The following is a 71,423-nucleotide window of genomic DNA, read 5'->3' as shown; positions in this document are numbered from 1 at the left end:
ACGGAGGTCTGGCTCCCCGCAGACGTGGGTCCATGAGCACCTCTCGCATAAATTAGATCGCTCTCGGGGATGAAAACTGCGCGCGCTTCACGGCAGAGATGAACAATGCGGTCTTGGGAGCTCCGGATTCCGTCATGTATAGGCGATTGTTCGAAAGGAACCGAGAAAGGATTTGCGTCCAACTTTTACTAATTATTAGATTCCCAGTGTTCATATTGTGCTCGGAACCGAAAACAGGAATTGATTTGCATATGACTGCGCTAACTTTTAAAAAAATGGGAATAATGAAAACCCAATTTGGCTTTCTTATCGGCAAGTTCAGCGAAACACGAGTATTTAAGATTTTCTGTGATAGCTTGCGCACGCGGTAGAGTAGCCAGGATATTCGCGACTGCAGCAAAACGGACGCCACCAAGCGGGGAAACCGGGAACCAGCCGGTCCAGGTCGCTCCGCGCCTCTCCGCGTCTCTGGTGGCTTTTGCGGAGACGTGTTGTCGGCGCGGTGGCGAACAATGTAATTTGACGAATGTCCGAATATTTCTTAAGTTTGCCTGAGTGATAATTAGTGTGGTGAAGCCTCAGTAGATTGTTTTCTTCTATTACGTGTTTGAAAGCCCGTTTACTCGACAACACACGGTTGCGTGCTTTCGATTTCTTGGATGGGAAGGAATCGCGGAAAAACGTTTTGATTTCTTGTCTGTCTCGAATCACGTTCAAAGTTACGACTACTTGGTAACTGATAAGTGGTTTCTTTATAAGGATGTAGGACTGTGGACTGAGGACGACAGACGAGGCATTTCACTGGAGGGAACATCAATGTTGCAGTAAAATGAATGAGAAGGTTCGATAGCTGCTTTTCTTGAGTTTGGTTGTGTTTGATTAGCTTCAAGTTTGCGCCACCCACGCCGGTCGGTGCGTTGGCTATTCATCTTGGCTGCTTTTCGCCGAAAAAGCCTCTGGACCACACCGAAGGAGTTGGGCTGATTACTTGATTCAGGAAAACCTGCTCGCTGCAAATAATGAATGAGGGAAATTATCTGTTTTCAAAAGGTGGGGGACGAGTCTAGATGCTGTCACGGCATTTTGACCTATCGCGCCTCCATTTATATTACGAGGACGTCAAAGCCAGCAACAATATACGTCTACATTGGCCAGGCTGACCAGCCAAAAAAAATACTCATTTTCTTCGTTCAGGATTCGAAACAAAGTTCAATGCAGAAAGGTTCTGCGTGAATCTTCGATGAAGACTCTTCAGTTTATCCCCGTGTTGCCAGCTATAGAACCATTTGGCTAAGTTTAAGTGGTATCTCTCTGTCTGTCAAATATACTTTTATTCAGCAGCTCACCTAATAGCTAGTCAACTAAGCTCATATTTCAACCCGAAGAATATACTAATATCGCTTTAGTGGGACCCCCCTCCCCCCCCCCCCCCCATAGTACGTAATATAATACATAACACGCTCGTCAAAATGACTTTTCCATTGCTACTAAAGCCTGAATCAAAGTATGAGTATCAGCTGCTTCGTCGGTGGGTTAAGATGGTCCTTGGCTCAAGAAGCGCTTGCTTAATTTTAGTAATTTTCCTGCAGGCTGTGTTGTTGACCGAGCAGACGACTGGAGCTGAGGCCAGATTCGTAAAAAACCTCTTACCTACGACAACTTAGCTACGAAGTTCGTAAAGTTACGATCATCGTAAGATGAGGCGAGAACGGTATTCACATACGCGATCTTAAGTGAGAGGAGGAAAGTTACGACTTCTTACGGAGAAACGATGACTTTTGGTGCTGTTGCTAATGCAACGGCGTCTTCGGCAAAACGAACAACCAATTATAGAGAGCTAGGCATAGTTTGGAGCACGTGGATTTTTAATAACAAACACAGGCTAACCACTCGTTGATAGACAGCTCTGTGTATGTCCTGTCCTGTCTGTGTGTAAATGTGTAGTGTTCAAGCTGATTCTCATAAACACGGGCGACCTTTCCACCACCGCTTGTCTAGGGTTCGTGTCCGCGCAGTGGTAACACGATTTAAACGCTTCGTTGACTGCTACAAACTCAGTCGCTACGAAGTCAACACAACTGTCATCGTTGGTAAAAGCCCCGTGCCAGTCGTTTGCAAAGCGACGTAGAAGGAAACAAACCGCCGCGGGGTTTCTCGCGGCCTCGGAAATGCAGGAGTGAGCCGACGTTAAAAAAAATACGTTTGAACTACGAGAGTGTCAGCAAGAGTCACGCAAATACCTGTTCACACTCGGAGCGGACGCGTGCGTTTGATCGAAGTGCTGGATTCAGACTGCGTTTCGGTAAGCGCTTCGGGACCGATCTTCTACGATTGCAACTCGATACTGACGGGACACTCGGCAAAAAAAGGTTGGACCAGCATCACGTAGCTCCCACAAACTGATACAGCTCGACAGTTAAAAATGGCATACTAATAACAAAGTGTACATACCGTGTTGCGAAGGTAATCCTGACGGCGTTTATTTGAGCTCTATATCACACAAAACAAGGAGATAGAATCGAGGAGTCCCTTTTCGACGACAGCGTTCGTCACCGCTGCCTCGGAAAACAAGGTGATCGAGATGATAAGGGGAATTGGTTGACCCCTGAAATTTAGTTCAGCTATCAAACTATTCATACGGGGAGGGTCCACAAGGGTCGCACGGGCACATTCCATTCAGCAAGCCAGCCGGTCGTGGGCAGACGGTCTTGGCCAAGGACTGTCTGAGCAATAGACCCCTTTCGGAATTTTGGCAACACTAAAAAAAGGTTAGCCGGAATAGTAAAACATCTAGCAACATTGGGTGATCGCCGCCATTACGCAGGGTTCGACTTGGTTCGACTCGTTCGACCGGTCGGCGTGCAGCGTAGCCGCCGTAGCGTTTTGAGCTATGGCTTGTGCGGGTGTTTTCCCGCGATCACCTGTTGGTCTAATGATCTATCGATACTGCCACATATAAGTGACAGAGAGGTGGAGCAGTTCTACAGGAGCCGGTTAGGCACAAACCGGTGCATGGAAAGAAGCTACAACTTCTTCGTCGAAGCATACGCGGTCCCCGCATCGATATGGGCTAACTACTCACGGAACAGGCAAGTTCTTTCTTGTTTTGTGGTGATTTTTTAGTAACATTCCATAATTGTAATACAGTTAATCATAGTGATCGAGCTTTTAGCGTAGCCACTCCGAGTGACCCGGTACGCTGCCCCCGTCGTGAGCTTGTCGTTCGGTGACAGCCGAGAACTCGCTCGTTTCGTTTTTCGTACTCCTTCAATAAGCTTACGACCGCGTACCAGTAACTGCAAAATGTACCTCACGAGTCACAACCTTGAGTGTTCAAGAAATCGCAATCGCAAATCGTACAGAATAACAGAAAAGGTTGTACGGGTGGGTGGCAGGCAGCATTTTAAATTCCTTCCTCGGTAACCTTTTAAAGACTAAGAAGTTACGCGGTTTATGGCATTGCTCACAAAGCTACAGAGTAGACTTTTCAGAGCCACTGATGTATTGGGTTTATTTCACGGCGTTTGTAAACGTACCACGTTTGTTTAAACCCACTCAAAATGCGACATTGAAAAAAAAAAAAGTGTGCTGGAACTGAAATTTATTTGCACAGAAAATATGCACAGCTGTTTGAGTGTAAAACCGCTGTATAATTTTTTTTTTATCCGATTCAGTGCAGGAAGTTTCTTCATCAAGGGTTCCTGCTACCGAAGCAAGAGGAAGACCCAAGAACAACATACAATCTGTTCAGGAATAAAAACCGTTGAACAGAATAACAATTGTTGAACATGCTCTAAACACCAACTCTTTGGCTGCATTCTCACAAATTTCCAAACTGATTAGTAGCGTAACGTCACTAAACGTCTAGCGGTACGGCCTTGGCACTCTGTTTAGGCCACCACTCCAAAAGTTCCCACGATCGCGAGGCAGGTTCGAGTGATCTTCAGATTCGGTGTACACTGCATTTAGTCTGTACACCCCCTCCACCGGACGTCTGTTTTCTGGAAAACTCTATACCGGCGTGAGTAAAGGAAATGAACTTGCGGAAGAAGTAATCGTGCATCTACACGCCGAAAAAGTACCTAAAATGGCCTCGGTTGCAGTGAAGAAGCACTGAAGGAGGGAGCCGCTCGCGCATGCGAGCCGCGCACTGAACCGCGGCCGTACCTTTCTAGTTAAAGACGGGGCTCGACACACGGCCACACCACTACAACATATAATCGTTTGCGATGCTTCCGCTTATGGATGATAAAATCGTCTTCTTGTCTAACCCGCGAAAGTTTTGTAAACAACACGAGGACTCGGTTTTTCTTTTTGAACACTTTAGAACTTGTCTGACACGAACCTTTTTTCCGTCTCCGTCAACGTATCCATCCTGCGTACACAAAGGTACGCAGCAATGCGATGGCATATTGGTGCGGCGCGCGCAGACTGGGACTCAAAGTGTAAGCAGCACCGTTGGATGCAGGCGGTTCTGGCGGGACCCCTGCGTGATGGCGGCAGGCCTAGTTGCAGTTGCGTGCAACAGGTGGCGCTCTACTCCGAAAGGGGTCTATGCTGCGCCGGAACGGGTCGGAGTGCCTGCTAGGCCTACATATTCTGCCGAGCTCGCTTGGTCGGTGGGATCGTCGCCTTTGTTGCCTTTTCCGGGTGTCTGTGGATCCAGCGTTCATATTCGTCGTGGTCGGTTTCAAGTACTTCATTTTTTTCTTGCTGCTTGAAGTCGGGACGCGCAAGAAGAGCAGGTAGAAAAATAAATGTCCGTTGGGTCGTCGCGACCGAGCAACTCTGCGACGTTGTCGGCCATGTTAATTTGATCGTAGAAAGTGCGTAAGACAGCTTCGGAGCTGTCGTAGGATTTTGTCGTAACCTGCGCAAAAGTTACGACAATTTTGTTTCGAGAATACGGATTTTCTCTCAAATTTGTCGTACGCATGTTTTTCGTCGTAAGTTCGCTTTGAGAATCCGGCCTCTGTTTCTTAAACACGGATACGCGCAAAAGCTCGATTTCGCGGACAGATAAGTCGCATGGTCGAGGCAAGCGAGTTAGCTGAAAAGTTACTCTCTGTGGAACAATTCTGTAGCCATCGCCGCTCTCCTTAGATGATCAAAACTGATTAGTATATTGCCGTCTCTCCGGAGCTCATAGTTTCGGTTTTGAGCGAAATCTCTAAAACAAAAGTTTGACATGAAAAGAACGAAAAACACCGGCAAAACAAAACTATGCTTTGCAAGTTTATCTGCACCGGCTACACTTAACCGTCTCAGTTCAAATACCTATAAAATTGGGCATTAAACAAAAGAAAATCTGTTAAATTGAACGCGCCACCTGTTCAGGCGGCCCGGCCGAGCCGACGCGACCTGGACTCAGCCGCCATGTTTGTTTTGTGGTGGCGCCCCCTATAGGTCGCTGGAGTCGCGAATTACTTTGGAGCGGAGAAAAAGGGGGGAAGGGGGGGGGGGGGTGGCATTCATATGCAGATGAGGCCGACTACATTTCGGCGAAGGGGAAAGCAACCTGAAGCCCCCCGTCTTTGTGTCTCTGGCTACGCACCTGGCACGAGGAATTTAGTGGACCTTTTTCACACAAAGCCGACACCAAGCGGTGGAATCTCAAACTACGGTTGGTGTCCGGAACTGGAAGTGTGCTTCCTCTACTGTCTTCTCCGCGGCTCATCTAAAAGTCGCGGAGCCGACAGGAGAGGTATCACATCTCCAGTTCTGCACGCCAACCGTAGTTCGAGCTTTCGCCGCCGCCTGAGGAGGCAATGGGCCATACGCGGAACTATTCTTAAACAAGCTCCATTCCGGGCCCTAGTGAAAGCGAAATACCTGTTCTCAAAACAAGTTTACGCGCTTTTTAATGCGTTATCATTAGTGACCTTGTACATGCGCTGACCTTAGACTGGTTAGGAGCACACGTATCCAAGGTTCACAACGTCGCCACGGGATAGCGCCACAGTCCCACTGCTTGTGGCGCCATCCCGTGGGCACAAAGAGTTCTTAGCTATTTACCCATAAAACCAATAGCAGGGAGGCGGAGGAGAAAATTAAGGTTAAAAAGAGAGAAACTGAGAGGAAAAAAAAGACGTTTACACATCTCTTTAACACGAAACAGACCGATCTCACCAAGCGTTCCACGCATGCGTGACGCCGCCATAACTGTAGTTCGTAGGAGGCAGACGCCAGTTCACGAGACAGCTCATGCCGCCTCGTGCTCTGCTCGCGCAGACCTCCAGCAGGGTTATCGCGCGTGCAGAAAGACTACAGCTCCCACGATGCATGGCGGCAGCGGTGGCGTACTCAAACTAGCTGGTGATATCGGTCTATTAGAGCGCAGCTCTTGAGGGCGAGGAGGAAGTGTACGAAGGGGAGGGGATGCCCCTCGTCATTCTCTGCACCCTCTCCTTCTACTCTGCTCCTCGTCCTCATTTCCTCTCCCCTCCTCCTCCTCTTTCCGTCCTCTCTCTCTTCCCGCCTACTCCTCTTCCCCTCCTCTTCCTCCTCCGTACGTTCCCCTCCTTCCTCCTTCGCACGTGGCGTAAATTCTCCCGCTAAATCTAACAAAAAAACTGAATTTGTTCATAGTTGACGTGACTCCAAGTCATGTGACGTCATTTTCCCCGCTAAAGTTAGCGGGGAAACTGAACTCGTGTTGAGGTCACATGACGTCAATTTTCCCGCTAAATCTGGTAGAGAAACTGAATGTGTCCATAGAGGGCGTGACGCCAAGTAATGTGACCTCTTTTCCCCGCTAAATTTAGCGGAGAAATTGAATTCATGTTGAAGCTACATGCCGTCAATTTTCCCGCTAAATCTAGTGGAGGAACTGAATTTGTTCATAGGGGACGTGACTCCAAGTCATGTGACATCATCTTCGCCGCTAAAGTAAACGGAGAAACTGAATTTGTGTTGAGGTCACGTGACGTCAACTTTCCCTTCGCTTTACACTTGCCCTCTGATGAACAGAGGTTTTTAGAAGTAGCGGCAGTTTTTGAAGCGCCGACTGTGTGACGGTGCGGGTTTTAGGAAGCGAATGGCGGCGCACAGCAAACGTTTGAACTAGATGCCGCCATTTTGTTCCAGCTGAATGTGCTTTGTCATTCGTATTGGTTGTCGTTACTTGTAAAAGACGTATCAAGGAACTTTACGCAGAGTCAGTCGGCCGTGGAGGCAGTATTACCTGGCATTCCGATGCTGCAACGCCATGCGTGCCACCGCACCCGCTATTTATCGCAGCTCCGGAGGAGCTCATGATTCGCCGTCTGCTCATTTCGAGTGCCGGAAGAAGAATCTCGCAACGCAGACACGCTTGCACGGGCGAAGCTTAAGCCTACTTCTGTAATTGTTTCAGAATATTCCTGCCAGGTGACTATGGACAGATATATATCCCCATAAACATAAAACCAGAGCTAATGTGAAGGGTATGAGAAGAAAAAAACGCTGGGTTTTGTTTGGTGAGTTTAGATTGCGCCTCGGAAGCGGATTCGGTTCCCGCCAGCTCGTAGCCAACACAAGCCATCAAATGTTCTTTCGCAGGTTTCGCAGGCTCGCGCTGGCCAGTGTCAACAGCTCCGTGGATTAGCACGTGCTGTGCACAGGTCCTTTTAAGGTCATTGTTTAACGATCAAGTCCCCACTTATTTCTAATTTTTTTTTTCCATGGAGTTATTCTTATTGAGCGTGATTGGACTGGTGGCAGTTTGTGCTCGAGCGGCCGTCACGCGAAGCCAACGTCACGCGAGTGTATACAGGTACGCAACATGTCACTTAGAGCCACTAAATGAGCTGCGCTTAGAGTATCGGCACTCCGTTCCCTGACATTGTTGTGGGCGCCGCCATTTTGGCTCGTATGCAGAGCAGACGCAACTGCCGATCGTCATGATTCAAAAGTGCGACTTCCTCAGCATTAGATTCGGTGTTAGGAAGGTCGCGTAATATTGATTTGCTCTGTCGCGAACTGTTTAAACATTTCTGGAGGGCGGAAAAGCGTTTGTTGTGGTTTCAGATGAAGGTTCAGATAACTGGCAACCATGATTTTAAGACACAATATGGCCAAGTGTCACTACTCTGAAGCGTAGCTTATTTAGTGGCACTAGTGTCACTAATTGCCGAAGCGTGGGCACGAGACGTGGGCAGCACACGCCTATCTTCGAATCAGAACCATCGCGACAAACGTAAGTGGCCGAGACGACGCGTAAATTGCCAGGAATCGCGTCGTAGTCTTGGGCGGGCCCGGAACGCCAATCTTTTGACGCGGCCGGGGGGGGAGGCGAGCTCATTGAACCATAACGCGGTAACGCCCGCAGCGTGGCCGGTCCGCCAGAAGCACTTTCTCTCCCCAGCGCTGAGAAAGACGCGCTCCAATAATATCACGGTGGAACACAACCCACAAGAAGCGACCCTTCTCTTTCACCTCCTTCGGAAGACAGTAAAGCCATCTGCGTCCTCTTAGACGACGCAGATGGAATGTCGTAAGAAAAGACAAGAAAAAGGCGTTGGAAACGTACTAAAACATCCCGACGCAGTTCTCTCTGTTATCCAGTTTCTTCTTTTGTCCGCGTCTGTAGTTCTTTAGGCTTTAGACCCAAAACGTACGAAAAAAAAGAAAGAAAAGTGCTTCATAGCATCGGGGCACTCTTATACTTCCTTTTCGTACGTTCTGTAGTGCTGTTTTAATTCGAGACGAACCAATACCTTATAGAAGACAAGGAATTCGCGCCAACTTTAGGGTGTCATACACAACCTGACTGGCGACCACCATACTTGCGGTTATACAAAGGAGATCTATACAAAAAAAAAAAAAACATTCACGTTGCTAGGAGTATTTAAAAAAAAAAAAAGACAGCGGGAGGTGGCCACGTGGCAATGATCTAACTCAATTTAAAAAAAGAAGAGCTCGATAGGATTTGGCTTGACGTGCTCGAGCGAATTTGATCACTTGTCAATGTGGGGGACGTCGTTTTGAAGGGCGCAAGTATGACTTACATGAGGACTGTGGCACGAGACTGTTGGTAAATAATAGTTTATCAAGGCGTTTAGAAGTCGAAATGTCAGTGCGACAGGGCTGTCTCTTGTCGCCACTACTTTTTTGCGTTGTATTTAAAAACCTTTTGTTTGAAAATTGCAGTAAGTGGCGGCATATGCAACCGACCTTGCAACGTTTTGTTTAAAAAAACGTTCAGCCTTTCCACTCTCGTGAAGAAGGAAGACCAGCGGGGCTGTACTCGATACACTGTGTGCTTCTTCTTCGTCGTCTGTTTTTTGCGCTGTTTCCTACGATGAGTTCCCACCAACGCGCCCAATTATCCATTCTTCTATTATAGCTGGACAGCTACCACCATCTCCGAGCAACGGCGGAAACCATACTGGTTGTGTGCTTGCCGCCGTCGCTTATAGATGGCGGTAGCTGTCCAGGTAGGTTTGTGTCGACATACCAGACACGATCCTGGGTAACCTAGCCCTCAACAACTCCGCTGTAAAAAAAAAAAAAAAGCTATAACAAAGTAGTGAAAGTCACAAACGAGCATTGTGAAGCCACAGGAACCGTAGTCCATGCAGTGGGGAAGTGTTGCGGGGCCTGGCATGGACATTAGGCATCAATCAAGACTTTTGTTTTTCGCCGGCATGAACTGTACTAGCACCCTTTGGGGTGCCGTTACGACATTAAAGGAATAGCAGACCGTACTGGACAGAGGCTTTAAAATATGCAAGAAAACAAAGGCTGCAGAGTGGCCGAAGCGTATTTTTACCCGTGCTACGGTGTGCGACTTCTTCCCCACACCGATACCGTGGTATGCTTTGCAGGTCCTTGCTTGTCAAAATACCTACAATAGAAGAAAAAAAAATAGTGTTTCTATTATTTTTATTTGGAGGTCCGGCTGAGAAAGCATGCGCTGAGACTTCCGCCGGGTCAAGCTTGGGGGACTCCCAAACCCTTTTGTTAGATAATCATGTTCAAGTTTCTTCTTTCCGCAGGATCAAAACCATCTTTTTTTGCGCACTGTTATTCAGATCAAACTACCTAACTCCTTGTCTTCCGCGTTAGTAACGAATGATTGTAGAAAACCTGTTAGTCTGTTCGGAATTTTGAAAGAAAGGGGCTTCAAATATATTTAAAAGAGCGATTTTCTTGGGAATACCTCGGTAATTTCACGAAAAAGAAACTGTCCCGAGATTCGGTAGAGATTCTATTTCCCTCACCGTTGTATCGATCGGTCTATGGCCTCTGCACGGCACAAGGGTGCGCTGTGTCTCGTCAAGAAATAGTGTGTCTCGTCCGTGGTGAAGTTCGTTTTTTTTTTTGTTTTTTTTTTTTTTGTGTGTGTGTGTGTTTTTTTTTTTGTGTGTTTCTTAAGCCTGTCAAACCGTGGCTTGCTTTTCAAACCGTGGTTGAGGGAAAAGGGGTTATTTGTTTCCTGGTCTGTCGATTGTTTTCCCTCAAAAACGCCAGAAACGATGGAGCACGTTTTCATGTATTGCTGGGACGCGGTTCTCTTTTCGGACATGCTACGAGGTTTGTTCGTAACCCATGAAAATATTCGTTTCCTCCCAGTCGATAAGAGAAACACGGTGCCCCTACGATCTATTTTTGATACTTGGTTTGTTTAGTTTCCAGAAAACGGGTATAGAATTTCGCCATGACGACACTCACATTAAATCGGCGCCATTTCATCGATGTAGATAACGCACGTCCAGTCTGCGTATGGCAGGACTCACTGACAGTCTACCCGACTGGGCACATTTGTTTGAGGAGATCATACATGTCCGTACATGAAAGAGTTTTAGAGCGCCCACTAGTGTGGGGCGGTTTGTGTGTATATTGACAGTTGAGCTATGTGTAACTTTTTTGTGAACAATAAAAAAAAATGAAAACCGTTTACAACTCCCAGTAACGCCGAATTAGAGCGCAGCTCTTGAGGAGAAGGAGGGAACGGTACTGAAGGGAGGGTATACCCTTCCTTCGTCCTCCTTACCTCCTCATCCTGTTTGCTACTCCGCCACGGGGGTCACGTGGCCTCACGGGAGCCACGTTAACTCAGGGGGTCACGTCACGTTACCTCGGGAGGGTCACGCGACCCCGTCTGATGTCCTCAGGAGGTGAGGGGTCACGTGACCTTAGGGGGGGTCATGTGACCTCACAGTTACGCCGACGCCGACGGCGACACCGCTCAAGCGGGAAACGGGTGCTTAAGAGCTGCGCTCTAAAAAATGTGATTCGTCTCTTAACTGACTTAGCGAACCGACGTATCTCCATGAGCTCCGTATACACGGTTGCAGCGGCCACTGATATTGGTGGTATCAAAGATGAACGCAGCACCGAAGCTTACGGACAATTCATGCCACCGTTGCCAACGGGCGTCCAAGTACTCAACTCCGTTTCCCTGCAAGCTGAGAGCGGAGCAAGGCCCTACAGGATTGAAGATTTCAAGGCCGGCCTCGAGAATGCAGGAGTGCCGAGGGGCATATCTGCATGTAGTTCATTTCAGATGATCCATGTCTGGATAGAGACCCTGAAGTCCCCGGAAGCTGAGCAGAAACTAGCGGCAGTGCATGCCTTCCACGTCTAAGGTAGGCGATGCCTGGTCATCGACCCCGACGGGGAGAACGTGCGGCTCAAGCTGCACTGTATCCCCTTCTACTTGCCCGACGTCGACATAAAGAGAGCCTGGAGCAGTACGGTACAGTGGACGAAATTTCAGGAGAGACGTGGCACGTCGTGGGCTTCGAAGAGGTTCAGTCGACCACAAGGACGGTAACGCATCCTCTCTGGGAAGGCGTTAGCGTAGACTACCTGCCGGATGCACCCGTTTCGGCTGTCTGGCAGCATGGTGCTGGTCAGCGCACCGGAACGAGCACCGCTCTGCGTACGGTACCCAAAGACCGGGAACATCCGCAAGGAATGCTGCGTGCCTCGCTGTGAAGGCCTTGGACTCAACCAGGACGCCTGCGTCAGAACGCGTCCAACACAGGAGCGGGATAAAACATGGCTGAGCGCGTCATGGACCAGGCGCAGGCGTCGACAGTTGGGATGGCAGGAAGACCTAAGGACCCAGAGTCAAGTCAGAGGGACAGCATGCACCTACTCCAGTGCCGCCTGAGGTTCCCTGGGTCCACGGCACCGATAGACGTCGCTGTTAGGCTGGAACTGGCAGACAGCGGGACAGCCCGTCTTCAGGCACCCGGCGAGACCGAGAGTAACGAAGCCAGCCCAGGCCAAACGTCGGAGGTTTCCGCACAAGAGGGGGACCACCACGACAGCTACGTCGACATGGACGCCACGGAGGGCACAGTGAAAAAACCAATCAAAACACAAGTTTCGCACGAGACCGACCACTCGTACGAACTCCAGAGGAGGATGCTCGAGAGGAGGAACCCTGCAGAGTCGTGGAACACTGCTATGACCACGAAAGGACGCTACGACTCGCCGCAGGGTGAAGCCGTTAGCGACCGTGACTCCCGGGTTGTGAGTCAATCTGTAAGTCAGATCTCGGATCCTATAGTCTGATGTGACGAACGTGATAAGCCTTCGTGAGCGGCGGAAAGTAATAGCAGTTGGAGGGTGCTGAGAGATACTGTGAACTTGGGCGCGCCCTTGATGACTTCGGCGCATTACGCGGGCCAACGCACGCCTTACGATATGCTTGTTTTCAGGCTCCATCTCACGACCGCCTTCACCGAATCTATATCGTGCGAAATTTTATGATTAGTGCATGACTATCGTGTACATCCAGTCTTTATCTCCGACTATTGCTTCGTATCTCTCAAAATATATTTAAAAAAACATCACTACGTGGTTTATTTGGCGCCCGTGGAAAATGAATCGGCCTTTACTTAATGAAGAAAATTTTATTGGCACCGTGACAGAGTTGCTGCGTGCAGCTTGTCAAAGAGACAATGATCCCAGTGACAGATGGTGGGAGTTTAAGCAGGCAGTGAAACTGGCAACAGCTGAAAGGTCATGTAACATAAATTCCCAGCGCAAGGCTCGTGAAAGGTTACTTCAACGGAACCTCCATGCACTTTACCATCTGGAGTAGTCGCTGAGGGCAATAAGGATATTAAAGCAGAACTAACAACTAAGCCATGCTTAATCAAGATAAATACAAAGGAGCAGTGGTTCGATCGCGGACTGGAGAAAAGTTTTTGCCGATCAACCCTCGAAAAGAGCCTTATCAGACAAAAAAAGATATGCACTGTCGATATGCACCAGCAAGTTATCGAGCAATCATTCGTAGAGTTTTACACGCAGGTTTGAGGAAAAACCACCCCCTGTTAGATTTTCTAGGCTGTATAGTTTCATTTCCCTCATGCTCCAGTTAATTAACCCGTAAATTAATTCATTTTTTTAAAGAAAATATTCGAAAAGTTTTAGTCTGGATTCGAACCATGACCCTTCGGTTGCGGGCTAGACACGCTACAGACTAGGTTACGCAAGGCACGCTTGCACGGATTGGGAACGAGCGGGAGTTTATATGTTTAGCTATCGCGTTGCTTCACATGTAAGCGTGGGCAGATAAATTCGAAGGGTGTGAGCTTGGCTTAGAAGAACTTGAGGGACAATGCTAGGGGTATCGAGACAAATTGAAGTGAAAACATCAGAACGACAGGGCTGTCTCGCCTGGCGCCCTTACTTTTTGCATTGTATTTCGAACCCTTTTGTTTGAAAGTCTCAGCCCGTAAAAATATCCGAGGCTACTCTCTAAACGGGGTCGAAGAGAATGTGTTTATACGCGCACAACGTTGCCATTTTTTTTTTCGTCGTGACGAAAACAGTTTTGCGGAAACCGTGGAGGTTGGGGAAGTGTTGAGGCTTTTGGACGGGGCCTCAAAACCTGCTACTTTTGAAGGTATAAACTGGACCCCTAGAACCTATCTAAAACATTATAGGCTCAGTACGTCGTACTGGGTTTCAGAAGATTTAAAAACAAAAACAACGAGTTGGACAGGACTGGTTGGCACGTGCCACGGTCAGCGGCTGCTTTCTTGCTGCGAAACACATGGTACGAGTCTTTGCATCCACATGTCCACAGAGTCCTTGCCAGCTTACCTTGAAATCCGACTGGAAGAGTATGCGCACAGGCTTCTGCCCTGTCAGGTTTTGGGGACTTTCTTACCTGTTTGTTCGGCAACTAGTTTCGCGTTTCCTATTTCTACGCGATCAAGGCCACGCTTTCTTGGGTGCCCCAGATCGATCAAACTCCATGCTCATGATGTCAGTCACGAGTGTCTGTGGAATACCTCTAGGCCTTTTGGAGTTTTGGAAGGAAGTGAGAGATCCTGTATCATTTTTACAAGCGCGATTTTCTATGGATTACACAGGCAATGTTAAGAAAAAGAAGCTGGCTCGAGACTTTTTCCGAACTGAATGTAAGGGCGCAAAGGACCAGGTCACTCAATGGCCAAATTTCAATACACAAACCTGAGTTTCAGCAGTAAACAAGAGTATTGATTTTTTTTAGGTTTATTTCGAATATGTAATTAAGGTCGCGCGACCCTTGGAATTTTGCCCTAGAGCGCTGCAGATTTTTAATAAAATCCAGAAATATGAGCATTTTCACTTTTTTGCGAGCATTTTGAGACAATTGTGATATGAAAACTACTTAGAAGAGAAAAGCGGCAAAACGAATGGTAGTTCATACTAGAGGTGTCTTCTCTTCTAATTTTAAGACCCTGTTGGGAAGACTAGATGGCTTGGTACTCGCGTATTTGTGTAAATAAAATTGGCCGGGCAGCTTTCGCTAGTTTTATTTTCAACGGGTTCAACGAGATGGCGACACCCCAGCATCAAATGCACCAAGCCAGAGCATCTGTTGTTGCTGCTGTTTTCGCGAGCTTGCACAGACGGCGACTCGCGGCACGTGTCCTTGGCTCGACACCGCCGAGTTCAGTTTTTATACGTTTTACCTGAGGATGGTCTGTGTGAGATTTCTGTCTGCTGCACCACACAAAGACTAGGACCAATGAGAGGTGGCGGATGTTTGACGAAGTGATGCCATGGCTACTCGCAATGTCTCACCGCCGCTCGCCGCGTTTTCGCTTTCAAGTAGACCACGGACGACGCCATGAGCTATAGACGTTTTTCCTTTCCTTTCGTTTTCAGTCACGTGAATTTCGTACCTGATATGTGGGGCGATAAAAAAAAAGCATTTCACGATTGAATGTGCGAAAAAATATAGCTGAGGCAAAACATGAATATGTGAAAATTGCTCATTTTTTGTGAACACTTTCCAGCGGCGTGGAGAGATCAAAACGATGTTTTAACGCATACCAGGCGCCGTATAATCTATACACGACGGAACCAAGGTTCCGGGACATCGCGCCGCCTGCTGCGATTGGCCAGCTCCACAATGCTGACCAATCGCAGCAGGCGGCTATGTGCCGCTCCCAATTGGTCCCGCCGTGTAGATTAGGGCACCAAGTGAATTGCAACATCCAAGATGACTGAACCCTTATAAAAAAAAAAGGTGTATACCAGCCATTCCAGCGACTAGCGTTAAGATTATACCACGAGGCCTTACGCTCCGCAAGCCCCAGGTGAAACCGAAAAGTCACACGCTCTATAGTAAAGCCCCCTGGTGTGCTTGTGGTTGTCCTGCAAACATAGCGTCAAATGCGCCAATGCACGATGTCCGTGCCCCGTGCGGGCCTTGGAAGCAAATGGTGGTGCAGCGCTCGCTCGTGGCACATGGTCTGAACCATATTCTCCTCTATACTCACAAAGCCTGGCCGATGACGACGGAGTCATAGAGAAGTCGCAGATTTGGAGCGCGAGGATCTGGTAGCACAGAGCATGAAAGAGCCATTTCTCGGGCAACCTGGACGTCAGCGCATAGCTTTTGCAGCGGCGAGGACCCGAAACACACTTCTTTGCTAAGAGAGGTGTGCCAGTCACGTGGCTCTCCTCTCATCCGTAAAGCCCCCACATGTTTCAAATGTAGCGCAAGGTGCGCCGATGCACGAGGCACGTGCAACGTGCAGCCCTTGGGAAGGTCATGGCGGCACAGCGCAGCACTGAGCTAGATTTCAGACGCTCTGCTCTTCCCACAAGTGGGGCGCGGCACGTGCCTCGAGCATTTTCACAACTATGAATGGCGCCACTTTTCCCAGGATAAGAGGGGCTTTACTCAACCGTTGTCTGCCGCTCCACCTTTTCTATTTTGGCGGCCGCTTCTTGTGGCGATCTGCCAGGCTTTGTCAGTATCTGGGAGGCTATGCCCGAACGTTCGTACAACAGTGGCGGTCGATACTTAAAAATCAAATTTACTATACTTCGTTTCAGCTTCGGTCCGATCGCCGCCGATGTTATGAGCCGGAGGGCCAATCAAACAGCGAAACAGGCACAACGTTATGGCGTGCTCTCTGCAGTTGATAGGACCAACCGATATTCGCCGTATCTCTGTGCCTGCTCCTCCGCCGGCTAGTCCTATCAGGCACAGAGAGCACGCCATGACGTTGCGCTTTTCGCGCTGTTTGATTGGTTCTTCGCCTCATAACATCGGCCGCGCTCGGACCGAAGCTGAAACGAAGTATAGATTAGAGTTGCTAAAAAGCGCCGAGCATTAACTTTATCCAAGGACCTTAGCCATCGGCGCTGTTTTTGCCATCGGCGCCGTATCGCCCGCTTGGCATCTCGGTAGTTTTCTGGAACATTGTGTTTAAAAACCCACAGCCCAGCGTGCGATCTCTACTGCCCAGCACGCGCATGTTCGTCGCTTCTTAAAGCGAGCGAATCACGTGCCTGCCATACGCACGAAACTGAGCTGAAAATGGCATTGACCAGGAGCCCGTGTCGAAGCGTCGCACTGTTTTTCGCATTCGTTGAGTGAACCAAGGACAGCCTTGATAATTTTGCCATAACAACCGTGAATGTAGTGTTTAATTCAACTTGCTCTTAACAACAAAAAAAAAAAAAAAGAAATTGGGGGTTCAAAATTTACGCCTCAAAAGGTTGGAAGGCCACAAATGATACACAGTAATGCGGTAGTGCAGATGACTTACACGGTCAGGAGGACATAATACAGGGATCTAATCGTCACGATAATACTAATGATTAACACGTTAATTATTTTTTTTAATTAGTAAAAACGAACGTGTTTTAGTAACTAGCGGACGGTCGCAAAAAGACACTAACACAGTAAAGTTGAGAAAGATTTGGAGCCCGTGGACAAGCAGTCGAGTGCTGAAGATGCGACGTCCATCCAACAGGCGAAAGTCTGGGCGTGCGACAACGCTAGGGGAAGCCAGACGTTCGCATTAGCAACTTTGACAGCGTTTCGTGAAACGCTGTCAAAGTTGCTGTTCGTTAAACGGAGAAGAGTCGCGAGCCTCTCTTGGCGCCCCCCTCTTGGTGTCTGGACAGGTCGTCGCGTCTCTACACGACCAGGCCAACACCACCTAGGCCTTTCACTCCCAAACGTCATCATTAGTGGGTTCACGTAGCGCCCCAGTGCGTTTCAGAGCGCCTCACAACGCGCGCGACACTAGCACCTGGGGACGCCAAGACGGACGCATCTGCCGCTTGGGGCTGTGTGGGGGATCCACTAAGGATGACATCATGCGCAGGCCTTAGTCTTCTGGTCCCGTGTTCCGGCATGTGGGCCGCCCGGGTCGCCGTTTGCCTGATTACGTTGTCGCCACCGCCTCGCTGGGCCCACCGGAAGGGTGCCCCCGTGACCACCTGCAACGAGATGGAGCCTCGCCACGACAAGGAGGTCATGCACAGCCACCACTACTACCAGGTGGGCAGCCACACAGGGCTCCTGGAACGCCTATGCGACTGCTGTGCTTCGCGTCCTATCCCAGCCATACAGTGTCCCCTGGAATACATGGAGCCGAATGGCGCCAGTTAACGAAAGTGGACGCCATCTTCCCTTTGAGATTTGCGCAAATTTACTTTGAGAAGTTCACCTTTGCCATTATTGTTCCCTCTGTAAACGTTTCGCTCAAGCGAAACATAAGTGGCTTTGGGTCAAAGCCCAAGTGGCTAGTCAACACCACCTTCCTTGGTACCCTCTCGTTCCCGCCACCATACATATATCTAACGAAGTCGAAATCCACGCGAAAAGAAAATACATATATATAAAGAAGAATATATGTCCACGTTGCCAAACAGTTACGCCGACAATGTGAAGCAGTTATCACGGGTCAAATTGTGAAAAATGCTATTGGAAGTCAACTACTGATCTTTGCTCCAGAAGTATCTAGAAATATGAACCACACAGACTACAGCACAAGTTACATACTCCTGAAATGTAAACACACTCAGAACCCACTCGCAGCCATACGTTCAGTGTTTTAGAGCACAACGTAGGACACGGACGTTGACAGGGCCCCTTCTGACCACTACAGGGGTTGCAAAGTTTATAGCGGACTGCACGCCGTGCAGTCCGTGCTACCGAACGCAGGGAATTACTTTCGTTCCTTTCCTAGAGCAATGATTTTTCGACCAAGATTTGCTGATCGATAAGCACTGGGGGTTATAATAAGGATAAACACCGAAGAGACGGTTGAATCGTTATAGTCGAGATCCCATCGACCCAGCCACCCGCCAAAAAGGGGCGTCGAATCGAATAAGCGATAAAAACCGAATATTTGGAGATCTGTGTATGTCCTTTGTCCCTTTTGTTCCCCTTCTCCGGGGATTATTATCGAACAGTCCGTCGGCGTTTTTCGAGAAGCAGTTCGTAATTTGACAGATAGCGAAACCTATGGCCAGCGAACCAATCAGAGCACAGGAGCGGGCAGGTAACAACGTATAAGTTACGAGTGCAGACCCGAACAAAGCTGTCAGAGCTGATTTGCTCCTCCGATTCTCTCGAGTGGGCTGCAGAGCGTTTCCTCTTTGCTAAGTTATGCTGAAACGAAGTATTTTCACTGGCGGCCATAACTGTGCGCTTCACTGGCGAGCGTTCACAAGGTTCCTCTCGCCCTGACAGAACTCTTGTTAACTGCACACGACAAGTTGTTTTGACCCACACCTCGTGTTAAAGTGCTTATAAGTACGCCTTACGAACGCTGTGGTAGACGCGGCATCTGGTGTTTCGCGGAAGAGAGCTACCATGCATGCCATCGCTGAGCGGGCACCTTCCTCCAGATAGTGGTGGACCGGCTGCAGGGCGAGCAGCTCCGGGTCACCCTGATGGCGCTGAACAACCAGACCTCGTTCAGGGGCTTCCTGATCCGAGCCATGCGCGTGCAGGGATCCTCGCTCGCATACCACGGGGGCCGCTTCGAGAAGGACGCCGCATACCCAAACGTCCAGTTCATCGCCTGCGACGGCGTCGAGAACGTACGTCTGCTCCAGCGCCTTTACTCCTTCGGTCGGTCCTGCGTTCTGATGCACAAGGCAGACTTGGGCCCATGTGTTCGTGTGCACAAAGGCAGCGTCATCCAGCTCTGTAGAAGCTCGTTTGAGCCTTGATCGGCTGGAGCCAGCCGGAGCGAAGCGCGTTCGTACGGAAAGCTGGTCAAGAAGCGAAAGCGAGGGTGCCTCGCGATGCCATCGTCGGCCCAACCGCGACTTGCCGGAGACGAGCCTCGTCCACGGCCGTTCGTATGCAAACCAAAGGGACCAAGGGGATTGGCGAGAGATTAGGCACGAACGAGGTAATGAAGGTTAATAGTAATGAGCGGGACAACACACCGAGCTATTAGACACAGCACTGGGTTCGAGACCGCGTTGTTCTCCCGTTAAGTCCTCAGTTTCGGGGCTCTGTTCAATTAACCGTGCGAAAAGCTTACAGTTTGGGAAGAGCACTTGGTCCCTCCGACGAGGTCGGTTCTTGCTTGTTAGATGACAAAGAATTGGATCCTTTTTAAAGGTACCAAAACTCGCTCGGCGTCAAACCGGGCTGTGGCTCTGAAAACTGATTTCGCTCGTCGTGCACCAAGCTTGTACGTAACGCCTTACAAGTTACAAGTAACGCATTATTCGAACCTACTTACTTATTTCGCTAATGAACTAACGACCTAGTTACTTTCTAAGAAAAGGAACGAGTAACACGTGTTAGTTTTGGACCAGCTAACGAGTAACTGTGTTCAGTTACTTCTGGAGGGGATCGTGTACAACCCCCAACTTAGTTTTCACCCCAGCTGGCGCCTGTAATTTGCAGGCTGAGAAAACGCTAGATAGACCACGAAAAGGCGTGCCCTACAGGTACGTCAATACAGCCGCACTTATACCCGTATGAAAGCGTTACGAAGCGAGTATGACTGCACACGCCGCAGAGGGCGACGTTGATTCCGGATGGGAATTCCGCCCTCTTTTGGTTCCGTTCCAGTATGATTATACCCCGTTCACACAATCATAAAGTTCCCCTTTAGCTAAGGTACCTTTATGATCGGCGGAGAATCAGTTCGCGATCCTCCGCGCGTGGTATATGTGCTCGCAACCCAAGAACTCTGGCTGATACGCCGGTTGCAAAGATACTTATGTTAAAGGTACGTTCATGCTGGCTGTGTTTTTGCCAGAGAATAGCCCGGATCATAATTTAGCTGTGGGAGTTCTAACAACAACTGTGCCGTATTCTGACCGCGGTCAACATCTCTCCAATTGGAATATGTCACCACAGGTGAGTATTTTGAAAGTTAGGAGATTTTAGGTAATTAAATCGATATTTACGCGTTTACGCTCCAAATCACTAATGATCCGTTTCATCTGACGTCCGCCTCGAGGACACCATCTCTTTATTTCGAGTCTATTTTACCATTACTTTTTGAAGGTTGGAAACACTGCAAGTCGTTTGTAGTTTTTCTGTCTTTCTTTGGGGGTATCTGGAAAAAGGGGGGGGGGGGGGGGGGTGGCAAATGGCGTGTTTTGAACCTGTCACTCGTTTCTCATCGGTCTGGAGTGGGAGAGCACCTAGAGGTTCTCTGGGCGTTGAACTGTCCTGCCAGGAGGTCAGGCGAGGCGCGCTGGCCGGGTGTGATCGAGTGCCCGTGGGAGGTCCCCTTTCTCCTTCCATCCCGCGACAGCAGCTGTTTCACGAAGCCCCACTCGCTCCACCCACATATGGTACTAACGGCTCTGTTCGCTGCAGTACACACAACGAGAGAATTATCTGCGGGGACAGGTGTCAAGCATGTTACAATCATGTCTGCAGACCGTCTTTTTGAAGGTGAACATTTCGGCAGACGTCTGCCTGGTTGGATTAAACGTTATAAATAAAGGGCAAACGCCAATCAATCCCCAAAAGAAGGTAGGGCCCAACGTTTCGGTGCCGGCTCGGCACCTGCTTCAGGAAAAAGAAGCAAGGTGATTTCATCTCAACTCAGGCACGCATTTTGGGTCAAATTTTAACTTTTTGTGAAAAGAATACATGTTCTTGGGCGATTCATATAATAAAAGAAGACGCAAACGGCGAGTTTGTCGGATGTTTTTGTTCTCAAGTTATCGACCGTTGAAGCGGCCAAGGTGGAAGCTGACGTTCTTCCATCATATCGGGGCCGCCATATTTCACTCCGTCCTTTTTCCCTACTTTTTACGCTACATCAAAACAAATTTTTGGAAACACACTCCAGATATGTTTTTTTTATGCTAATTAAGCGCCTAGGTCATAAGATCCTTCATGTTTTTTTTTTGTTCTTTTTTTTAATTGTCAAACCGCCTCTTTGCAACGATATTTGACGAAGTTCTGCAAGCTGTACTGTCTGACCTAATCATAATACATTTGTGATCTTTACATCACCGTAAAGCTCCAATTAAGCTCTTTCTTTTGAAAATAATTTGAATATTTTGCGTTAAATATGTAATGCGCAACATTTGCCTGAAAAACGTATATTTAAAAAAACTAGCAAGTTTAAAGTCAATTTTCTAAAAAAAAAAAACTTTTATTTTTTTTTTTGTTTTTTATTCACAGTTAGGCAATATAGTAGTCTATAAGGAACTACCAACAAAAATTGTAATATATTGCTTGTACGGCCGTTATTAGAACTCGAATCTCGTGCTATGACCTTTTTGAACGGGACTTCGCACAGACGCTCTGCTGAGCAGAATTTCGGCCTATTAAAAACATATAAAATAGCGCAACAAGCGTCCTTGTTTCTGTTGCGCTATTTTATATGTTTTACTAAGATGAACCAACTAGCCCAACAACGTACCTTACTAGGCCTATGTAAGGTTTTCTATTTATCGCTAGCGATATCTCAATATCCAACCATAAACATTAATGAAATTTGGAGTAGTGCACTTAAGAAAACACCCAGCAGCTTTTTTCTTTCCTTCTGCGGTGAGTGTAGAGCAGTATCTTCGGTGATTGTACAGCAGATAAGATGCTGCTCTACATTCACCGCAGAAGAAAAGAAAGAAGCTGCTTCTCTTTTGAATAGCACCCGCCCCCCCCTCCCCCCCCCCCCCCCCCCCCCCCCCCGGGAAGGAGGTGCTGAGCCGGCACCGACACGTTGCACCGACACCTTCTTCTAGAGATTGGTTGGCGTTTTCCCCTTATTTAGACAGTGTTTTGTGCTAACGATGTAACCGCGGGTTAATTCTTCCGAACGGCTAACCAGGTCGTCGTGGACCCTTGTAGCCGTGCCGTTCCGCACTCCTTTGACCTTTCCCGACCCGTACGGCCACCTATTTGGCTGCAACAAACTACTTCGAGACCGATTAAAACAGAGTCAACGGGAATCGGAAATCATTTCACTATATCCGCTATTTCGTTATAACCGACTTTGGTTATAACGAAGTGGAAAAGGGAATGGGAAATCGTGATCGCTTCGCTGTAGCCACTATTTCGTTATAACCGACTTCGGTTATAACGAAGTGCAAAAGGGAATGGGAAATCGTGATCACTTCGCTGTAGTCGCTATTTCGTTATAACTGACATCGGTTATAACGAAGTGCAAAAGGGAATGGGAAATCGTGATAGCTTCGTTGTAGCCACTATTTCGTTATAACCGACTTCGGTTATAACAAAGTGCAAAAGGGAATGGGAGATCGTGATCGCTTCGCTGTAGCCGCTATTTCGTTATAACCGACTTCGATTATAACGAAGTGCAAAAAGAAATGGGAAATCGTGATCATTTGCTGTAACCGCTATTTTGTTATAACCGACTTCGTTATAAGCGGTCTCGACGGTATAGTGTTTGGCGGAAGCATCGAGGCCTTCCAAAAGACGGAGCCTTGTGTACCGCTTCGCAGAGTGCCGCGACCCACGTGGGCCCTAACGAGAAGCGGCAGATCTCGGTCACCTGGCGTCCGCGAGAGCGCAGCCCCGACATCGTTCGGATCTTCTTCAGGTGAGGAGCCAACCCACGCGCGACAGGCACGCGCCGACCAATTCCTCCGCCCCCTCTGGAAATCGCACTCCTCCACACATGTGCGCAAGAACATTTCGAGTTGCAAGAAGCGAAAGCATGCGGACCAGCTGGTTAGAAAACGTCATCGTGTCCTTTTATATATATATATATATATATATATAACTGGGAAGAAAAAAAACCTTGGTGAAAACAGCAACAACGGACGGTTTACTCTTCGACGTTTCGGCCGGAGTCAGGAAGAATTTTTGCAGAAAAATTGGTTTGCTCTGTATGTTTATAACAGCCTTGATGGAGATACGCCACGACGGGTAATCGGTCTCTTAGCTGTAGATGAGCCAGTGCAGTACAACCGCTAACCTGGGATTTTTAACGTGCATCACGCAGTAGTGATTACACGAATGCGTGCTGGTACGAAACTCATCCAGATCGAAACGGGCGGGGGCGGGGGGGAATCCCACCGCCCCCGCCCGTTTCCTGAAAAAATGCCCCCTAATCGCTGTTGCTATTCGTCTGTTAGCATTTTAATCGATGCCAGAGTACCGGGGTTTTCATTTATTCCTTGTTTAATTGCGTTGAATCGGTAAATTAGGTAGGATTCACGCTGTTCATGTTCGCAATTTGATTTAAATCCAGACATAGAAGCGTCACTGACAATTTATCAAACGAGTGTTTTGGGAGACCGAGATGTTTGGATAGAGGCACTGTCGGAAGATTTATGGAGTGAAATCGGTGATTATTAAAGCGCAGTCTAAATGCCGTTCTAATTGCATTTTGCATTGTACATTCGAATAAGTACACGACATTCGACGAGGCACATATTAAGTGCACTTTGATTTTGATCGAGAACTGCGAGTGCGTGCTGCTGGCCGTGTTTGTGTGCGGCATCTGTTTACAGATCAGACATCCTGGGTGCATGCAAGGCCTACATTCGTTAGGTGGTGGCGATGAATTTATCCGAGAGTTTATTAGCGCGTCTTTGAGGTTACGTGATCGTCTGTGGACTACCCAAGGGGCGGGTGGAAACGCGCGTTTAAGGCGCTCGCTTTGTTCGAGAATGTTATAATGTCGTCTTAAGATATTATTTACATTAGGATGGTTCATGCTATCAGTTAGATATAGATTTGTGCGTTGTGTGTCGCTTTGCGTGGAGCGCGGGCTGATAAGGTCTGCTCGGTTTAGTTGCTTGGCTTTTCCGAGTGCATCGTCGATTATTGAGGAGTTTCAGCGACGGTGTCACCGCCCTGGCGGCCGGTCGCCGAAAGAGAACGAGGGGGATAGGTTCGCTGGGCGGTGGCTTTGTGTATATGTGTTGGCCGCGAACGTAGGCTTATAAACTTCGGCAGCAGGAATATTACGCGGCTCTAGTGTTCCGGTACGAGCAATAGAGCTGACACGATCTGCTACGACCAGCTACGACCACCCGCCGCAGCGATGCAGGCGTCGAAGGAGCGCAACCTGTGTACTACGCAGTCAGCCGCCGTCGCCCGACGCAGATCGTTCGGCATTCAGGGCTTTCCGCCCCGGGTTCTTCGCTTGTACTTGGAACCGAGTATTATTTCCTGTGCTTGTGTATGTGCTCAGTGGCTGGGTATGGACCTCATAGAGCAGTTCTTCAGACTCAACAGCGATTCAAAGTTGACGGCGGAAGGGCTTGCGGCAACGCTTTCGGTTGGTGCACGGCTGCGACGACTACACGGATAAATTTTAAGATTGGTGCTAGCAAGGTGGGCCATAGTCGCTTTATGTTGACACGATTTTGAGTGTAAGTACTCCGTGCAAAGGCGAATCTATCGCGTTTCTAATCCACCTCTGTTTTTGTTGTTTTTAGCACGCACGACCGACTGCTAAGCAAATGCTTCTGTACCGATCACGGAGTGAATGTCTTTGGCCTTACATTGCGGAACGCCCAATAAAAAGTCATATTCGTTCAGCGAGAAAACTTCCCTTTCGAGTGACCTTCTGATTGATAATTTCTCCCGTACTTAAGTGCTTTAATCAACACGATCGATTAAGTTTGCTTCCCTAGTTAGGACATTTTTGTGCTACATGCGGCACGAATGCTTGGCACGATGTTTGCCACTGGTGGTATTGTGAATTGGTTTACTTCCAAAGCTAACAGTGTGACAGGTGGGACCATTCAATTTGCTAAAAATGTGATGATATGGGAATTTCGTTGCATAACTAGCGTTTTACGTTTAAGATTGATAAGAAACATGCTGATGTGCTGATGCATGCCTACAGCATAAACTTTGCAGATCCAGAATAGATGTGCTATAGGCTACAGCCTCAAGATTTTTAATGGACCAAATTGGTGATTACACGGCAATAAATGTTGTGGTGAAAAACTGCCCATTGACTCGGTGAGTTGTTGTTGGCAAATTAGATAATGGCACACCTTTTTTCTGACCATCTGGCTTCAAGGGGCATTGCATCTAGATGTGCTCAAATATCTTTATTTCAGGATTCAGTGGACCCCTCTGCATCATTACAGTAAGGCAGTGTCAAGCCACAACAAACAGCAGTGAATATACGATGCATAATAACAGGCACCAGTGTCCAGGCGTATAGTCCGCAGTAGTCAGTTTGAGCCTAAAAATGTTTGTTTTGTTTAGATAGTTTGCATTTGTTGTATAATCCGCAGGGCCCGATTTCCGCGCCCAGTGCATAGTCCGCCAAGCTGGTGCGTTGTGTCTTCGTGCTTTTTTTCCTGGGTGGCATTTTCTTCAGAAGTTCTTCGGTGAACGCTATTGAGCCTGAAGAACTGCTTTTGAGGCCCATATCTAGCCACGGAGCACACATAAGCACAGAAAATAACACTCGGTGCCAAGTACAAACGAAGCACCTGGGCGGAAAGCTGTGAATGCCAAACGAGCTGCGTCGGGTGACGGCGACTGACTGCGTTGCGCCCCTTCGACGCCTGCATCGCTGCGGTGGGTGGTCGTAGCTAGTCGTAGCGAGATGATCTTCACTTCAAGCAAGAAATCTTGTTATACCATAGTCAAGATATGTGTGCAAGTGTTCGACGACGTGGGCTCTCTCACGTTGGTGCAGTTGTCATCAAGAAAGGTGCATATCAACAATGTTGCGTGTTTGAGGCAGAAACTATAGCGCATACCTATCTAAACCTAAATTTATCGGTCTGCGGCTACAAACATTTTCGTTGACGTTGCTTAGATGATGTAACCATTCAGGCCTCGCATTAAATGGTGTTGCGACTCTTCGGTTGTGTATGAAAACCTATTTTTGCCCTAATAAAAGACATTTCCAAAAGGACATGTGTCTTCTGCTGATACATATCTTCCAATTTACAATGCAGAGGCAAACAGAAAATCAACTGCATACATCTACCACTTAGCATAAGCACCTTTGGCATTCATTCTTGAGCACACTCAAATATCAGCTTAGTTTGGTCTTGTTTTAGAAGCTTTGCCCTGTTCTGTAAAAAGAAAACAGTTAAAAAAGCTTTACCTTCGTTCTCCTTCTTGCATTTAATACAGACTTGTTTGTCAGCAGATATCACCGTGGCACATACAACTCGAATGACCGATGAGACTATTGCTATTACAATAAAGCTTTCCACAAGAGCCGAAACGAGGCTTGTAGGGGTGCAAAAGCACATAGAAATGAGATTGGCACTTCCGGGGATTGTTTACATTACGCGTAAAAACAGGACGACAGGCGACCAGCTGATCGCAAGATAACACCAAGGATACCGATGTTTCGATACGCAGGATAAAGACCTCAATCGTCCCTTATATGCTGCAGTTGTCATACTTTCTATCCAACCGCTTTTTTGCTCAATTAACTAGAACAACCGAAGAGGTCGCGACACCTTTTAATGCGAGGCCTGAATGGTTACATCATCTAAGCAACGTCAACGAAAATGTTTGTAGCCGCAGACCGATAAGTTTAGTATTAGATAAAGTACGCGTCATAGTTTCAACGCGCGAACATTGTTGATATGTACCTTTCTTTGGACCCGCGTACATTCGGTTCAACTTGATGACAGCTGCACCAGAAGTGAGAGCTCACGTCGAACACTTGCACACATATCTTGACTCTGGCAAGATTTCTTGCCTTCAACTGGCTTGAAGACTTCATCTGTAGCATCACGGTAGGTCTTGGTTGAAACGATGATCGTCTCGCACACGGCAACAAACAGAGAACTACACGCTTTGTTTTATTTATACGCTACCGGTCTACGGGCGTCGCAAATCTATCCCCCTCTTGTCCGCCATGTTGGATCGATCGGAGCGCCCCCTATATTCGCTGAAACTCCTCAATACGGGGTGGATACTTTTGTTTCTCGAGCACTGACTGTTTTGGCTGCTCGCATCAAAATCTGTCTCTTTGGAACAAAGCACCGACTTTAAATTTTGGCTGCTCGCATCAAAAGCTGTCTCTTTGGAACAAATTCGTTTGAAACGTTGAGTTTGGCTATAGAGAATGCTGTTCTTGCAATGGTGTGGGTGGTCGCTTTGATAATGCAGGTATTGCTGTCGATCTGTTGGCTAACGGTACAGGCTCACGGCGAGTTTTCCTTCGTCTATTTTAACGTTGACATCTAAGAAGTTTATTTCGGTTTAAAAGTACGAATGTGCAAAGCGGATGTTCGGATGAGCAATGTTGTATCGACCTATGAAGTCCACCAGCTCCTCCTCAGTGTGTGACCAGATATTAAATATTTTATCTATAAACCTTTTGTATATTAGCGGCTTTACCGGACATTCAGAAAGGAACTGCGATTCTAATTTTCCCATGAATACGTTGGCATAGTTCGGGACCATTTTGGTGCCCATCGCGGTTCCGCTAACCTGCCTAAAGTATTCATTGTTAAATTCGAACGTGTTGAGGTCTAAGACAAGCCTCGCTAAAGTAGCGACGACGTGTTCGACTGGGTCATCCGGTTGTTTGTGGAGTTCGTACATGTCAATTAAAGAAATTATTCCATCATCGTGTGGGATATTCGTATACAGCGATGACCCACCGAGTGTAACCAGATATATGATTCTTTTGGTATGCATAAATTCGATATTTCCCTTAAGAAGTGAATTGTGTCTTTAATGTACGAATCAAGACTTGTAGGTATATGTTCAATTAAACTGTCTACATATCCTGATATAGGTTCGGTTACTGTACCTATTCCAGATATGATTGGGCGCCCTGGGTTACCAGGTTTGTGAATGTTAGGGAGCATGTAGGAGCGGCCCGGGGAAGGCTGTACTGGTTTCATTATTTTTATGTTCTTTAGCGGTCATTCTGCACTCGTCTAGGAGATCCTTAAAAACCGAGGTCACAATCTGAGTGTCATACACCGTAGGGTCATCTGCGAGAGGTTCATAAAACTTTGAGTCATTTAGTTGGCGGTATCCTTCTCGGATGTATTCAGAAGTGCTAAGAATCACAATTGCTCCTCTTTTATCGGCTGGTTTTATCGTTATGTCTGTCCTATTGCTCAGGCTTTTTAAGCTAGCCCTTTCGGATAACCTCACTAAATCCGAAAGGTCCAGCGAGCGCGGATTCCGGACTCCAAGACTGTGTCCTTGCTCTGCAGGGCAACAGTTGTGCAGAACTACGCCACCTTCTGGATGAAGCTGGACACGGAACGCATTCTCATAGGTGCCGCTACTCCCACTGGAGGGCGCCACGCGACGGTGGCGCTTTCTTTCGCTACCTTTCTCCTGAGCATCGACTCTTCCGGCTAAATTAAAAGAAAAAAAAAGTGATAGGGCGGCGATGCGCGCATATTTGATGTGGCATCGCTCCGATGGTGAAGCCGCACTCGATAGCATAGCAATGTACAGCGAAATAGCCAGTGTATTAAATCAAATTAAATACGTTCTGAAATAAATGTGAATCCGATCCCTAACCATTAGTGGCAGGTATACGGCAGTGCAACAAGTAAAAACTAAATTAAAAGCAATAAAAAAAAATTCCAGGTTACGTTTTACAAGAATGGTTTGGTTTAAAACAAAACACCAATTTATAGCCTGGGTGAATAAAATAATCCTTATTTTTTTATTATCAACCGTCGTTTTCTTTATATTATTCCGAATATCCGCCATAACATTTGATTTACCTAAATATTCATTTTCACATTCTATTCTTTTCTTAAAACTAGAAATCTGAAACTTTTAACAAGTAGTTCCATAATAAAAAAAAATCCCGAAACTGGAATTCACTTTCACCGCAAAAAAAAAACAACAAAAAAACCCTAAAAAGAAAATAATCTTTTTTTTTTAAGAGTTTGGTATAGACACGCGAGTCGAGAAATTAATTTTACGCGGAAACAAACTTTTTTAGAGCAATATTGACGGTGCGAGGTGCGATTTAGTTGGTAGTCACCTCCTTTCCGCTTGGTTTCTCTCTCGGCATTTCGGGCGCGTGGAGGAGAGGTGGATCGGCTTGGCCATCACGATGAGGTGGACAGAGCGTATGACCATCTTGTTGAGATGGAAAGAGTGCATGACCATTCCGTGACGTCATGGACTTTGCCGTGCAGAATTTCAAATAAATCTCGCGCCGTCAATATAGCTTTAAAAACAATTTCGCTTCAAATTCATTTCTCGACATGCGTGTCCCAACCAGACAGTTTAAATTTTTATTTCAGATGATTTTTAAAAGGGACTCATGACGTATAAGAGCACAACTACCCAGAACACAATTTGCGGCTCGAAATTCGGTTTCTTTCCACCCGAAAACCGCCAATCGAGATCTGGCCGGTTTGAGTCGAACTCGCTCTCTTCTCCGTGGTCACGTGCAGTTTACAATGGTTTAGACACAACCACCAAAGAAAATCAAAGTCGCGGGGGGTCATCGAAAGCACACAGTCAATATTAAATATGGAAAAAGAACATGATACCCATTTCTTGTGGCTTCTAAAAAAACTTCAAATACGATGATTAAAAAAAAAACAAAAAAAAGTTGCACAGCCACGTGACGTTCAGTACCGTTCTCCTGCTCTATATTCCACCCCCCCCCCCCCCCCCCCCCCCCTCCGGTCCAGTTTCAATTTGAAGCAGTTGCGTTTTTCTTTTTAGAGCGCAGCTCTTAGGGGCCCGTTTCCGGCTTGAGCGGCGTCGCCGTCGCCGTCGCCGTCGCCGTCGCCGTCGGCGTCGCCGTCGGCGTAACCGCGCGGTGCATCATGGGAAATGTCCCATAATGCACCGCGCGAGCCCCCCACCGGGGTCACGTGACCTCGTGGGGGGTCACGTGTCCCCCCGAGGTCACGTGACTCCCCTGAGGTCACGTGACCCCCTCCTCAAGGTCACGTGACCCCCTCCTCGAGGTCACGTGACCCCCCGAGGTCACGTGACCCCCGCCGATGTCGCGTGACCCCCCGATGACGTCATCGTCACTGATGACGTCACCGGCATCCACATCGTCATCGTCATCATCACTGATGACGTCACCAGCATCCAGATCGTCATCGTCATCATCACTGATGACGTCACCGGCATCCACATCGTCATCATCACTGATGACGTCACCGGCATCCGCATCGTCATCGTCATCATTACTGATGACGTCACCGGCATCCACATCGTCATCGTCATCATCACTGATGACGTCACCGGCATCCCCATCGTCATCGTCATCATCACTGATGACGTCACCGGCATCCACATCGTCATCGTCATCATCACTGATGACGTCACCGGCATCCACATCGTCATCGTCATCATCACTGATGACGTCACCGGCATCCGCATCGTCATCGTCATCATCACTGATGACGTCACCGGCATCCCCATCGTCATCGTCATCATCACTGATGTCACCGGCATCCACATCGTCATCATCACTGATGACGTCACCGGCATCCACATTGTCATCGTCATCATCACTGATGACGTCACCGGCATCCACATCGTCATCGTCATCATCACTGACGACGTCACCGGCATCCGCATCGTCATCGTCATCATCACTGATGACGTCACTAATGACGTCATCGGTACCCGCATCGTCATCGTCACGGATGACGTCATCAGTGACGTCAGTGATGACATCATCGGCATTGGGGGTCACGTGACCCCCCCCTGGTTAGTTTACCCCCCCCCCCCGTGCCCTTCCCTCCTCCTCCTCAAGAGCTGCGCTCTAATTCGGCGTTACAGGGAGTTGTAAGCGGCTTTTTTTTTACTTTATTCAAAATATACGTGACGCTGTAGCAGAATATTGATTGGGTAGTCTTCCGACACCATAATAAATCGCCTCACAAAAAATTTAAAAAAAAAATTGTTGTGGGGGCAGTGTTTCTTTAACAAGTAGTTGATGGTTTTCCGTTCTTAATTCAGTTTTCACCTATCATTCAATTAAATTCTGGGCGTTTCCACTTTTTTTCCCTATCGATCTACCGGGTTAGCGTCGGCAATTCTGCATTCTCAGGACAATCGAGTATTCGGTCCTTGGCGTCTCCTAAGAATGTACATCCAAATGAGGCGTACAAATTGTTCGTTCCTCAGGCTGGCTATAGTCTTTCACGCTGAGAGTCCTGTCCGCTCTCCGAGAAGAGCGTCGATAAACTCTGCAAGCACGCCGTTTGCAGAGTGCCAACATCCAGGCATATATTCAGTTTAGGCATGTATGCGCCGAGAAAGAAGAGACCAGAACGCGCAGGACGGCACAACGCCCAGCTGTGATGGGAACGATTAGTGAGCAGGCCTAAAGCTAAGTGCCTAACTTCCGCGTTTTAACGCGCTCGACCAGCGCAGTGGAGGCGAGGGCAGCTATATCTTTGGGTCTACCCACTAATCGTTCCAATCAGAGATCGGCGTTCTGACGTCCACTCTCGCCTCCTCTCCCTCACTTTATCGGCGCATTGTCCCTCTTTTCTGGCGTGTCGACTCGATATATATCGAGTCGACGCGGCTGTAAATCGATATATATCGAGTCGACGCGGCGGAAATAACGCGGCTGTCGTGCCTAGGCGAAGGCGCAAAGTTACCGAAACAACACGACCGAACATGAAATCGCTTCGAGTGCTGTCAGTAGATTCCAACTGCCAACAGTACTCGGATGTTGTGCAATACACGGCTTGCATCGACGTCTCGTCAGCCACCATTGCTCCGTACCATGTTCTTGCGCCCGTACCTTTTGCAGCATACATTTGGCATCATCGAACCTGTTTTAGTGCGAAAGCATTAACTGGGCCCATGGAGCGAACCGGCATCAGCTTTGAAACCACGCCAAATGTTGGTCAAACGGCACCTGAAATCTCCTTCCTTAAGCGAAGACGATTTCTAATGGATTATGCTCCCACTGGCTGGCGCGCGTCATCAAGAAACGAGACTCCCATTGGCTCTCGTGCGTCGTAATTAAAAAAAGGAAGAAAAAAAAAAGATCGAGGTACACATAAGCACTTCTTATGAGTTGTGAATGCGAAAGCATGTACATCATTCTTGCTCTACGCGTGTTGGTGCGCTGACTGGCACTCACTTGGCTGGGTGGATGGATGATGGATGAATGAATCCGGCTGAGCCCTTTGGATCGGGCGGTAGCTTACGCCACCTAGCCATTTTGTTTTACCATTTAAGCTTCGAATGTTTAAATGTGAAATCTATATTCACTCCGCGCTGCAAAGAAAGTGAGGCTATAAAACTCCCTTGCCATCAGTTAATAAGAAAATACCTAGTGTTCTCTCGCTTTCCGGCACCATTCACTTAATCTTTGCTTGGTAATCTCTACTGTCTTGAAATCCTCTCTCCCTTCGCTGTCTCTAAAACCCAATCTATGTTGTCTTCGGTAGGCATAGGGTGAAGCCCTTTACAGTAGAGTATCAAGTGCTCAGCCGTCTCGTCTTCCTCTCCACAAGCAGTGCACACTGCATCCATTTCCTGGTACTTCACTCTGTATGTTCTGGTTCGCACAACACCCGTCCTCGCCTCAAACAACAATGGGCTTCCCCTAGAATTGTCATAAATGCTTTCTTTGGCAATAACTGTTTTGTTTAATCTATAGCTTTCCAGAGCCGTCTTTGTCTGCATTCACTCTCACCACCGATATCTTTCTGTAACCTTAACTTTCTTCTTAACTGAGACCTGCTCTTCCGTATCTCCACTATAGCCCAAAAACTTTCCTCTTGATTTCCTAGTGCGCTGTCTCCACTTTGTGTCTACACTCCTCATGTATAAATAGCTGAAAACCTTTCGTGCCCATTGCTCCCCATCCATTTGCCTCAACCGATCCTCAAATTCTATCTTGCTCACCGCTTCCCTGCTCTCAAATGACGCCCATCCCATGTCTCCTTGTACTCCCTGGTTTGGCGTTTTGCAATGTGCCCCCAAAGCCAGTCTACCTACTGTTTTATTTCTAGTCTCGCACGCACTTCGGATTTCATGCATAGCACTGCGTTTCCAAAAGTTAAGCCAGGCACCCATGACCCCTTTCCAAATTTCTCTCACCACCTCATACCTGTTGTAATTCCAAAGTGCTCTATTTTTCATTACAGCTGCATTTCTGTTGCCCTTACCTATTATATACTTTTCATGCTCCTTGAGATATGCTGCACCATCACATATCCATACTCCTAGATACTTGTATTTACCAGCTCTCTCAACTGTAATATTCTGTATCTTGAGCCTCTCAACTTCATCATCGTTAAAAATCATGACATGATTTTTCACCACTGAATGCTAAACCTAATTCCTCTCCTTCCCTACCACAGATGCTCATTAATTCCTGCAACTCCGTCCTGTTGCTAGCCATTACAGTGATGTGACTGGTCCGAGTCATTTTGGAGCAGCTCTTGGAGCAGCCAACAGTCAATTTTGGAGCAGCAAAAATCATTTTTATACCATCATTCTTATTCGTACCAATGCAGACATTTTGAAGATTAATGTGTCGGTGCGTCCAACTAAAAGGCAGTGCCTACATTGCCTTCTCACTTACGTGCAACCCTTATTTCGCATCAGTTGCACAGCAGGAGTGAGTCCCTCAAACAACAACAACAAAAAAAAAAAAAAACTAGCGTTTAGTTGCGTGGAGAAGCACGAGACACGCTAAAAAGGTAAGTGAAGAACAGCACAAACTGGCTGTGAATGGTTATTTTAGGTATTGAATCTCACTGAAATAATAGAATAATATAGAGCCCATAAATTAATGGTTCCTTCGAGTTCTTAAGGTTGTAACAAAACATCAATTTTCAATTCAGATAAAAAACGAAGCTCTTGTCATTCGATTATGATCGTCAATTACATTTTATGTGTAGAACTTCATAACAAAAACGGCATGTGAACAAAACTTTCAGAACAATCCTGCCGAACACCTTAAGGTTGTTCCCGAGCTTCCATCCACTGTTCCTGCCAATTTAGTTCTAACTTAATCACATTGATGTAAAAATGAGAGCTAAACAAATCAGTTGCCATAAATAAATCAATAAACATGCGCGCATATAAATTTTCTTGCGCTACCTAAGTATCCTCGCTAAATCTCGATATGGAAAAAGCTACCGCCAGGATATCATAGTCTATCATACATACGAGCCAAAGTTGTATTCAGAAATTGTGCCGCGTCTCGCTCTGGAGGATTGCTTTCCCCTTAGCACGGTGGTGCGCTGCGGCGAAGCAAGACACGCAAAATCGCAATGCTTACATTGAGGTTTTTGCTTTTCTGCAGTACACCAGTGTGCGAGGAGAAGCGCACTCGACCAGACTAACTAATCCTCCAGCAAAACAGACGACGAACATGAGAATTATTGCGAAACTTACCAGTACTGTCAGCCTTTCATACGAAATGCGATTGAATAGTACTTTATTTCAGACAATAGCCAAAAGCTCTGAGAATTTGCATAAGCACGTCGTAACGGCCCGGCCGAGCAGCGAGGCCTGAGCTATAATATTTTTTGTATCATTAAAAGTGCAACGTTGAGCCAAAAATAAAATTGGCGCAACGTTGGCGCAAATTTCTCACATTTTGGTAAAATGTAGCAGGATGTAGCAGGGTAAGCACTTTGGCGCAGTTTGGAGCAAATGGCGCAGCAATCACATCCCTGCATTAGTATGACATCATCCGCATACATCAATCCCGGTAAGGATTGCTGAATTTTTTGGTCTAGCTTACTGTACGAAAGGTCGAATCCAAGCCCACTCTTTCTCTAGTCTATCCTTCAATCCTCTCGGATACAACAGAAACAGCAAATGCGATAACGGGCACCCCTGCAAGTGCCTAAGGCCTCGTCTTATCTCTATTTTCCCTGTCGCCTTCCCTTCCCATGTTATAATCACCTTATTACCTTTGTAAATGTTCCTTAATATTGCTGTTAGTCCTTCATCTAGGTTTAAGCTCTCCATTATGTCCCACAGGTTTCCCCTGTTCACATTGTCATAGGCACTCTTGATATCCAGAAATGCCAGCCACAGCTGTCTGTTTTCTTTTTGCACTATGTCTATACACTGTGTTAGAGAAAATATATTGTCCTCCAACCTTCTTTGTTTCCGAAACCCGTTCTGTAACTCGCCCAGTATGCCCTCGCAATCTACCCATTCCTCCAGTCTGTTCTTTATAATCTGCATTACCAACCTGTAAATAACCGGTGTCACGGTTATGGGACGATAATTCCTAATATCAGACATATCTCCCTTTCCCTTATATATCATACTCATCCTACTAAGCCTCCATTCATCTGGAATATTTCCTTTTGTTATCATGGTACTCACTACCTCCCTTAGTTTTGCCTTAGATTTAGGACCCAAATTCTTCACCAGCTTGATAGGGATACCATCTGTGCCTGTCGACGTGCCACTAGGGACTCTTCGTTCCGCCTTTTCCCATTCTCTTTGTCCAAAATCCGCGATGTCACAAACTGGACTGCTACTTCCTTCGGTTCTCCTATCTTCCACATGCACCCGTTCCTGAAATTTCTCCTCCATCACTGCTCCTAAATATCGTATCGCATCATCTCCCTCTAATTGATCTCCCTGATGCGAGGGTATGAACCTCTGTCTAGCTTGCGTCATTTCAACGAGCGAGTTCAAGTGCTCCCGAAACTTCTTGGCTGCGTTTGTATCGCAGCCAAGCTGTGTTTCTTCGCAGCCTTACGGCGCTGCGTGTCCGGCGAATGGGAGCCTGGTCGACGCGCGCTAGCCGATGTGATCGAAGCGGTGAAGGTGCCGTGGCCATACCGGCGAATGGAAGCTGGCTTGACTAGAAGGATTTAAGAGCCGTTTGGCGTGGTTTCAAAGCTGATGACGTCGGCTCGCTCCATGAGACAGTTAATGCTTTCCGAATGAAAAAGAAAAAGAAAAGGCTACCGAAGAAGTATTCTCCATGGCGGCACACCGCCAGCAAAATGAGGGAGCGGTGGCGGCAGAGCCAGAGCAGCCAGAGCCCGTCCGGGCAGAGTCCAGAGCGGTCGCTTAGCCAAGCTTGGCGCGGGCACTTCACGAAAGCGCGCGCTTGGCCGTACGCCGGCGAAACGTGGCCGTCTACGCCACTACACTCTAAGAAAAAATGGAGGAAAAAAGTAGCAACGGCGCGTCTTCCTCCCTTCTACCGACGCGCCCCCAAGCGGAGACGAGAAAAGGGGAGGAACGAAACGTTTTTCTCCTTCTCCAGGCAGACGAGAGAAAGCTTTCGCCCTCCCGACTCACCTTCTTTCGGTTTCGTTTTTCGAGCAGGTTGCGCAGGTTGTTTAATATATAGCTGTGGAGTTGATTGAGCTTCAGCGGCAGCGAAGGCCGCCTGTAATTCCGTCTTCTAGTCTAAACGTGCAGAACATTTCGGTTGCATTGACGTTTTTATCACTAATTTTATCAAACGAGCAAACGAAGCCGCTAGAAACAGCGAAGTTCCGAAGCAGTGCCAGCAGCGCTACGTACACTGGGTAGGATGGCCGTCTCCGGGTTGCGGGACTCACGCGGCACGGAACGACGGAACTGCAGTAGTGAAACCACGCGGAACTGTGTCGATGTTCTCGACGTTATGGAAACCGCAGGAACTGCGTCCAAGACAGGCAGGTTTTGCTGCCGGCTGCCTGGGTGCCTTCCGGGCTGAGTTCGGTTCTGTTTTCCGATGCCGAGTGCAACCGACTTTCAACGTGGTTCTGTATTTGTGCGTGTTAGCAACATAGATGCAACATCGTGATGGCAGTGTTGTGGGTTGTGAACAGAAGACTGGAATTATCGCCGATGTGACCGTGTGTTCGCGTATCAGTGGTGTAACAAGAATATGAGATCGTAAACTGTTGGTCATTGATGCCGCTGGTCGGGCCGTGATCGGAGGGGGCGGAATGTCGCAGGTTGACATTCCGCTTTACATTAAAAAGATTAATACCACTTGAGGGATTACGTGCAATCGATCAACGTGCGGATAGTCATGTTGGAACGCTGGTCTGAACAGTAGAAGCTCCTATCGTACAGTGGCCAATGTGACTGTCGGAATTGTTTCGTCCCCGAGAGCGATTGCGCTCTGGGGCAAGGACTGAACAGTACGAAATCGTGACGGAAAGTACGTATATTTACAGTATGGAATTTCGGCATTAAAACACAATAGTAGGTAAAATCGAAAAAAAAAGCTACCCTTTATTTTGCTGTTTAAATATACTACGGTATATTTAAACAGCCCTCCGTGGCGCGCTGGGATGAGCGCTAGAAGTTTTCGGGCTTGCCACGGCGTAGCTCCGTACACTTAACACCTGCCGCAAGTCGCGGCTTTGACTGCATTCAAGTTGATCGAAAAGCGATTTCTCAGCCCGTGAAGCATCACTTCCAGCTGAGTGAATATCCGCTCTACAGAGATTAATTCAAGACGGCAATTGCAGCTTTGCGCGAACAGCACAAATAGAAATACAGGCTACGACGTGCCGTGTGGGGAAACAAACTCATGGCTTCGAACCGCATTGGAGCGGCTTGATTTATTGGCTTTCAAATAATTACGGCATGATCGAGCGTTTACTTTTTAATAAGAGATTCATCCCCTGAGTCATTCAAACTACTCTCAGAGGTATGACATTGTTGGGAAAAAATCTACATGCTGGGAATATTTTTTATTGCTTAGGGAGTCACCGAAAAGTTCCGAACGTTCAAAACGACCAGTATAAAAGACGGGAACGCAGAGCACGGGTGTAGTGTACGGGTCAGTGTGGTGTTCCGTTGTATTGATATTTGTGTGTGCCATGTGTGTGCTCAATGTATGTTCACCTGATGCTTGTAATGAGTGTAATGTGTGTATAGTTGAGGATCCCCAAGCGCAGTAGGCGCAGTGGGCGCAGTAGTGGCCTGAAAGAAGCAAATTATTTTTTGTAGAGCATGAATTGGGCGGTACCTAGCGCCACCTAGCTAGCTACTTGCAATTACTCTGCTTGACCCCGCCATCTGGTGGCTAGCGATTTAACATTCTTTCACGCTACGCGATCAGTGTTGCCAGGTCTACTGATTTATCAGTAGATCTACTGATTTCGTTCCGGGTCTACTGAGTCACTGAAAAACAAGAAAATCTACTGACTTTTTTTTTAGTAAACATATTAAAAATTTATTATATGGCCCCTTCAGTTCCCAGTGCCGCCCATCAAAGGAAACTCATAATGTCCCAGAATTAAAAACGAAGCACTGGCTAGATGGCCCAGAAGCCCGTCCTATTCGAGTGACGTAGTCGTATATTCATCTATCTATCCACCCAGAGCAGGTTCGGCAGGTTCGACGGTGACATCCGGGCCAGAGCCATATATGGAGAGAGTTTGGCTAGTCTATGATCTCGCCGTAACGTCCCTCTCCCAAGTGAGCCAATCAGCCCGCGGCGCAGAGCGAGAGGTGTTTGCGCATGCGCCTGAACTCTCGGCTGCTCCTATACAATCTACTAGAATAGCTTCGAGTTGAGCGGAGAGAGCCGCAATTTTCATTCATTCGTTCGGCGGAATGCATGGGATCGACATCCAAATTTCAGTTATTTTCCTTTATTTGGCAGGCTGTGGCAAGAAAATGATATAATCCTATTCCTCGGTGGCTTAAAAAGCTAACGAATGAAGTTTCGCCACGTTTGAACGCAAACTTTGGGTCAGGCGAAAAAGAAATAAGCCCGTAGCAGACAACGCGTAGCCTCAACAGTGCTCCGGACCAACAGCGTTGCTTCAAAAACCTTCCACAGCCCAGTAAGGAAAGATAACAGCGTGCAGAGGACTTCCATTGGACATGTTCGCGCGCACTTGCCGGAGCGTCTTGTTTCGGTTTTGTTTCAATAATAGCGACAGGTGAACGTCGCACTGTCGCCTTCATCTGTGATCCCAAAAGTGCCTCAGTCTCGATTCTAAAGAATAATCCTCGAAACAGTCAATAATGAATAAACAAAAACATTTATGGTGTCATTGTAATTTGTCCTTCATATAAAGTTACTTGAGAACTGGTCTTGTTTTTTTCTTTCATTTTTATTTGTGTTTATTACCATGTTATTTGTTACTCTATACTATTTCTTTGAAGTGTGTATTAATGGAGATAGCAAAACATGGCAAAACACATATTTCGTGGAATCTACTGATTTTTGTGCAAATCTACTGACTTTTTGGGGATCAATCTGCTGACTTTTTTTTTCTCCATCTGGCAACACTGTACGCGATAGACAGCGGCTTCGAGTTTGTTCTTTCGAAAGCGGCTTTTGGTTTCGCGGATTGAGTTTGCCCTTCTCCGTGATGTGCGGTTGACGAAGGAATTGTGACTCGAGGAACAGCAAAGGTAAGACGCAAAGTGCGCGAAGTAACTGGGTATTGGTTGTCTCCGTTTAACATCGCGGTGCTGTCGACGAGAAGACTGAGTAACTGCTTTCGAAACCCAAGTTTCTGTACCTGTGGGGGGAATCTGGCTTCGGAAATAAACACAATCCGTGGAAAGCTCGTGTTACGCTTTTATTCGCTGCTCCTCTCGTCCCGTACAAGAAACGCAGCGTCCTCGTCAAGCCTTATTGGGCTCGATTTGCTCGATTCGGGGCCGCCATATTGAGATGCAAGCGACGGAGGAACTTTGCTCCCGTGCTTCAGGGACGAAAGTTTCTCCCTTTCTAAAGGAACATAGGTTACAAGACCGTTCCTCCCCTAAGGGAGAACTATCCATACCCTTTTTTGTAAGAGTGTACGCCGCAGACGAACTAAGGGAATGGAAGAACGACATTCATGCTTTCGCATTCACAACTCATAAGAAGTGCCTGCAGGTGTCCTCGGACTTCTGCACAAGGCTTACCAAGAAGAACAAATTCTATTTTGCGGAATGTATGCTGCAGAAGGTAAGGGCCCAGGAGCATGGTACGGAGCAACGGCGGCTGCTACGGTGCCATATGACGTCACATGCAAGGCATGTATGTCAAACCCGTTTATAACGAACAGCAGGAAACGCTACGATAAGTTCGATATAGCAAAAAAAAACATTTACAACGAACTTTCACGTTGAGTTCGTTGTAAGGCGAGAGCTTCTCTTTCTCATCTCGAATTCACTTCCGCCTTAAGACAAAAACACCAGTTTTGGGTAAAGTACATCTAAAAGGTACTTCAAGTAAAGTACAAAGTAAATGAGACGTGATGTACCTTAAATAAAGTAGTAAGTACAATGGGTGCAAAGTACTTGAAGTAAAGTACTATATATAAATACAATGCAGTTTGAAAGTAAAGTACAAATATTTTAATACAATCTTTCATGGTGTCCTTTAACTCGACTGGTGTGCATTGCCCAGGGGTAATTAGGGTGCATGACCTATCTTCAAAAACAGCAGCGGATATTTGATAAAGTCAAGTGGCCACACAGTAGTTATTTCCCAAAACTGAGCCAAATTCAGAAGTCCCTCTTCTGAATTTGGTGCCGCTTGCACTGGATTTTTGCACCCAAGACTGTTAAATATATACTAGGAAAGAGGATGACGTCAGTGAGTGTGCAAGCGAGATGGTGATAATTAATCATTATTCGATACCTGAGATTGAGGTGTGAAGAAATTGAGGAACTTTCTAGTCGAAGGGAAAGACAAAAGATAATGTCTCAAAACATTGTGATGTTCTCCTCTGTCGTCTTTTTCTTCGACTTAAAAGTTTAATTGTTCCGCGCCACAGTCTGAGGTGCTAGATTGTGATTGATTTTGCCCTCATAATATTTTAAACCTCCTCACTTGCGCTGAACGACCGAGAAGTAGCGAGTTCAAAATGCCACGGGAAAGCCGCCCCCAGAACAGGCGGAGCGATGCGTCGTCTGCTCACGTCTCTGCTGAGAGTAGAATATGCCTCCCAGTATTTCTTTGGAGTTGACAAAGAACCATTTCGTGATACAAATTTGAAAAAAAAAAAAAATTTGGGGAATGTACTTTGCAGTCGGGAATTGTACTTCCCTCGGAAAGTACCACAAAAAAGTACTTTAAGTGTACTTCAAGTAAAGTACAAGTTTCCTAAATGTACTTGAAGTAGTACTTTAAGTACAATGTACTTAAAGGTACTTCCCAACACTGCAAAACGCTAATTTCTTTTTTTTTTTTTTGTATGCGGGTTTTTTTTTTTTTTTTTTTTCTGGGGGGGGGGGGGGGGGGTGGCAAACGTTTAGGGATGAAGATTTTTTTTTTTTAGCTTTTCCCTTTTCTGAATCTTCCCGTCGCTCAATTTTGTGCTCAACTTGAGCTATTGATTTTTCTTTCTTTCCTACTTCTTTTTTGGGGGGAAGGGATAGGCTAGAAGAGGATTGTTTGCGCGTTTTTGGAAGCCTTCCCGGAGGAAAAAGTTCGATATAGCGAATGTGTTGTTCCTTATAAAACATACTTTTTCCATGCATTTCTATTCACATTTTCCGCAAGTTCGATATCGACAATAATTCGCTGTACGTGGGTTCGTTCTAGACGGGTTTCACTACTAGACCGTCGCCTGTTCCGCGGGGTTTGTGCCTTTGAATGCGCTTCTTACCTTACACTTTTGCGCCGCGGAGAAGCGGCACCCGTGGAACATACTTTGCAACCACGCGTGTCTCGCTTCGGCGCGAATATGGAGTTTTAGAATAGGGGGCGGCCAACCCTTGGGGGCCCCCGAGCAGCTTAGGTGGCCCAAGTTATTCTCTATTATCGGATATGTCCTCTCAGAACTCAGCCGCGTGTTTAGGGGAGGAAGCCTTCCAGAGCGGGATGGTACACGCCTGCACGTCTGCTAGTTGGGGAAAAGGATTGTTCAATGCTCATATGGAACAACACACAACTCTAGTTTGCAGCAAAAATCAAAACAGCGGCCAATAATACTCCAATGTCCTATCTATCAATTTGCGTGACCTTTCTCTTTTTCTCTCCCTCTCTCTCTTCAAATTGCATATTCAAGGATATCTGGGTGTAGCGAGGGGTTTTCTAAAAAAAACCCTAGTTAACCGATTAAAAATAAAACGATATTTGGGTGCAGCGAGGGGTTTTCTAAAGAGTCCTGAAGATATAGCTGGGCTATATCTTCAGGTTTGTGTGGAATCCCTCGTTTTTATGCAAAGAATCCCAGTGCCGTGAGCCGGAAAAATCGACGCCTGCACATAGATAGCAGGGACTCTTAGCAAACCGCTACCGTGTTCCGCACTACCGGTCTGCTAAAGTCCCCATTGATGGACGAAGAGCGTGTTGGAGCGGGTCAAGATTGAAAGAGTAAACATGCCAGTCAAGCACAAAACAACCTCATCTTTCAACCAGCAACGGAGATATAAGTCCATAGGCGAGCAGCAAGAAAATAAACGATTTAGCCGCGCTTGGGAAATCGGTATGCCTTCCCCTTCGACTTCAAAGTTCCCTCATTTTTCCCTCGCCACGGACTCGGGTTATAGACATCACGATTAAATATCACCAGCTCAACTGCACAATCACCGACTTTTGATTAAAGTGGAAAGATATGGTTGTGTTTTCCTTGTCTTACACGTTTATAATTTCCTCAATCCTGCATATAAAAAGCTCAAACTTTCACCGAATACGCAATTAGGTGGTGCCTTTTACCTGGTCAAATTTCACGTCCTTCCTTCCTCCGACAAGGCCAACAAACTTTCCAGGGTCAACGGCAGACGTGTTCGCAGACGACCAAGTTACCCGTGGTTGTAACTTGTGGCGCCGCCTCCCGATAGACACAGAGGGCAGACGACGCACCCTGTCGCCTGCTCGCTGCGCCTATCAGGAAATGGCGCCACAAGTTGTCTTGCTAGGTCATCAGTCTGGTTGGTGATATGGCAGCTACGATGAAGAACATGGCATATTAAACCAGAGGCTGTGGCACATAACTTTGTTTATTAATCAACACGTTCCAGGACAGACAAAATAAGGAGCAAAAATAGCTCACGAAATAAGACCAGAACAGCAAGAAATCAAATTCATCAGTTAATTTCATGCAAATACTTGCTCGCGATAGGCCATGCCTGGCTAATTCTTCCTATCAGTCAAACAATTTTCTATACAATAAAATTGCTCAAACATGTTTTTAAAAAAACTTTTTTTTTTCCGTTTTCGATTGAATATTTGAGATCGAGGAACACGTGTAGGAACAAGACGCCCCTTCAGGTATTTCTCAGTCTCGGATACGGTGAAAGTTCTCCAGCTTTTCTTAATGTTCTCTGCAGTTGCTAACCTCATCTTTATCAGAAACCCACGAGAGCAGGTTTTTACCAAAACCCAGTGAGACAACTATCACGGCTAAAAACGTTTCTAGGGCACAGGCCTAATGATCAAATACACTCCAAAAGAAAAGGCTGACAGCTTTTCGAGGTGACACTACCTTACCACAAACATGCAGCTGTTGATACATTGATGCTGTCTGAAGATTGGGCATATCAATCTCCCTACAAACCTCCCCTCCTACAGAAACAAAAAGGGGGAAGGGAGATGTCCCGACTTTTGTGCCGTTTCCTAGTATCTCCTCATAGAAAAACGTCTGCACAGACTAAACATCCTCGAACAACGCTCACCATAAAAACTCTCGAATGCAGCAAAAATCAAAAGCCCAGTACAAATTAACCTATCGACGAGCAACTTCGCGTACGAAAGAAAAACTGTCGGATCGACACTGACTAGATACTACAGCAGCTATCTCGATAAACCCTCTAACTTCCGAGTAACTTCGTAACACTAGGCATATATCTAACAGGAATATGAGGTCAACAAAAACAAGGTGCATGAGGTGTCCCCCCCTCACTTCCAGGCGTAAATTACACCTGTCTGGTGCTGTGCCTAGGAAAGGATGCCCGATACGAAAGAAATAAGAAAAGGTGTGGGTAGCGGCCACCCCTTGCTCCGCCGAGGTACATACAGTCTCTAGGTAGGAATGCATGCAGAGGCGGCATATGGCACTTGGATAACTGACAGTTTGTACTATCCGATGAACAAAAAGCTGAACCAGGCAAAAGCAGCAAGCTCCACTCAAACTGGAGTGAGCAACTGGACTTTGGAAGTAGTCTCGAGACTGCTTCTTGTGCCGTTAGGACTAGATGCCAGCGTGTGTTTATGGAATACTTAGCTATGCCAAAGCCACAACTGACTTACAAGGAACACTCGAGGCTGCGAGAGCGAGACTGTCTAAAGAAATGTGATAACGCAAATTCATTACCTTTCTTAGTCAGCGTGGTTGACATTGAGATGCAAAGGGTTTGTACCCAGGTTCATCCTAAATTAATAAAAAGTGATGCCAACGCTACAAGCAGGAGCATGTTGACTCGAATGAGGGCTTGCACTGCACAAGAGCACACTAAACATCCTCCAAACTTCGAGTTTGCCCTCGTATCTTTGGCCTCGTTCCCACTAATGATAAAGCAAAAGGTGGACTAGATAACAACTACTATATACATCAACAGCAAGGTTGCCTGGCAAAGAAGCCGAGGCGCAACAAACAGAAGCGACTAAGTCACACTCCAAATAGATTTATGTGACTAGCGAGCACTCTATATAGGTTTTGCCCAAAACAAATTCCCTTGGAGCAAAAGCAGCAGGTCTCCACCCCAATGCGTAACAAATGTTGATTTATAACCCTACTCTTCCAAAGAGCCTGCAAGCGTTTCACGCAGCGTATGGTTTTACCTTCAGAGCCGTTTTGGAAAGTACCGATACCAAGGCATCTTCCCAATCAATTGCGAGAAAACGGTACTCTGAAATGCCCCTTAGGCTATGAAGGTTGCCTGCACTAAAAGATGACACACCTTGGGGAGACACTAATGGGAACACTGTGAGAAAAAGCAATGCTTGAAATCAATAGACCGGCGTAACCGGATTGATTTCCTCCCCAGTCTCTGTCAACTCTCGACACAATGAAACAATGTCAACAAAAACAGCCAGCAACATTCCCAACCACCCAACTTTTGTAAACCTTGCGCCTGCCGGCAAACTGACGAGGCGCCGGCAGACGCGCTTGCGTCTGCCGGCGCCTCGTCAGTAGTGGTACAAGCGGGATATGTCTTTCTGCCGGCACGCTCCCATGACTTCAACTCGTGGCTTCCCCCAGACTAGGTCAGTTCTTCCTATAAACAGCAAGGCAAACATGTCAACAATGTGTCTTTAAATCAGGTGCCACCAAAGAAAACCGAACAACTGGCAGAGCGATTGCTCCCAGTCAACCATGAGGCAAGTGCTAGTGGTCAGTTAGTAGAACCAATGCAGTCCCAAGATTATCGTAAGAGCTCACTGTATGACACTTGTCACCGACACATCGAATGGGTCTGGCTGGCACTGGCTAAGACAACAAATGTCGCTTTTAAACATTGTACTGTTGCCGCCGTGGATGTGTGCGAGCTCTCCGGTGGTGACGACCATGCACCGGATGGAGCTTGCACCTTGCCCGGTCAACTAGCCTAGACCGTCCTAAACATCCCGGCCCAAATTAGTTCTTTCATGTGGCCACATAAAAGACGTTAACCAGAAAGGATGCACATTTTCTGTCTTGGCTTAGTTTGGAAAATGCAGGGGACGAGCATCTGTGTCAACCAAGAGCCACATGAATGTCTTCAGAGAGCACAGGCTTCGTTGCAGAGCTGGTACCACAAGACTGTGCTCTCCACGCACTCGTGCACCCACTCTTCTTTTTCTCCCTCCAAATTGCAAAACTGGTCAGGCCGTACAAAGTAGAGGATGCATGCCCAAAAATCTTCTCGGGGGTTTTCTGTGGCGCATAAATGAATTGAGCATTGCACGTGGCCAACATTTTACCAGATGGCAGCTCCGGCACTAGAAGCCAAATGCCAAAGTTGCACCCGAAACATCCTCCCAAATTGAAAGTTAGGAACAACATTTCTAAAAACCTGCTCAAATGACTCGACAGGATCAGGTGGCAGCAGCTTTTCTAGCAGTGGAAGCTGTCTTCTATTATCAGGCTCGTTGGAAAACAGTGCCTGAATCGCATAGAATCAAGTCACTATAAGTTATGGTACGACGTACAGCCACTTGATTTTTTCCACCGACAAAGAACGGCAGCCTTAGAAACAGCTTTCACATTTTGATTCAACATAATGTAACGGGCACATGAAACCTTTGCATTTAGCCTTCAGTGTCAAGGCTACCTTCCGGCAAACTTTCGGCATTCTGCGATTCATTTTTGCACCGTGAAAAGCCCCTGGACGGATTCTCAAGGTCACCCTGCAGCGAGTTGCGTGACAACTTGAATAGGCATCCTACCTCCCAATTAACCTTTGGAGGGCACACACTTAAGTGTTTTAGGGTAGCACAATCCAGTCAGTGGTCCTACTTTGGTTCTTAGACATTCGTCCACTTTAGAAAGATTATAGTTCCATAGCCAGATCAATTTATGATACCCTTTACCAAATTCCTTCGGCCATAGTTTAGCTCACCCTTGATGGACCAGAGGCCAAAGCTACACACTGCCAGGTCCACTTCGGCACGTGCATCAGTACGCGCATCTCGAAGGTGTGAGGAAGCAACTGGCTTGTGACTGGACCTGGCGGCCCCCAGATTTGGCCTCTAGCACGTCGTAATGTGAGGCCAGGTATGAGCCAACATTCCAGACACCTATACTACAAACATCGCAGGCCTACAACTCCACTCCAGAGTTCTGGAATGCCTTCCAGTCCAGGCACTTGAGGCATCTGCATATTAAGAAAAGCGGGACAAACTCCTCCCAACAAGCCCCCCAGGAAAAGGAGGAAACCACCCATCGTGGCGAGCAGAGCTTTGTGGGAGGCAATGGTATAACCAGACATTTTCTTTCCTTGCGGGGATGGCCACAATAATCTTAGGGTATGGGGGAGGGGCACAATGCAATATGTATAGGGTGCGGCCTTAAGAACCAACACATTTGGCACGTCCTGCAAAATTCCCATTCCAAACGTACATGTCTGAAATTGGGCACGTAAACATAGTTTTATGTCTACTTTTTTCAGAGCTCAATTCAGAGGTAATAAAATATTAGAAATAGAGCAAAAATGGCGGCCGGGCATTTTCTATGGCCTATACCAAACGTTTGTCGTCTACACACCGGTTTATGAGCTCGCTCCCAGATAGTCACTCTAAATAGATTTCATTAAAAGTATTAATTATCGCGATGATCTCGCTCATTGTCAGCCTTTAATATTGGTGCTGAGTGTTTTTTGCGTTCAACAAGCCACCAGGGAGCGAGCTCGTAAACCAGTGTGCAGACAACAAGCAGGCTGGTATAGGACATAGAACATATATGGCCTCCGATTTTGCTTCATTTTTAATATATTTCGCTAGCTCTGCGTTGACCTTAAAACAAAAGATAGACAAAAAGCTTCTCACGAAACTATGTTAGCATGCTCAATTTCAGGTTTGTACGTATGAACTATGAACTTCGAATTTTGCAAGGCATGACAAATGTTTCGGTCCATACGACCACCCGCTGCATGTTATAGTCTTGGCTGAATTATTGGGGGGGGGAAAGGGGTAGGCTCAAGTTTGATAAGCTCCCCCACCTATGCCACCGCTGCAGGGGCAGATTTACGGGTCAGGCTTGGGGGGTCTGCAGAGAGGTGTGAAGTCACGAACGAATCATTGCCTGTGAGGATTTGCTATTCCACCAGGAATTAAACATTTCCTCTTAAAATAAGCCGGCGTATGTGTTTTTTTTCCATAAATAAAAAAGTTGCCCTGGTGGGAGGGACTTGTCCCGCTTTTCTCAACCTGCAGCAAACTCCATGCGGCGAAGCGTGCCGTTCGGCACCCTAGTCCCCCTTGGGGTCCTCCGTCGGGGCGGGTGCAGCCCCGTGCGCCTCCATGTGGGCCCTCCAGTGGGTGACCACCAGGAAGCCCCGCCCACACAGGGGGCACGAGTGGGGGAAGCGGCGGGTGTGGATGCAGATCTCGTGGCGCTTCATGTTCCGCAGGTGGCTGAAGCGCAGCGGGCAGTGGGGGCACTGGTAGGGCTGCTCCCCGGTGTGGCTGCGCAGGTGCACCGTCAGGGCCGAGTTGTGCACAAAGCTCTTGTGGCACTCCCGGCACACGTACGGCTTGTCCCGCACGTGCGTGCGCAGGTGCACCTGAAACGCACGGCAGGCCGCCGTGTGAACGCCGTTCGGTTTGCCAAGTGCGAGGATGTCTGGCGAGAGCTTCGCGCCGATTTGCCTGCACCCATTTGCTGTTGCTGCATCAAGTTCCGATACTTTTCTGTAAACTACCTTGTGGGATTTTACAGAAAATAAAATAAAAGCATGGGAGGGTCAGCGCGTTTCCGAAATGGTGCCTTACATGGCTGAATGAGCGAGACGCTGTCAAGATTCCAAAACATGTGCTCAAACATGCAAATGGTAACCCAACCTAGGAACCATCACTAGCAGGCTACCCAGAATTCCCGTACATATTGCACAGCCTTAGCCTTCTTTCTCACTGCAAAAAGAGGAGAAGACTGAGAGTGACTGTAGAAGGTGCTGCAACCAATCAGTGTCCAGCACAAGACTATCGATACCAATTTCAACACCTAATTTTCAGCACCATCAGGCTAGCCAGTTAAGTGCAAACCAGAGGATAATCTGTATCGTCTTTACAAAGAAACTAAAATAAAAAAAACAAGTTTTTTACAAAATACCTAAATGGGACATTATTTTTTTCCATTTTACCACGAAAAAATTAATTTTTTAGCAATATTTACGTAGTTATACACAATTTAGGTGGAGAGGATGAAGGCTACAGCCCGCTAAGCCCCGCCCGTGCTTACATCTCTTATTGGCTGGAGAGATGATTGATGTATGAAATGTTGGTTGTAAAATTGTATCTCCGTGCCGTAATAGTATTTTAATCACCATTTTTCTAGAGCGCGGCTCTTAGGTGCCCATTTCCGGCTTAAGCAGCGTCGCCGTCACCGTAACCACACATTGCATTATGGGATGTTTCCCATAATGACGTCACACGTATACATCACGTGTGAGGCCATGGGCGATGTCACAATTAGGTCACTCGTGAAAGTCACGACTTTCACAGCAAAAGTCATGTGAAGGTCACGACTTTCACAAGTGAGGCCACGAAGGCCACTCGTGAAGGTCACGACCTCACAGTGAAGGTCACGACTTTCACGTTACCTTCACTTGTGAAAGTCGTAACCTTCACGAGTGACCTCACAAGGGTCACAAGTATTGTCACGCGGGTCACGAGTAAGGTCACCAGGGTCACGAGCGATGTCATGAGGAAGGAGGGAGGGAAGGGAGGGAGGAGGTTGAGGAGGAAGGGTGGAGAATGAGGAGGAGGAGGAAGAGGAGGAGCTTACCCTCCTCTCTGTACCCTCCCCTCCTCCTCAGGAGCTGTGCTCTAATTCGGCATTACAGGGAATTGTAAACGTCCCATTTTTTTATGCTTGACAAACAAATAATCTAAACATTCATTCTTGTTTTCAAAAGTATCCCAAGACTGCCTATTCTGCTTTGGTGTGAAACAATAACAAACATGGCTTCTGGTGTCTGCAAAGTGCTCAACGAGCGCAGCTCGTCGAATTAGTCTAATTTTTGAGTGCAAGTAGTTTTGCATTCACCGATGTGCTTAGAAAAAGATCTCCTCAACCGACCTACTTTGCAGCAAACAACTGTCGCAAGTACGCACATTCGGAAGCGCCTTGCGGGTGCTTGTTTTTGTTGCGGGCCTGCCCCAAGCCTAGCATCCCGCGTTAACTGTTGCTTGATCTGGCTTGATCTTTTCTTATGCGCGTGTTGATGCTGAATAAAGATGTTGGTTCCTATATAAGTGGCCCCGCTGCTCTGTGAATTGTGCAATCGTCGTGAATGCAACCATGGTTACAATAATGAGAAGAGACCTACACAGGTAAGAACTTGCGAGACATTTGGCTGAAGGCAATCCAGCGTTCGGCTTGAATCTAGTTTGTCTGGGCATGTTCCCGTCATTTCGCTTCAAAAGGCAAGTAGCTCAAGTTTTGCAGTGTACCTGGCCTGCCAAAGCAAATATTTTAAAGTCATATTTTAATTGTGTGCCATTATGCTCACGTGCACCTTGCCCATGGATGCCATGCAAAGATATAAGAAGATAAAAAAAAAGCTTGAATGAATGCACATTTATTTCGTTGCTTCTTTTTTTAGTCTTCTCAGTCACTTTTTACCGTGCATCGACAGATGCTGACAGACGCTTGTATTAGATTGTGGCTTGTGCATGGCGATATGCTAGAACGCCGCTTTCATGATGGCCTCTCGCAAGTGTTGCAAAAGTTCTTGTTCTTAGATGGGGGCAGTACAGCAGACGAATGAAGGCGAAAACGGACGCCGACGCGCATCTTTCATGTCCGCGTCCTACGGGCATTGCAGACAAACCATGCCGAAGCCTGTCGTGCGTCTGCTCGCATGACTAGCAGGAGGTGTGAGACGCCAGGCTAGACGCACCGGATGCCGCGAAGGGGAGACACTAGCCTTCCGATCGTTGTCTGCTGGGCAGCAGGATCAATCCAGTAGTAATGGGCGGGGATTAGAGCAGGCCGTGACTTCCCCCTAAATTGCGTCTAATGACGTAAATGTTTTGCATAAAAAGAAATGATTTCGTGGAAAAATTATTAAAAAATTTAAGTGTCCCGCCTATGCTCTTGAAAAAAAAACTTATTTTTTTAGATTTTAATGTTTTTTTAAGCACTCTATAAAAAAGCTAAAACCCCCCCAACTGGAGGTGTCACCCAAACACATGGGCATTTTTATGTCTTCACTCTAATACGCTGCAACTGTAGGGCATTTCAAGACCTAACATGGTGTTTCTTTACACCTGTACCGTTCTTTAGAATGCTGCAGGGTGTCAGACATAGTTTACGACTACACCAAGAGATGAGGACAAGGCACAAGACACCCAATCCTTGTTTCTTGGAGCAGTCAAAAGATATGAACCACAACCAACTAGCCTAATGAGCCGTCCTATGGAAGAAATTGGTGACAAGGGCAATATGTTTCCAAATTGTTTGTGTCAAAAACCCTTTGAATTCCACGAACGCAATTATGTAGCTGTCGTTTCAGGGGTGGGCATTCATTAAGGGTTTTTGGTGTATATGCGCAGAGAGACACGCGGTAGCATAGCACGTAAGTAGCTGCCATATGTCGCCGTTTGATCAGCGTTCCCACACCACCCCCTTCGTAAAACACAACTAACATTAGTAGTCGTGTGCGATTAGTGGATTTTTAGTCTGAAGCGAATAGTGGTATTAGTTGAATATTTTCTAATAGAATATTGAATAGTCTCTCCAAGCCTTTCACTACTGTTGCACCATGATTAAACGAAAGCTAAACTAAACTCGTGAAGGCTTTTCCCAAGCTTTCACTTGTCCATTTATAAGCTAATTTTAATCTTATATATATGAACTATGACCTCAGCAAGCCTGATGGCTAGGGATGGCAAGTAAACGACAGATTTGACATAAAATTAAAAGCTATAGAGATGCCTAGCAATACCTCGAGTGGATTTACAATTCTTGCATTACGCAAATGTTTTTTCTTCAATCTCGAAATGGAAGAAGAAAAAAAGTATCGCAAATACTGAATGCAGGTTGTCAGAGCGTCTCTCTAAGATATGCTCTCGCATAACAGCCATAGATTAATTTTTGAACATTTCCCTACGTAGATATCAATGTACGCAGTTTCCGTTTCTTTTTCAATGCACCAGACGTGCGCGCGCCCCATCCCACTTTGAAAGTGTGCTCTTTTCCCAAGCACGTAATTGCAATATTCATACTTTTCTAAGTGTTGATTGCGGCGTGTAACCCTGTTGAGTGCACTTTTTACCAAGCACCGGTGCACTGAGGAAAAACGACACCCGCGGAAACGAGCTTCGTGGGTGGTGCTTCTCCACAGTGCACCTGTGCTCGGCAAGAAGTGCACCCAACCGGGCAACCCGCCGCACAATCAACACTTCGAAAAAATATAAATATTGCAGTTCGCCTCAATGAAGATATCGAACAGTGCATTATTTTAAACTATTAGAAACTTCGAATATTTTTACAACACTAAAAATTGATACTTGCCTCATATTTCACGAAATTGCACGCAATTAACTTTGCCCCGTCCGCAGTGGCGGTTCTCGTATCGTACGAAGGGAACTTTTAAGCAGGCATTGGCACGTTTATTGCCCATTTTTATATAAAATGCACCGTCTCAACCAGAAATATTGCAAACCCAATAGTTTTGCCCGATCATCTCTCCGAGCGGGAATTCATAGTGGATTCTGCGGTACACATTAGGTCGACAGCAACCGGCCAGCCGCCGCGGCCTGGTAGGCCAACACCGGAGCGGTGAAAGGGGCCCACCTGCAGGTAGCTGGAGCAGGTGAAGCGCAGGCCGCACACGTCGCACATGTAGGGCCTCTCGCCCGTGTGGGTGCGCATGTGGGTGCGCAGGTTGCCCACGTACTTGTAGCGCTTGTGGCACTGGGGACACACGTTGCCAGCCCCGCCCTCCACATGCACCGCTTGCACGTGGCGCACCAGAAACTGCCGCCGGGCAAAGGTCTCCCCGCACGTGGGGCAGGCGTGCTGGCCCTCCCCGCCGCTCCCCTCGTTGTCGCCGTTCTGCGGGAATCGAGCGTGTCACCTCACTGCGCTCTTACCACAAACTTCAAATATTAACAATGACTGAATACGCAAGCCCAGTTGGGGAACCCATTCACAAAATAGAATGCATACGAAGTAAAGCTGCCCAATCTATTTTCAAACACAATCAATACACAGACTCTGTCTCTTTCCTGAAGTTCGTACCTACTGCCCTGACCCGGCAGAGGCGCAAGAGGCCACGAGGTCCGAAGCATGTAATCGAAGCAGGGAAAAACAACGAAACCGAGAGACACTTACCTAGTCGCAAAGTTTAGAAGCTGTGGACAGTGCACTCTACACTTAACAAATGGCGACCGGTATAAAAACAGAGCAAAAAGTTGGTTGGAGATGGAAATTCGACCGAAGAAACCAAGACGATGATGATGATACCTAGCACAGCATAGCACACCAAGCGGTCGGTTCGGCAGCGCTAAAATAGTGCTGCCAAACCGATCCCATCCATCTGAAACATCGAGCCAAGCCAACAATTAAGCCAGCGAAATATCCAAGACGGCAACCTCCCGGCGGCCGCCACTCGTAACTATTTGAGCCCGAAAAATCTAACATTTGGCCTGCAAGGTGTCAGCACAATTGGTCAATAATATATACTATTTTGATTGGGTGAGTCACACAGTTCCTCGTCAATGTCCGAAATAACGAGGAATCCGAATTTTCAGCATCCGTAAAATACATACCTGCCAACCTGTGGACTTTCAAATTCGTAAAACTCCCGCGGCTGCGCGCGCGCGCATGAAGGCGGGGAGGGGGGGGGGGGGGGCGGCGTGTTTTAGCCTCCCTACTGTGCGAAACGCTTACATCACACATGCATGTGCTGAAGAATCCAAACTTCTCTCCCTTCCCTTTTTGGTCGGCACGAAGCACGGGGATTCCGACGTGTAGGAATTCAGGAACACCTTTTGAGGTTTGGAGTTCGCCATTGCGCTGCGAAGCCACCGTGACCAGGGGAATGCTACGATTACACATGCAACAGACACACACAGACGCCGCATTTACCGCACTGCTCGCCTCGAAACTGGCCGAACCACAGAGGCCCAAACACGTCTGAACATGCCGAACCATAGTGAATGTTCAGTTTTCGAAGCTCTATGGCACCACAAACCGAAAACAGTCAAAGATGGGCTCCATTTTCCCATTGAAATTTTCAGAAAATCACTTATAACTTTTGATTAAGTTATCGGATCGGGCTGAAACTTTGGCATCTGGTTGTGACCTCTAGCACTAACTTTGGGTGGAGAATGAGCGTTCGGCGATGCCTAGTCTATTTTTGCGGTAACAAAAAAACTGTAATTTCTTTTTTTGTGACACACTGTATGTTCCCTGCAGTAGGCTCCGTAGACACAACTTTGCAACCTTTGTTTGGCACTCTTCCGCGCACGTGAGATAACGTGCCGCACACAAAAGCCATCCTCGGAACTCACTTGTTTGCGCGACGTTGTCAAGGTGCACCGAGAAAAGGCACGACGCCGTCGAGGCTACTTGTGCAAGCACGTGGCTTCGTTCGACAGCTCCGTCGCATGAGCGCGCATTTCAGCGAGGTGCAAGACGAAACCACGTGCGTGTGCACTATTATGGGGCTACACCAAGGTGGGAACTACACTACCCTCGACAGAGTAGCGCAAAGAATTTGCCACCAGGTGCGGCGTGCCACACCTCGCGGTAAATTTGTTGCACGCGATTACCCTCATTCTCCCAGTCACCCACGAGTTCAGTTAGAACTGACGGTCAAATACACCACCCCTCGCAAGGTTTACTGTTCCTGCAATCTTCGGCGTTGATCTATGCCCTCGAAGCGTGCGAGTCTATACTTGCATCGTTCACGTTCTGTCTGTTCTTAACAAAGTATGTCGTACGTACCTGGCCTCGGTTTTATTTTGCAATATTGTACATAAAGCCGAGCTCCCGCGTTAGTGGGATGGGGTGTTATAAATTGAGGGACCCGCTCCAAAAGGAGAAAAAAATCTGTCCGCACGCTACGAGCCAAAAATGTTCATTACAGGTGTAATTTAGTTACGAATTTTCTCTAGCAATATTTCGAGGCACAGCTCCGTTCCTGCAATACATTAGAACGGCCTCGACATTTTTGGTGACACGTGCCGACACGGACGACCAAGGCACCCGACAGTCGCGCTCGTGGCGCCATCTCCCAATACGCGAAACAAGCACTTGGTCAAAACGTTTACTTTCGACCAAATCCTCACACCTATCAGGGGATGGCGCCACAATCTCGAGTCTCGATCGAGTCGGTCGCCGGCACCCGTCACTGAAAGCGTCGAGGCCGTTCTAATTTTTTGCGAGAATTTAGCTACACTTCAAGAATATTACGAGACAAAGTCCGCCACTAAAATAAACTCGATGTGAAAACTCTAGCTTTTTACATGCAGGCAGCAACTTTTCCGACTCATCTTCCGTTGGTCCCTCGGATTTCCGACACGTCGGCGAACGAGGGAGGAGTGCCCTTGCCTTGTCGTGCAGCCGCAGGTGGACCCTGAAGTACTTCTGGCGGGCAAAGCGCTTTCCGCAGGTGGGGCAGCGGTGGGGCCGCTCCCCGGTGTGCACGGGCAGATGTTCCCGCATGGTGGTCGCATTGCCCGTCGAGTAGGGGCACAGCGGGCACTGCAGGGGCCCGCGCCGGCGCGCCTTGTTCGCAGCCCCGACGCCCCTCGCCCCGCTCTCCTTGTCCGAGCCGTTGTTGGCACCGTCGTTCTTCTCTGTGTTCACCCAAAGACGAGCACATCCATATTTGCTCTTGCAGGAACACGTTTGACGCTCACTAAAATATTTCCTCGATTAATCCGCAGCCCTAAGCTTACACCGTCTATTCATGTTTAAAGGCAAGTTTTGCGAGAATCTCCTACTTTCTTTGTGAATCAAATCATCTCGATTGGCCCCATCGCTGGAACATTCGTATAACACCCTCGATGCAGTGGATATTGACGTTTCAAACTCAAATATATTTCCATTTAAGTTGCTTTTGACTAATTTGTAATCTCATTGTTTGTGCATCATTACCGGGGCATCAGCAGTTCACGAGCGCAGAAGATGAACAAATGAAGAAAAAAATTAATTAATTTTAGGCGCAGTTTGTTTCTTCCGACCCAGCCAGCTATTTCCTGCCGAGGACGACGAATAATATATGGTTTCACACCAATCGCACAGTCTCTGATGCACAGCCACTGTCTAGTTCTACTAAAGTTACTGAGAATGCAGTTTTTAGCTGCTTTCATAGAACAAGAACTGTGCTCTCGTTCTACTAAAGCCTGATCTCGGAGCGAATAACATTGAAAAAACTGGCTAGTTATAGGGCCAATCGAAAGTTGAACAACGTAAATGAGTTGATATTGATTTACGAAGACTAAATATGAGTACTGCAAAATATTACACTAATGGGAAACAGTGATCCACTCTGAAACTGACGTTAAAAATGCAACCACCAGCTTCTCAGCAGGCATCCCATGGGTTGGCTGTTTGCCAACCCAGATAAAAATAACCATTGAGAACCATTGGAATTTCAATTGGTACCAGTTGTTTCCAACTCGTTCCAATTGGAAATTCAATTGATGCCAATTGTAACTAGTTGGATCCAATTGTCAAAAAGTAAACAATTGGTTGTGTCAGTTGGTTTCAATTGGAAGTTCAATTGATATGTCAATTGTAACTAGTTGCATCCAATTGGCAGTAAGTAAACCATTGGTTGTGCCAGTTGGTTCCAATTGGAAGTTCAATTGATGCCAATTGTAACTAGTTGGATCCACTTGGCATTAAGTAAACAACTGGTTGTGCCAATTAATGGCAATTGCAAGCTCAGTTGGCACCAAATTAACTAGTTGAATCCAACTGGCATTAAGATGTACAATTGTTATGCCAATTGGGACGAAAATGTCCAGTTGATTATCACAACTGTACTTTTCAATTGGCACCTGATACACAATTCTATCTTCAGTTGTCTTTCATTGGTTATTTTAACCCAAATGAAAATTTAAAGTGGTTTCACAAGTGGTCCCACTTTACCAATTCCCACTTTCAACTGGTTTAGTCAAAATTATCCCAGTTAGGTTCAGATGTCCTACTTGTAATTTCAAGTGGCTACACCTTTCTTTCATCATTTTTTTTACTGAACATGTGTAAATAGGCTTGTAAAACGCGCCATTACTTTAAATTGTGTGATTTTTTGATGAAAGTCGTATGGAGGAAAAATTGTACATATATTTTTTTTTTCAGCCCAGTTACAATTAAAATATTGGTACAATCGGAATCATAGCACTTGCACAAATTACTTTTTTTAAATATCAAAATGAGAAAAACTTGCGCATGGAAATTAAATTAAATAGGTCAGAATTTTTTTTTTTTTATTTTATGTTATAAATATCCGGATATTTTTTTTTTTTTTGCTAATATTGGCGGGAATTCTCGGAAACGTCTGTACACACTGGGCAACAAAGATGGCGTCCGGGAGGGAGCGCGTACGCACATGGCACGTTGGCAGGCACGGCATCTGTGGCATGGTTACAGCAGATATTTAAGAAAGTTATGTTGTTATACTGCTGCGAGTGCTGAACAGTGCGGTGATCATTAGTTCATCTGGCCTGCCACTTCGTTGGAGCGTGAAGGATGGATAGCAAACAGTTATCAACTCAAGGTGAGGACACTTCTTTGTTTCTTTTCTTGGTGCTTGCTGCGTTGCAAATCGGCGAATTCGTAGTAATAAATATGCCGAGACACCTTTACCTTTATGGTCAGTACAGGGTAGGAGCTTGCACGAATGAAACTTTACAGAAGAGAATTTTTCGATCTGTCAGTTCGAAAGTCGCGAAAGGGCACGAAAGTTGACGCAATGTAATCAAGTGCTAGTGCGAAAAAAAAAGTGTTTAAGCATTTTTTAAATATACTATAGATTCCTGAAAGCACTTACTTGCCATAGATTTAGAGTTGCAATATGCCAAAAATTTGGCATGTTGCATTAAAGGCTAGGGTTACGTATCTGGCGAAGTTTGAGCGCGCCACGATCTGTAGTATCACTTTTGCGGTGAGAAATACACTATTTTCTTTTCTCGGAAAGACGCAGTACTTTGGAAACATGTTTTTGTATGACTCAATGCCTCTTTAGAGCTGGAGATAAACTTTTGCTGGAAAACTTTATTAAAATAGAGAACACTCAGGAACACCCAGAAATGTCTCTCTCAAACCTCTGTAATTATGCAGAATGTATAACTATGTTATAAACGCTGCAACTATGCAGTATCTGTATAGTTACAGCATATTAACTGCCCTAACACCTAGTCGTTAAGTATCGTAAGCATGGAATCGGACTAGTCAATATGGTCACAGTTCCTTTTTTCTTTGCAACGTAAATAAAAATACATGCTCCTAATTATCTTCTACCAAATTTGCCCATCGATTATGGATGTACTGCATATATTGCCGAATGCACTCCTTCGAGCAAAATAGAATTTTAGTTGATCCATATTTCTGACCATTCCGAAATGCCGCCTGCAAAGCCTTGTCGGGTGGCTTTGGCCGTCTTTTGCTGCACATCGAAGACTTGATTTATAAATAAAGAAACTCCTGTTTTATTAAGCGGAAACGTCATTGTTCCTTATTGCAAGCTAAATATGAAGACTTATGTAGATCATGCAATAATTCAACCTATATTGGTGCTCGTAGGAAAGCTGCAGAGGAAAAACTGGACCAGGAGGAAACTACCGAACCAGAGGGCAACACCTGAACAACAGGACGACGGCCAAGCAAGCGGAGGCCGAATGAATGAATCTCTTAATTACAATAAAAATGGCAAACATTACCTACTAGAGTTTCATTGTCCAGTTATCACAAACGGTTTCCCCAATTGGTTTCAACTGGCAATGCTCAATTGGGTATCAACAATTGGAACCAACTGGGATTTTTTCAATGAGGAGTCCGAAATCACAAACGGTTTTCCCAATTGGTCGTGCCCAATTGCTTCCAATTGGCAATGCTCAATTGGGTTTTGACAATTGGAACCAATTGGGATTTTTTCAATGAGGAGTCCGAAATCACAAACAGTTTTCCCCATTGGTTCCAATTGTCAGAAACCAATTGGACCCAATGGACATTTTTAACTGGGAAGCAACCTAGTGCCCTGATGTCCCCTTTGTTTTCCAAGGACGTTTCTTGTTCGCACTGCCACTTCTTTCGCCATGTTTTTCTGCTACGTTTTCAGTCGTCCCAGCGGACAATTTCTTCTTGAGCTTTGTTTTAGAGGCCGTAGTTTGTAAGCGCTCTTCGACCATCAAGCACAAAGATTATTGACTCCCTGCTCACTCGAGCACATTGTGGTGCTAAAGGTAGCATTCACTAGCAACCATAGTTTAGTATGTTCCTGCTCAGCGCAAGCTTACGATTAGCTATAATGCTTCTGCAATGTGCATTGCACACCACCTAGATTGTAGTAATTCTTCTCGGAAGGTAAGTAGGGGCTTGTTTGGAGCCGGCGTTCATCGTAGTAAACTCGCTTATCGGCTATGAATGTGCAATAACATTTGCTACAGATGTTTGATGTCTGCGAAGCAAAGCAGTAAAACAGCCGTAGTATCTTTCCTGACTGATCGTAACTGTTCTAGTGACCACACCAGTTGTACGTTTTGCGGTACCGCGATGCGACCTTTGTGTCACACGACGGCCATGCAGCTGACTACAAGGGTTGCCATCATGCTTGAGCTAGTAGTTTCGGTTTTGCCGTAGAGCCTCGAAACAAAACTTTGAGATAAGCTATCTACAAAACTACACGAGGCATCGGAAGAAAGAAGGAACTGACACCTCGTAACTCAGGGACACTTCCTTCACTTAAATCGTTGTAACCCTAAAATCGAGAAAATGTACTGGAGTTACCCTTTAAAAGTATAGGCTGTTTCAAAAGACTTGAAGTGACAACCCTAATCAGCGACAATACCCTAATTTCCTTCGAAGCTTATAATTTGGATCGAGGCATTGTCAAACACAGAAATGTCCTAAGAAACCACTGTTACACATAGGTAGCAAATGACAATTCCACAAGACGCTGAGCGTTTCCAATGTGTGCCAAGCCCTTACATGCATCCAATAGAAACCTCCAGGTGGACAAATCATGTTTCCAAAAATCTAGAAGCTGTGCAGTCATTCGGACACAGGTGCAAACATCTTTGCTATTTACTTAGTCCACGAGAGCGAGAGAACTTAGGCAACGAGAAATACCCATAATGCTCACCTTGGAGGCTTTGGTTGAGGTTCCCTAATGCTCCCAGCCAGGACTCTTTCCCAGTCTGTAAGCAGTTTTTGTTCCCACAATCAGACGCTTCTCGACCGCAACAGGGGACCAAAGTTCTGAGCCAAAGACAGTGCCAAGAGATGCATCGTAGCTCCAAATAGCAATGACACGTGGCTTGCTACCAACATGGTTGTGTTTATAGGAAAAAGCACGGTCACGGCCGAGTGAGCAGGAACAGTTGGTGCAACCATGCAGGCAAAGCAGCACCTTGCACGCAACCTCGGGACCTTGGCCTCCTGTTCCACGCTTCGAGTTAGATGTACCATCTCGGCACTTTCGTCACATAGCCACGAGCTCACTGGGCTACTTGCAGAGAGCTGCCCACAATCGCTTGCACACTGAGTTCCCACTTGAGTGAATGTATGGTACATTCTATGCTAAATTTTACAATCCTATTCAAACTAAATGTTTCATTAATTACCATACAAACAAAGAGTTCCACTGGTTATTAATAATCATCAGCTACACTCTTCAAGATAAAATATTCAACTATAGGTTGTGCCAGTAGCTGTGTACAAACAAGATTAGAGAATCTGATGCCTCATTGCAGCTTTCACTGAAATATGCCCACCATGAGAACACCATGACTTTAGAGCCGAAACTCGTCATAACAGACCTTGATTTTGACCAAGATTTCGGTCTGTTGCAAAAGGAATATGTTGTATGCAGATAGGAAGTTGAGTCAATGGTATGTCGAGGAAAACCAACCAACTTCAGAAATCGGTATGTTATATCCAAATGTTTGTTGTAACCAGGTAGGTCGTAACGAGCTTGGACTGTAATGAGGGCTGTCACTAACTGCATAATGGACCCTCTTTCCTGTTGTTCTCTAAACCAAGCAACATGCAGCACTAGCCACATTCTCACACAAGGACGCTAGCAATTGATCCCGACGTTCGCTGAAATTTAAAATGAGCTCCTCAAGCCTTAGCTTACAAAAGCGTTATTATAACGGCTGTAATGGGCATCAAACAACTGTGAATGATGATAGACGACAGTAAAGAGTTTTGACCGCAAACTCACCGACAAGCAGACCTGCAGCGGAACTTCCTGGGAGTCATCATCCGCCGCAACATTTGCTCCTTCCGTGGCCGCATTCTCTGCACCGGCAAAAACCAACAGACGAAACTACTGCTGACAAGGTACCCCACCACAGACATTGGTCTTCTATCTGCATGTCACGTGATGCAAAGAATGCCTGTTCAATCCCAAACCTTTCATATCTAAATGCGCCATTTCTTCGACAGGGGACGAAACAAATGGCTGCTGCATGTGGCACCGTGCTATCTGGGTATCACTTTTACCGAATCCAATAAAAATGGATGCGACGGTGATTGCCAAAATATCAATTATGCCCACTTCAAAACTTCTCACCCCCAAAATCGCCTCGAGAAGCTTCAGCCATGCATGAAACAACCGGGAAGACGTCAGTTTCGGGACGTTTCTCGGTTATCAAAGGTATGCCTAGATCCAACGTCCGTCAGATGCTTCTTTGAGTCGAGAGATCTTGCTCCGGTTCTCACCTCGAGACAAAGACTCGTCGTCCGTCGACACTGCAAGGTCCGGCAGCACCGCTCCCGGGGACGGGCTTCGCCTTTCTTCCTTCTTGATCTGGCAAGTGGGACAGACCCAAGAAGGACAAGGGTGAAGAAGACCGTCACATGACCGAGGGGCTTGCTGCCCGCTGGCAACCAGTGGTCCCTTGCTAACCTCCTTCTCAAGACATAGTTTGTCTTTGAAGCTGCCAAAATAGACCCTTTTCAAAACTGCGTCTCATCTGCTGGTAGCTTCTCCGCCAATTATCCGAGTAATCCGAGCATGTATTAGATGCGAGGGCTGAGTTAATGTTCGACGCAAACTCTGCTCAGCGTTCACCAAAGACTTTATTCCAATCCCCCGACCAAAAAATGGCAACTGGCAAAGTTTTGAAAGGGGTCTATTGTTGACCCTATCCCCCTCAAAGTACCATGCAAATCACCTCTGTTCTCCTCAAAGCCCATGGATGTGTCGGAGTACCCGGTATGCAGAACTCTCAATCAGCCGTGTTTCTTATGCTTCACAAAGTTACCTTCTGAAATGGGGGGACACAAAAAGGTGCTTACCTTATCATCCAAATAAAGGGCGTTAGGGACGCCGTACAGGTCGGGTGTCACGTCTGAAATTACAACCAATAAAATGCCTTCACAAACTAGGAGGACTTGAGGAAGAAAGCATGCGCAATCTCTCATTACGGTGCTCCCTCTTGAAAGGGCCGTGCCCATTTAAGAAACCTTCCGGGAAAGTTCCTTCGGCAGGGATCTAATGCCCGAGGTGCCGCGCGAAAATTTAATCTTATGATCTTGATCCCTAACCTGGCAACTCCCAGAATTGAAGTTTCTTGCAATACTTCTGCATCTGTCACGTATTCTATACAAATATTTTGCATTCAGATCCAGCTTTTCTTTGTTTATACCCCGTCATTTGGGAAGGCTAACGTCACGTTCATCGAATGACATTTGTGTGATCAGTGAATCAGCTCTCGATTCCGACCAGATGCAGGTGAAGTGTGTGGCGTTAGTATAGTCCTGCATGCCGAAGGCCAAGGGTATTTATTACGTTTGCAGTTCTTAGCATTACACCTGGTTCCACTGCACCTATAAAAAGGGCTGACGGCAAATAGAAAAAACAACTTTCCAAACATCACCCATTGTGATGACGAAACAGAGTACCGAAGTTGCCCATAGGCCCGTTTCCCTCAGGTGGGGCGCGAAAGCAATATGCACCCATATGTAATGCTGACTGTAGTGTCTGCAAGGCGCAACCCAAAAGGCGGCGCTGTAGTCTCCGACAATGCACGAGGCACGTTCGAACACAAGCGTCTGTCAGCGCCTGTCCGTGTGGTAACACCGTGCACCCAAAACGAAATGCAGCTTGTGGTTTCAGCGTTTCATCAAAATACCAAGAATGCATTCTTTTCAGCTGCTTTGTGTTTTTTGTGGAGTCTGTGAGCAAAGCAAGGGAGCGTAACGACGCGCAATTGAAACACACTATAAAAAACTTTCAGCCTTTTCACTCTGGTGAAGAAGGAAGTGCAGCAAAGCTGTACTATGTGCCGCCATCTATGAGCGATGGCAGCAACCAGAGTACCGGCAAGCCGGTAGTCTGCATGCCGCCATCGCTTATAGATGGCGTTAGCTGTCCTGAGGGTTGTGTCGAGACTTTTTTGTCCACAGACATGGAACTGGAAAAACTAGCCTTCAACAGCTCCGCTGTAAAAATGTTCTATGTTGGTCGCCAAAGCCACCGCTCACAATTCAAGAGCTACGAGACTACCGAATAAAGGCTTCCGGCAAACAAGTGTTGCCGGTTGGCCGTCGACCGACTCACACTCCTCCTCCTCAACGTCAGACTCTGGCTCCTGCTTGACCTTGAGGTTCCAGGGCTCCAAGGGGACCGCTGGGCCCCCCGTCAGGGCCATGCCTGAAGGGACCACAGGGTACACTCAACACACATTGTACAGAGGGGCCATCGTGGAAACTGGCCAGTGAAATTGGTTCATTAGTAGACTACGCTATCACCATCATTTACTATATTAGCTATTGGAAACATTCTTACCACACAGGTGACAAACATGCAATAGAATAAAAAAAAAGCAACACCTAGCTTAGCCCAAAATCCGTCTGGTTCAAAGGAACTGTGTTGGAGTACTCTATTCGAGGCTTTGGTTGGAGTATTTTTTTCAAGGCTTCGGTTGGTGTAGATCTTTTTTATTACTAATGGACAATATATGATTTATGGACGCACACCAACTGGGGAAGCAGTTGTGCTCGTACCACAACTTATCAACTGCCTATTTGCCGGAGCCAGCTCATAAAAAAAAAATTAATTATCATATATTAATTTTCACTATATACTTCTCATCTATATGGCCATCCAAAGTGCCACTTAGCTGGACACATCCATTCACGATCCTGGAGTGTTACGTTGATAACTGCACAGCGGAGTTTGTCAGGAAAACTTTGGTTGTGCGACATCTATGCTGACACATTACAGGTGCATTACTCAACTGTGGCACTGTGATGATGGCTTGAAGTCCAAGAGTATTTACCTTCTTTCAACCAGGACAGTTAGGTGAATGCTCGAATGTACCATCCGATTCAGAGTGAATTCTAAAGTACTTCTTCTTTCTCTTCTCACTCGAAGCAGTTCTCTTCAGGGGCGGCACCCAGTCTATGCTCACAACAAGAAAGGGAATACTCAAGCTTGGGATGAAGGTCATGATGGTCAGATGTGATGACTGTGATGATGATGGTGATGAGATGGGGCAATTGCAATGACGGGATAACACCTAGAAAAAGGATTCAATTGTGTCTTCCATCTTTCTTTTTTTTTTTCTTTTCTTCAACCAAAAAAGCAGTTTTCTGCAAAAACAAGAATTAAAGGGATACTGAGCCGAAATTTCGAGCTCACTAAACAAGGCCCGGCAGATAGGCGGGAAGCTGCAAAACCAAAAAATATCCCTCATACGGCGATATATCTAACGGATGGCCGTATTTTTTGGAAAAGAAGTGCGCGATTAAACCCGGCCGATGAGGCCGACAAGACAAGGCACGTCACGATTCCCCCCATTCTCTCCTCTCCTCGCTACGTCCTGTCAAGCTGGTGAACCGAAGCGAGGAGGAGAGAAGCGAGGCCGCTTCTCCTCATTCTCAAATTCTCCCAGAGGACAGTTACGTCAAAGAACTCGCTTGATCGCGCCCTTCTTTTCCAAAAGTATGGCCATCCGTTTGAGATATCGATGTACGAGTGATCTTTTGGAGTTCGTAGTGCCCGGTTCAACACTTCTGCAGCCTCACTTTGCGAAATCCAAATTTCGGTTCAGTATCCCTTTAAGAACAGTTTGCATGCCTACTTACTATAAAATAACTAAAAAGCTATGAGAAACAAAAAATAAAAGCCGTTTACGACTCCCTGTAACGCGGAATTAGAGTGCAGCTCTTGAGGAGGAGGAAGGAAGGTTACTGAGGCTCACGTGTTCTCGGGGGGGGGGGGGGGGGGGTCATGTGACCTGGAGGCGTCACGTGGCCTGGGGGGTCATGTGACCATCCCCTCCCCACCCGAGGTCACTTGACCCCCAAGGTCACATGGGGGGTCACGTGACCTCGGGAAGGTCACGTGTTTTCGGTGGGGGGGGGGGGGGGGGGGGGGGCCACATGACCCCCAGGACAAGTGAACTCCCAGAGAAATTTTTCCGCTAGATTTAGCGGGGAAATTTTTCCGCTAAATCTAGCGGGGAAACTTTTCCATTAGATCTAGCGGGGAATCTTTTCCGCTAGATTTAGCGGGGAAATTTTTCCGCTAGTTGAGCAGGGAAATTTTTCCGCTAAATTTTGCGGGAAATTTTTCCGCTAGATTTAGTGGGTAAATTTTCCGCTAAATTTAGAGGGGACATTTTTCCACTAAATTTAGCGGGGAAACTTTTTCTGCTAGATTTAGCGGGGAAATTTTTCCGCTAGATTTAGCGGGGTAATTTTTCCGCTAAATTTACAGGGGACATTTTTCCGCTAAGTTTAGCGGGGAAATTTTTCCGCTGAAATTCTTCCGCTAGATTTAGCGGGGAAATTTACCCGTAATGCACCGCGCGGTTACGCCGACGGCGACGGCGACGCCGCTCAAGCCGGAAACGGGCGCCTAAGAGCTGCACTCTAATAACGCAATGCAATGCTTTAGTCATCAATAGTGTGTAAAACGCAAAGCTGTGTGATAACCAAGCTTTGGGAAGAGGTTCAGCAATGACCACGCACTGACTTCCCCACCACCAAATTATATTCGGAAGTGGGAACTGATTAATAACACAAATGGACCTTACACTAAACGCTCCTCCGAGGCGAGAATCAATAGGGCACACAATAAAAAAAGAACAGAATCCTTCTGCTTTTGACATTAATGGATCGAGAGAGGCCGGGGATTTTCAGTTTTGCTTCGCACCCTAAAGGACTGTACCATCGCATCTGCCAACGGGGTGTCACGCGGCTTCATTTCCAATGGACAGACGACAAAAGCGATATCCATATTCCACGATTACGGAGATTACATATAGAACCGTCGACATTTAAATGCAGAAGCTCGCCCTCAATTTATTTTACTTCGGAAAGCAATCTCCGGGAAAATGAAAGCGCGACATAAGGAAAAACGCTCTGCAGAAATCGCGCTTCGGGGAGTCGTCCGTAGCAGACGACGCTGATGACGCGAGTGGGCTCCGAAATCAAGAACGTCCGATGCCCTTTCGAAACTAGATGAACGAGCAAAAAAGAAAGAGGAGAAAACTCGCTGAACATTGACCTCGCATTAATAAAACGAAAATAAGTATGAATAAAAACAAAAGCGAATAAAAAGTGATACGTCCAGCCGATCGAAGAACGCGAGGAACAAGTAAACAAAACCAAAACAAAGCTCAGCTGACAAAAGCGCGCCGCATACATCTAAGCCTAAACAAACGAAAAAAAAAAACTGTTTGGAACAAAACGAAAAACACGTGTCTTCGTGGATGATACCCGAGATAACGCTATGCCATTTGCCTCCAACAAACAGTACCGAACTGAGGAACATCACGGCAACTTCAGCTCCTCAACATTCAAAACGGCCGACACAATAAAAACCGATAAAAAAACAAAACAAAGTGCCGTTAGTTTCGCATGTATGCGGGTCGTGCGCAGCAGTCAGCACATACGGAAACGTTTCGGGTTACTTTTCAGGCGCGCGCGCGAGTCCGTGGAATCGGTGCGGCGCAAGGCGTGCTGCGATTGAAGGGGCAACGTTTCGGGAGATCCACTTACCGCCTTCCTCGGTCGCTCTCGACGAAAAGCGGTCGATGCGTCGTCGCCGCCGTGGAAGGCCGCGCTGCCCGAGCTACGCCCACGGTGAACAGACGACATTTCGGATAGTGCGCGGCGTCACTTGCGGGCTGTGCTGTCGCTCGGCGTTGCTGTCTGCGGTCAGCGCTGAGAACTGCTTCGTCTGGGGTAACGCACTCGAGACGGACTCCATGTTTCGGAAGGTTCGGACCCGACCCGAGGTTGTAAACGCGCTATGGAACGCGTTCGACCGGCAGCTCCGGCAACCCGGGCCGGAACGTCGTCGGCGTCGCCGTCGCTTTTCCTGCAGTTGGCGCCATCTGGCGCCGCGAGTTGCAACCAGAAGTCCGGTGCGCGAAGTACGAGCCGATTTTGAAACCACGACATCACGAAGCGACAAACGCATGAGTTTAAGTAATCATTGAGGCCCGCCTGTACACCCGGGCGACGAACAGTTACTCTGGTTACTGCATTTTTCACCCTGTTTTCCTGTCATTCCTTTTACTTGCGTCTACAAAAAATAAAATAAAAGCTCAGTTGGAAGCAAGGTTTGGAGAGCGAAAAACCCAGATCAAGCGAAAAAAAAAATATATATATATATATTTCTTAGTGCCTGCGTAAGATGAGCACTGGAAGCACGTGGCCATGCGTTTAAAGGGACACTGACACCCCCCAAAATTTATTTTTAATTTTTTGCCAGGCGCTTCATTATGGTGTCGGAGGACTACCCAATTAATATTTTGCAACAGAGTACCGTATTTTTTTAATAAAGCCAAAAGACGCAACTGCTCGAAACCGAAACCGAAACCTGACGGAGGTCGGAGAAGTGGAGAGAAGAGAGTGGAGTGGCGGAAGTCACGTGGCTGCACCCGACCGTGTGTTGTTTTTTTTTCTTTTTTTTTTCTCCTTCCCGGTAGCAGACGACATGCGGCGTATGGGAACTGCTCGCCGTGGGATTCTTTTGCAGTTATGTTTGTTCCGCTCGTTGTTCTGTACTCCAAGATGAGTTGTTTTGTACATTGAGGAGTTGGAGATGAGTAGTGAGTGCCCGTGGTGAATCTTGATCGGCTCCGAAAAGAATACACCCAAGATGTTGCGTGAAGAGCTGGCTCACATGTCCCGCGTCCGAAACAGAAGTGGCATTGTGCGACAGAGTTTCCGAAAGATCAACGGGATCGGGACCAATGGCTGGCTGCAATTCCTGTAGACCATTTACGGGCACCTCGGGAAGCGGACGGTACCTGATTTATATGCTCCTTGCATTTTGTGGAAAGTGATTACATTGAGTTCGCAGGTGTCAAAAAGGAAATCCCATACCATTTAATTCAGCGACGTGTCGTCCACAAAATTTGTTTCTTATTTTTTGTTTTTGTTTCTTCAGTAATAATTTAAAAAAAAAAAAAGAAATGTAGACATCAAAAGTATTTAGAAAAAAAAAAAAGGGTTTCACGGGGGATCGAACCAGGCTCTACCGCGTGTGAAGGGGGACGTCTTTCCCACTGAGCTACTGGAACATTTTTTTTTTTTTTATATCTTTATTACTTATTTTACAAATACCACATCACACGATCAGTCATACCTGTATGTACAGTCAAACATGCGCTAAAAGCAACCTATTTACAAACAACTATCACACGTTTCCTTTTTTCTCATTTGGCATCTTGAACATGTGGCCATTAGAAATACCTTAGAGAAAATTACAAAACTTGTAGTTGAGACATTTGAGCGAAAGTCACTCACGCGCAAGGTACATTTTTATCAAAAATCCGGAAGCCCAAGGCATGCATCAAACATGGGGAACCAGTCAGGTTGGCTTAGTTTTGAGGCATAGATACTTCTGACTTGCGCCACTTGTTGTAAAAAAAGCGATTTCGTCGTGCGTGGTTTCTCCGCATGCCTATCTATCATACGACACTTCCAGAGACTATGTAATCCCAGAAGCGCGAACATGTCATACGGGACGGTCTCGTTTTCTGAAAACGGTAGGAAGCGAAGGCTGTAATCGTTGAGGACTAAGTCTTTTTTTAGCGTGCGTTGTAGCACGTCCCAAAATAAAAACGCGTCATTGCAGTATATAAAACAGTGCTCTATCGTCTCTGGCTTATTACATAATCTACAATTAACTGTCCAGGGAACAAATATTCCCCTTTTTTGGAGATAAGTTTTTACGGGCAAAGTGGACGTATGGAGTTTAAAGAAAAACGTCTTGGTTGACGGAGGCACTCCCATTTTCTTTACTCTTTTAAATACGTCACTGATGGGTTCCAGCGTGAAGCGGGTACGATAAAGTGGAAGAGAAAACAGGCTTTCGGTAATGCTTCTTGACAATTCCTTTCTGGACACACTGAACAGATATTCCAGTGAAAACCTCGCTTTGAGAAAGCTAAATGTGTCTACCACCTCCTTTAGAAAGCCCCAAGGCCTACCTTGGAAAATTTCGCCATTTGAAACAACCAGATAATTTAAACTCTCAGCAAGACGTCGTTGGAGCATTACTCTGAGGAAATCGTGATTGGCATTCTTAAAGAAAAAAAATCGGGAGACCAACTGACGGACAAATACATGGCACAATCCTAAACCGCCATATTCCAGGGGAAGGAAAAGGTTATCCCTTTTTATGGGTTCCCAAGTTGAACACCATATAAACGTAGCAAATATTCGATGAATTTTTTGGATGTTGGTTCGAGAGCAATGAAGTACCTGGAGCACGTACATAAGTTTTGAAGCCAGAAATATATTACAAACGCTGGCTCTAGCGAAAATTGAAATGTCTCTTCCTTTCCACGCGTCTGTTTTTCTTTTCAATGTGGTTGCCAGGGAAGACCAGTAGGTTACGCTACTACGAATTTGTGCGAGCGGTACTCCAAGATAGGTAAGGGGACTCCTGTTCCACGCTATCCCAGCAAAAAAACGGGGTTTCGTGGCCCAGGAACCATACCAGTAACCGTTGCATTTCGATGGGTTTACTGAGGCTCCTGTTACCGCGCAATAATGCGCTGTGAGATCAAGTGCCTTCTCAACGCTTCTCTTGTCCGAACAGAAAAATGCAACATCGTCTGCGTAGGCGAGGACTTTAACCTTAACATTGGCCAGCGAGTATCCTTGAACATCGTCGCTCCTAAGGACGCTAAGGCACAACGGCTATAAGTACAGGGCGAAAAGAAGCGGGGATAGCGGGCAGCCCTGCCTAACGGAAGATTGTATTTTAATCTCGTCAGATAGTATACCATTTACGATGAGCCTTGTAGAACAATTGAAATAGCATAGCTGGATTCCATCTAAGAGTGTCGCCCCCACGTTGACATGCTTAAGCAACGCAAATAAAAATGAGTGACTCACGCGGTCAAAAGCCTTTGTGAGATCTATCTGTACAAATGCAACCTGGTCACTGTTGTCAGACGCACACTCCAGTACTGAACGGGCAACATGTGCATTCGTTTGGATAGCTCTGCCACGTATCCCGCAGGTTTGGTGTTCACCTACTAGCTTTTCGATTACACTTTGTAGCCTTTCATTGAGCACTTTTGCATAAATTTTATAGTCAACGTTGCAGAGGGAAATAGGTCTATAATTTTCCATGTTTTTCAACATTTCCAAGTTTTTCGTTTTTGGTATTAGTACCGTGTGTCCACGGTAAAAGGAAGGCGGAAGCGCTCGCTGGACATAGGCTTCCTGAAATACGGCGAGTAGAACAGGAGAAATAATGTCTACGTATTTTTTATAAAATCCTCCACTTAGTCCATCAGGCCCAGGCGTTTTACCATTAGGGAGGGATTTGATGGCGGCTTTGATTTCATCCAAGGTTATAGGACCGTCGATTAACTTCCGGTCTGTCTCGTCTAGTATCGGCATATGTGATAACAGCTGTTCAACTTCAGCCTTCTCTTTTGTAGGTATTAATTTTCCAAAAATATTTGTGTAAAATTGGTGGAATGATTTCACAATGTCCGCTGTGTCGGTGTGCATTGACCCTTTGCTATTTATCTCTACGATTTCTTTTGACAGAGCATATCGCCTTTCGTCGTCCAGAGACCTCTTTGTAGGTTGTTCACCAAGGAGGAAACGTTTCTTTCGAGAGCGAATTATGGCCCCTCGATACCTTTCTGTTTCATATTTTTGTA

The 71,423-nt window shown here is 46.7% G+C and overlaps 3 protein-coding genes across 3 annotated transcripts; 1 reads left to right on the top strand and 2 right to left on the bottom strand.

Moving 5' to 3' along the window:
* Window positions 1-17,593: 17,593 nt before the first annotated feature.
* LOC121046368 (putative ferric-chelate reductase 1) lies at window positions 17,594-28,966 on the top strand. Its single transcript, XM_040500516.1, has 4 exons — window positions 17,594-17,740; window positions 19,096-19,290; window positions 23,143-23,240; window positions 28,816-28,966. The coding sequence occupies exons 1-4, from the start codon at window positions 17,594-17,596 to the stop codon at window positions 28,964-28,966; spliced, it is 591 nt and encodes a 196-aa protein (XP_040356450.1).
* Window positions 28,967-43,430: 14,464 nt separating this feature from the next.
* Window positions 43,431-67,608, bottom strand: LOC115328528 (zinc finger protein 13). Its single transcript, XM_029989742.3, has 9 exons — window positions 67,285-67,608; window positions 63,836-63,928; window positions 62,572-62,624; window positions 61,993-62,080; window positions 61,493-61,569; window positions 60,410-60,464; window positions 55,651-55,898; window positions 52,888-53,148; window positions 43,431-48,652 (listed from the first exon to the last, which is right to left on the bottom strand). Exons 2-9 carry the CDS (start codon window positions 63,924-63,926, stop codon window positions 48,338-48,340), a joined length of 1,188 nt encoding a protein of 395 aa, XP_029845602.2. The 5' UTR covers window positions 63,927-63,928; window positions 67,285-67,608; the 3' UTR covers window positions 43,431-48,337.
* Window positions 67,609-69,060: 1,452 nt separating this feature from the next.
* LOC120838929 lies at window positions 69,061-70,144 on the bottom strand. Its single transcript, XM_040209083.3, has one exon. It carries the CDS (start codon window positions 70,015-70,017, stop codon window positions 69,061-69,063), a length of 957 nt encoding a protein of 318 aa, XP_040065017.2. The 5' UTR covers window positions 70,018-70,144.
* Window positions 70,145-71,423: the final 1,279 nt, after the last annotated feature.

Source organism: Ixodes scapularis, unplaced genomic scaffold (assembly GCF_016920785.2).
Source record: "Ixodes scapularis isolate PalLabHiFi unplaced genomic scaffold, ASM1692078v2 PGA_scaffold12__126_contigs__length_90152505, whole genome shotgun sequence".
NCBI classification, from domain to species: domain Eukaryota; kingdom Metazoa; phylum Arthropoda; class Arachnida; order Ixodida; family Ixodidae; genus Ixodes; species Ixodes scapularis.
The sequence above is the reverse complement of the archived record's forward strand: the minus strand, read 5'-3'. Positions and strand labels throughout refer to the sequence as shown.

Excerpts from the sequence above, each read along its gene's own strand:
- LOC121046368 (XM_040500516.1), top strand. The coding sequence starts at position 17,594 with ATGTGGGCCGCCCGGGTCGCCGTTTGCCTGATTACGTTGTCGCCACCG. Across the intron at positions 19,291-23,142 it reads CCTGCGACGGCGTCGAGAAC|AGTGCCGCGACCCACGTGGG; the intron begins GTACGTCTGCTC and ends ACCGCTTCGCAG. Across the intron at positions 23,241-28,815 it reads ATCGTTCGGATCTTCTTCAG|GGCAACAGTTGTGCAGAACT; the intron begins GTGAGGAGCCAA and ends CTTGCTCTGCAG.
- LOC115328528 (XM_029989742.3), bottom strand. The coding sequence starts at position 63,926 with ATGGCCCTGACGGGGGGCCCAGCGGTCCCCTTGGAGCCCTGGAACCTC. Across the intron at positions 60,465-61,492 it reads CGCTGCAGGTCTGCTTGTCG|ACTGGGAAAGAGTCCTGGCT; the intron begins GTGAGTTTGCGG and ends AACTGCTTACAG. Across the intron at positions 55,899-60,409 it reads CCTCAACCAAAGCCTCCAAG|AGAAGAACGACGGTGCCAAC; the intron begins GTGAGCATTATG and ends GGGTGAACACAG.
- LOC120838929 (XM_040209083.3), bottom strand. The coding sequence starts at position 70,017 with ATGTACGTGCTCCAGGTACTTCATTGCTCTCGAACCAACATCCAAAAA.